At 42.1% G+C, this 58,797-nt stretch overlaps 1 protein-coding gene across 4 annotated transcripts; it reads left to right on the top strand.

The window, feature by feature from the left end:
• Positions 1–5,349: 5,349 nt before the first annotated feature.
• LOC147628389 (uncharacterized) lies at positions 5,350–31,773 on the top strand. 4 transcript variants are annotated; one of them, XM_086813480.1, is made up of 8 exons: positions 5,350–7,239; positions 8,224–8,549; positions 8,647–8,773; positions 8,929–9,048; positions 9,151–9,217; positions 9,886–10,030; positions 10,132–10,218; positions 25,990–26,244. In XM_086813480.1, exons 1-8 carry the CDS (start codon positions 5,496–5,498, stop codon positions 26,080–26,082), a joined length of 2,709 nt encoding a protein of 902 aa, XP_086669606.1. In that variant the 5' UTR covers positions 5,350–5,495; the 3' UTR covers positions 26,083–26,244. The 4 variants fall into 4 exon arrangements, with proteins under 4 accessions (XP_086669606.1, XP_086669605.1, XP_086669603.1 ...); XM_086813479.1 differs by lacking the exon at positions 25,990–26,244 and adding an exon at positions 31,594–31,773 and having other exon boundaries at positions 5,351–7,239; positions 8,929–9,217; XM_086813477.1 differs by having other exon boundaries at positions 5,351–7,239; positions 8,929–9,217.
• Positions 31,774–58,797: the final 27,024 nt, after the last annotated feature.

Raw genomic sequence — 58,797 nt, forward strand, 5'->3', positions numbered from 1 at the left:
CTCCATGCGTAATAATCTCACACAAAAAATGATATTATATCTCAATGTGCTGTGTGAGCATGAAACAAAAAGGTTCTTGGTGATCGTCATACAACTCTGATTGTCACACATAGCAACATTGTTGCCCCCTTTTGTTTAGCAAAACCCATGCCTCCTAAGATCCTCCTCAACAAGACTACTTCACAAGCATGTTGCCTTCTTGTATCAAGCCTCTGTAGAAGAAAGTGCTGCTGTAGGCTTCTTCTTGCTAATCCAGGATGAGATTCCAGACCTAGTAAGAAAACAGTAACCAAAAATAGGTTTCCTGCTATCATAATCTCCTATCCAATCTGAGTCACAAATCCGATCAAGGAATTGCCCGATTTGTAAGTGATGCCATACCCAATGGCACCTTTGATGTATTTTAACACCTGCATCCTAGCCTTCTAATGGTTCTCTTAGGGCTGATTTAAGAACCTGATAAGAACATTAACTGCAAAGTTGTTGTCATGCCATGTATTGCATAGAAAGATCAAACTCCTCGACCAACTTTTTGTACTCCTTTATATCAAAACAAGTGGAGAAGCATCTTCCACAAACAGTTTCGCATTAACCTCCATGGGTGTAAGCACTGATTTGCACTCAGCCATGCCACATGCCTTCATACTTTTGCTGAGAATTTCTCCTACATACTTTTGTTGAGGAATGAAGATTCCATTTGACTCTTGCCAAACCTCAATCCCCAAACAAAAATACATAAGCCCAAGGTTTGTCATGTAAACTCACCATCTCTTGTGTCTGCAAGATCTTCTCTTCATGGTTCCTTGTTATAATAATGTCATCCACATATAGGAAAATGATCATGTACCTGCCTTGCTCTTAGAGAAAATATACAAATTTGCATCTGATGGTCATTTAGAAAGACTAATACTTACAAAGAGAGCATCTATCTACACACTAGTTCCATGCCCAAGGGGCCTATTTTAGCCTGTAAAATGCCTTTTAGGGTCTACACACTTTGTTTTCTCCAGCAACTAACATCACCTTATTTTACAATAGGCAAGAATATCAAGTTAACTTCATGAGATTGCATTTTGATCTAGGAGCCTATTAGAATGCATTTTTTCTTAGAAATCATCATCTGCATATACTTCTCCTTACACAATTGTGCATCTCTCCACCACTCTCTACTTCTGTACACATGTGCCTGTAGCTTGTACACTCCCTAGTGTAGCAACCTTCTTAATAAACTTAGTATTTTGGGCTCAATACTAGTTTGACTAGCCATACCTGATGTAGCTTCTAGTGTGTACCACTTGTACCTTGTTGTACCTATTGTGTAACATATATACTTACAGATGTATCTATATTGCCCAATTGTACACATTATACCATACCAATACTAAATGCTGATGGCATAAGCATGTTAGTTGTATTTGTGGGATATCTTGAATATATATATATATGATTACCTAGCTACGATGAAAGATAATAAAGGATTTATAGTGTCTAATTTATAGTGTCTAATGAAAGTTGCATACATTGAACCAACATACTGTTGTGGCAGGATGTTGGTACAATTTTGCATACATTGTTATCTGATGTGTGGTTGTTGATTTTTAAAGGTATGTCACATAAACATGCAAAAAGTGTTGGAATTCCCCATATAGAAGTACTTATGCCACACAAAAGAGGAGTTCCATGATCAATATGGTCTCAGCTCGATGCGGGTAAGAACCCAACGCTAGCCTTCTTAACACTAATATCTTAAAGAGAGAGTGGCTTACCATTTTTACCTAGCTACGTAATTCGAAAAACTATAAGGTTGTGTTAAAACCAGTTAGGCCTGTGTTCTATATGAGGACTTGCTAAGAGCTCCCCCCTAGCAATGGAGTTGGTGTGGCATTTGCTTGAGGCTTTGGATTTGACAATTACAAAGCACCCCAAGATTTAGCCAACAAGGAAATGCATAGAATCACTTGAGCTAAGATTGTCAAGGGTGTTGACACTAATATAACCAAAGAGAACATGTTAGAGAAAAAGTTAGAAAGATGGATGTCTATGAATGAGAGTAATATTCCTACTCCCATTGACGGTAAGGCAGTAATAACAATGTCATTATCTCATGGGCTGAGGTAGGATGACAACATTGACACCTCTTAGGGAGGTCAGTTTGCCAGTAGCCATTATAAGATGGCAATGCTGTAGACATGCAAAACATGCTGAAATGGCAATAGCCATGGTTGTGGTAGCCAAGGAAAGACCTGTCGAGAGAAGACATCATCTTGAGAAGGTTACATCAGCCTTGGAGGAGGACAAAGTTAGATTGCATCGGAGTGAAGGAGTGTTAACTATTGCAACTGCTCTTGTTTCACCATGCATAAACAAAAATTATGAAATGCACGAACAAAAATTCACAACTTTCTCACTATATTTACACATAAGGAGCTCAAGGCTTATATTTTTGGAGTGGGTTCCACCCTATTCACAATTGCTACGCTATTCCTTGGCTTAATTCAATAAGATCAAAGCCTCATAAGCTTCAAAATCATGTAAAAGGCGCATATTATCAGGATTTTCCCCTTCCAAGCTATGAAAATAGAATGCCATAATGCAAACAAGCTTCAAAACAAATTAAAAAACAATAAACTAAACACATCCAAGGCTCCAAAACCAATGCAAAAGCCTAATGAAATCACAATTCCAAGATAGGAAAATAGAATGCCCTAATGCAAATAAGAAGTTAAAAAAAAACAAACTAAACACATCCAAGGCTCCAAAACCATATGTTTTTAGAGTGTAACCTCCTAATCAACACCAAAAAATATTGAGTGTTTCTAATAGCTTGGAGTAAATAGAAGTATGAAGCTAAGCCTTAGGACAGTCCCCATCCGTGGTGCCAAATATGTTCAAGTAAGTGCATACCTTAGCCTTGCCAAATTATGTGTTCTTGGGTCTTCAAGCTGTAATGCAGCTCCTGATGTGCATGCAATAGCTTCTCCATCACATCCTCACTCTATTGTTGCACTAGAATGCTCCATGGCTATGAGGGTGAAGGAAAAGCTCTCTATGCCTAGATGGAGGCAAGAAGAGAATGGCCTTCGTGGTAGTTATCTCCCAAAAAAGGTGGAGGAAGAAGAAGCTACTGAGAGGGAGCAGTCTATAAGCAAACTAGTTCAAGTAGGCAAACCATCTATTATACAAGAATCCAATAGAACATAGGTAAGCAAGAGTAGACAAGTGAAGAGCTCACAAGTATTCTATTACAAGGGAATGAATGTATATTTCTAATTGTTAAATTTCACTTATATACAAGTGACTAGTGTTCACACTAGGCCGAAAAAACTTAAAAATGGTATGACCACTATTACTAGTCTTAAGCAAGTATGTACATGAAGTCCTTAGGCTTTCCCTATTTAACATTGAGCTCATGGTAAGGTCGTTTTATATTTTCCAGTCAAGAGATAGGTGCTTGTTCAAGTGGGTAAGATGATAAAGCACCTTGCGGGTAGGTTGAGTGGGTGAAACCATGTTGACGTGTGAAGTGTTACGCGCCACACCTATACTCAAATGAGAGACAAAAGCTATATCCAAGATACAATTCACATACAAGTATCATGCATGTAATGGTCACATTTAAGGATAAATAAGATAAGATTGCAATCCTTTGGTAATGTAGAGCCTTAAGAGGCACAAAGTTATGGGTAGTGAAAAAACTCAAATGAGCACAACTAAAGCAAAAGGGAGAAGATGCGGGCACAGAAGCACAAAAATGGATGATACTTTTTGAAGTAAGGGTTATTATTCAGAGTAGTTTCACAACCCAAAATTGACATGCTCATCTCATCTTGTCAAAATGGATGGAAGGAAGGGTTATTATTGATACTTTTTTGAAGGAAGGGTAGTTATTTAGAGAAGTTTCACCCCCCAAAATTGACATGCTCATCTCATTCTGTCAATTAGTAGGCATTATTTTGTGGAATCTCATATCTTATCAAACGTTATGGGCTTATAATAAATGTATGTGCTTGTATTCCATCATCTAGCCTCTCGTAAATAATAAAATTATTCAATCAATTTGTTTCTATATTGTGGTTTTATCATGTTAGAGAGCCTTCTCTTTGAATTTGTGTTTGGTCGTATGTGATTGTGATAAGCCCTTGTGTTCACATTAAGGCTCTTCATTTTGTGTTTTCTTTCTTCAAGCCTCTTTTATTTTTTAGTTGTTGTGTCTTTTCTTGGTTGACTATGACGATGGGGGGCGTCAAGGAGGAGGGAGTATGGGAGAGGTGGCAGGGCATATAAGGGTTGAGGATCACACACCAACTTGAGGAAATGGAGGACATAAGGCTAGTTCAATGAGGGAGGGGGGATCATAGTAGCAAGGTGCTTGAGGGATTGGGCCACACCACAATTGTGGATAAGGAGTGGTGGGGGTAGCCATGTGTGTTTAGCTAGGGGGGAGCTAAGGTTATAACACTGGCCCATAAAGGGACAACAAGATATTAAATAATAAGGATTACTTATGGGAAATTTTGTATTTGTATGTAGGTTGGTTTCTCATAGAGGGGCACGAGGGGAGCATAGGGCATATCATCTAATTGCCTGGACTTGCAAATCTTTCTTGTCCAACCGGTCACTCATCTACCATGAATATGGATTTTCTATAAGTCCTTTTAAATCCATCACCATATTTGCTTTGTAGTATCTTCTTGCCTAATGAAATGTAGTCATACTCCCAAACCTTAACATGAGGCAAATGATGTGAATGAAGATAAGGGGAGATAAACCAACTCAATACTAAATACTTTGATGATGCTTAGGGGCATTGCTAGGCAACATTATCCATTCAATTTGCTAGGAGTCAGCGAGTGAGAAGTCACATTAACCTGTCCTTTGCTCAAGGTGGGGGGAAGAGAGAGAGAGAGAGTAACAAAGTAATATTAATGTATGAAAGACCCCAAAGGTCAACGAGACAAAAAGTGATACATTGGTACCATGGGAGAGAGAGAGAGAGAGAGAGAGAGAGGAAATATGAAACACAAGCCTCGGAAAGAATCAATCAGGGAAAGCATGCAATGTCCTTTAGTGTATTAAAAACCGTCCATTAGTTTATTTTTCACGGCTCAATTTGGAAAAAAACTGATTAAACCTTGAAATTAACGGTGAAGATTTTGAGATTTTAGTTAGTTTTTAATCTAACATTATTGAGGTAGTTCGATTTTTTTATCTAACATTGGGGAGAGGCAACTATAATAAGCAGTTATATTCCACAATTTCAAACTTGAAACCAGGTCGTGTAGATGAAGGTCCACTACATCCGTGCTGGAGTGCCGTGTGTTGAAACTCAGTTTTGTATTTGACCCCAGAATGTGCGGCAACCTGAGGTAGCTGCCCGATATCGACTCAGAGAGCTTCTCTGCGAAACTCAATTTTTGTAAAGAAAGAGTTTTGACCCCAGAATGTGCGGCAACCTGAGGTAGCTGCCCGATATCGACTCAGAGAGCTTCTCTGCGATGTCGTCTATCTGGCCAGACCATATCAGAAACATTCCCGAGACTTGTGGCCAGCTATGCCAACGGATTCAAGGCAGACTCGATTGCAATTCGTTGCTAATTTTGCATCGCAGCAAGTGGCGATGCCTTGCAAGGTCTTACTCAGTGGTGCTAGATGCAGTCATACGGCAAGTAGAAAACGCTTGCTCCATGTTGGGGTCATCTGAGCAGGAGACCTTATCTCACAAGCTAAGTGGGCCTTTGGAGGCTCTCTATCACGTGATGCAAGAAGGGGAAAGATGTCTGGACGACTGCATCAGAGGAAGCTCAGACAACCATATGTGGCTGGTAGACAAGGCACTCAAGCTAGGGATAAGCACGGATGTTGTGGACCTTCATCTGCACGACCTGGTTTGGTGCTATTATGTGGTTGAGCAGGCCTTGAGGGGTGCACATCTTGACAGCATGGATTTGATGCAGGAGATGAGAAGGATCGGCGAGATTTGGGCAGCTGAAGGTGCGGGCGAAGACTTAAGCTCTGCTCTGGAGTATTTGGCTAGTGTGAAGGTAGAGGAAGGAGGAGACATGTCATGCCTTGCTGATATCATTTCGCAGAAACTGTCCCACGCCTCAGATCTGGAAGGTGTGGCAAGTGATGGTTTGCCAGCATACCTTTGGGTAGATCCAGAGGAGTTGAAAACAAAGTACAACGCTATTGGCACGGGTGGCTTTGGTACAGTCCATGAGACCAATTGGCTGGGGGGTCGCTTTGCAGTCAAAGAATTCTTCTATGTGGAAGATGACATAGAGTTTGGGAGGGAAGCGGTCATTCAGGCCAGGTTGCGGCACCCCAATGTAATACACCTTGTGTGCTGCACAAAGAACCCGGCTCTCAAGAAGTGTAGTTTAGTGATGGAACTGATGCATCAAGACCTTCGGGTTCTGATGATGGACAGAATGGGGAAAGGGTTGAATCCTCCCTTCCCTCTCCTGGTTGCAGTGGACTTCATGCTCCAGATCGCCAAGGGCATGGAGTACGTGCACAGCCTTGGCATCATTCATCGAGATCTCAAATCTTTGAACATTCTGGTAAGCTTTCCATCACATTCTGGCCAATCGAATCCATACCTTACCATGATGGGTGGTCTACACGCACATCTTAAAATTGCAGACTTTGGAATGTCCAAAGCCAAGCAAGCCAGCTCAAAGTACACCACAAGACAGACAGGCACAACTGCATGGAGAGCTCCTGAGGTTTTCGAGACCAGCCCTGAGGACGAGGTGGAAGGTGATCCCAAGGCAAAATATACGAAGAAGGCCGATGTCTACAGCTTTGGATTGGTTTGTTATGAAATATTGACAGGAAAGTTTCCCTTTGAAGGGAGCAATATCCGCAGGAGAGTGAGGGGAGGTGAGAGACCCAAGCTACCCCACCACTGTCCGCTTGCACTGGCGAGCTACATTGAGAAATGCTGGGATGGGGAGCCCTCGGTAAGACCGACCTTCCAACAAATCTGCAGAATGCTCCGATATTTCAAGGCCTCTATTCTTCTTCTAGGTGATCATCATGACCGTCATGGTGAAGCACAATGGTTATCACGCACTCTCTCCAGTGGCATGCTGACCCGCATGGAAGAAATGATCGAGCTGTCCTCTAAAGAGCCAGGTGTTTTTCTCGATCCCCACCCATTGAAGATACCTTTGGAGATGTACTGCTGCAGAATAGTGTTACAAGAAGGAGATGAAGCTGGAAGCAAACAACTAGGTAGCTTTACTGATCATATGTGTGTTGGTGTGCATGTTCGTCCAATTGCAAAGTCAGCATCTCTCGTTTTGAACTGTCAAATAATTCTGAAGCTTTTATTGAGATGAAGTGCTCACTTGTTTTTGCTCTGCGTATTGTCCGCATGGCAAGCAGAGTTGAGTTGGGGTCGGCAACAAGGAAATTCTATAAAGGCATCGGTGGGGGCTAGTCTACCTGGAAAATGAAAAGGAAAGGAGGGCGGAAGGTGAATAGAAGCAAGCAGAGGGGAGGAAGGGAGGGAATGCAAGGTGGGCAGGGAGGGAAGGGGGGGGGGGAGGTGGGCTGCATGGGTGAAGGAGAGCAGAAAGGCAGGTGCACAGCAGAGGGGGCAGGAGATGCTTGGCCATGGTAAGGGGTCAGGAAGGGGAAGCAAAAGAAAGGGACGGGGCAGTGGGGCAGAGGAGTCGCAAGGCTGGTGCGTGGGATGGGAGGGCAGGGCTAGCGGCATACGCAGGGAGAGGGGCCGGCTGCCTGGTCAGGCTCCGATCATTTCGAAGGTCTTTGCAACTTAACAATTAGGGGGTCACCCCGCTATCCATCTCATAGTAGAGATAACCTTAGAAAGCATATCCTGCTTTAGCACTGATAACCTTAGAAAGCCCACACTTCTACGATGGAGCGGGCATCTATAATGCATTTCACCATGCCTGTGAGGGTGATTGAAAAAGATTTTATACTAAAAAAGATAAATGCCAAAAAACCTTAGAAACTTCATTTTTCACGAAAGAATATAAATTACTGCAGAGAGGGCCTTATTTTTGGTTGTTTAAAAACAAGATGGTGGATGCTTGTATAGAAGAAAATTGAATAAGGTTGCATTTCTCTTAAAAGGTACCATTCTTAAAAACTCTTGTGATTTTACTTGCACTTCAGTGAATTCTCTTTTAAAAGTAACCATGTTTAAAAACTCTTGTGATCTTACTCGACTCTCCATGAGTTTTGCAGCAGTGTTCTTCCTGAAATTATTTTCTAGGAAAGTTTGGTTGCGAAAAAGAGAGGCTTTGCGAAGTGTGCAGGGTTATCCTGCAACCCAAAAGGCTAATCTGGCAGTTCGGAACCCGGTTAAACAAACCGTCCAGACTATACAAGAACTGGCTATATCATTGGATGAATTGAGAGAGGCGACTGAAAATTTTGGAGCAAATACTTTGATAGGTGAGGGTTTGTATGGACGGGTTTACTTGGCGAGGCTGAGTAATGGCAGATTTGCGGCTGTTAAGAAACTCCACGGCACAAATCATAAGTCATCCGACGAGGAGTTTTTAGTTGAGGTAGGTTTTTCCTGTAGTCACGAATCATGGTAAGACCGTCACACACTGAGACCTGCCCTGTCGCATTTTGTACACTGAACAACAAGCTCTACGACAGGCCTCAAGGGTTTCAAGGCTGAAGAACGAAAACATTGCGGAGCTTATTGGATCCTACATTGATGGCAATCTACGAGTATTGGCATATGAATTTGCAACGATGGGATCTCTACATGATATCTTACATGGTAAAAAAAAACTTGTAGGCATTGTCCACAATGTGAGTTTCATTGATGGCTAATTGTTCTCCTTTTGCTAAGTATGCAGAATACTACTCTAAAGCTTATACCAACAATTTTATAATGATATCAACTGACTCGGTGATATTTGCTGTTTCATAAAGGCCGAAAAGGTGTCCAAGGCGCCCAGCCCGGGCCTGTCCTTGATTGGATGCAACGCGTGAAGATTGCAGTGGGAGTGGCAAGGGGCTTAGAATACTTGCATGATGCGACAATGGTCCACGGTGAGATCAAATCTTGCAATGTTCTACTCTTTGGTGACTACACTGCCAAAATTGCCGATTTCATGCTCTCAACGGTCTACTCTTCGGCGAGTACACTGCCAGAACGACGACATTACACAGACGATGTCCATCCCAGCTATAGTTTGGCCTTTGATTATGTTCCTCCAGAGTAAGGTTTCTTACTTAAATGCCTTGCTTGAAGTGCTTTTGATGTTTGATAGATTGTGTACATAGTTGTCTATATTGTTTTTTATGCCTTGAGGTGGGAGCTGACCCTAGGCTTCTCTCGTAGAGGATCTCAGTTGGTTAGATGCATTGTCGTCAGGGGCAATGGCAAATGGCCAAGTTCTCTTAAACGAGCCATTTAAATGTCTTTGGGCCATTCTTAGGGCTAATCCTTCTTATGTGCCCAAATTACATGGCAAGGTTCATGGGATCAAGGCCAATTAATGCATGGACGATTAAAATTCTTGGGTTGAAAGCCAAACGAAAATGCTATGCCTGAGGTTATTTGCAATGATTGAAAGCTCAAGACGGATGATAAAATAAGGTCCACAGGCAAGCCCCCAAAGGAACAAAGATTCACGATATGCTAGATAGGTTATCACATGTGAGTGGGGAGAAGGGAAATGGTGCTACCAGCTAGGGTCGTGTGAAAGAGTAATTATGTTCTGTTATCTATTGTTATTATGGCTCAAATTGTGGGGTGTTGTGAATTTCTTATATGAAAAAAGCAAGGTTTTGGTTACAGATAAATGCCAGATCCATGAACACAAGTGATCAATCTGTGTTTGCATAAATTCTCTTTTTTACAGGCTGACAAATCTTTACCTTCAGGTATGAGAGGCTGACAGGACAGTATAAACAGCCTACACAGAAGGGTGATGTTTTCAATTTTGGAGTGGTTTTATTGGAGTTGCTCACAGGGAGAAAACCAGTGGACCATATAATACCACGTGGGAAGCAAAATCTGGTTGCATGGGTGAGACATGCATTCCTAGCTAGTTCATAAATTAGCAATATTGGACAATCATTATAATTATCGGTCAAAGCTTTTTGAGAAGTGATGATGTATTAATGCAGGCAACTCCAAGACTAAGTGAAGAAAAAGTTAAGCAGTGTGTGGATCCCAAGCTTAAGACGGATTACCCAATCAAAGCAGTTGCCAAGGTGATTTACCTTCTTCAGTTTTCGTTGATATTTTGGACTGTAAATCTTGTTATCCATTGGTCATGTAGTATGCTCTCCAAAACATGCACAGAGAGATTAGGGTTATTAACTTATAATTGACCGATACTTAGAAGAGTCTAATGAACCCATCATTAGAGTCCAACAACTAGCATCAAAGTAACCTCGCCATTAAAGCCAAATTATGTGTTTTGGGGTCATAACATTTTGCCACATGGATTCTGCAGTAGTAGATTAAACCAAACTAGTTGTCTTTTTGTATCATAACATTCTTGTACATGGATTTTGCAGTAGTAGTTGACCTTTGATTATGCTATAAATTCCCCTTCTAGTGTTTCTTTATTGAGTAGAAGGGACTTTCGTTTGTCTGCTTGAAGGAAGTGCCATAAAGTTATAAACATAATGTAGCATTCATTATTTTCTGTATGCTTACAAGTTACCATCTTATCCACATAAGAGTAGATTGGGGCCAATGTCTCTCCTAGCTTGGATGCCTATCCTCCTAGTGTACCATAAAAATCACCTAGCTCATATCTAGGCAGAAAAAAGAAAGATATTTTTACGTCTACGCCGCAAGTATTTATTTATAACTCAAGGTCGGCGTAGCCCTTGTACAATTCCTGAGAAGATGCCCCCTTGATCCACAGGGAGGAGATCTCCTTCTAGCTTTCACCCAAGATGTGTTGTGGGATACAAGAGCCTTGGCCCCTTATTTATACAAGTTTGGGGGAAAAAGCTATGCTTTTCCCCCTTAGAAAAATCTATTACAAAGGCTTTTTCCCAAAAACTGTCGAATAGCTTTTCTCTTCTCTTTAAAAAAATAAAAATAAAAATAAAAAATACATGGTGCTTAAGCGTTTTCGAAAAAAGAAATCCCACGCTGAGTTTATTTTTCGCTTTTGGGCTGCCCGGCGCTTTTTCGCTTGCGTTTGCTTTCCTTTGCGTTTTGCTGCCCGGCGCCCACGCTCTCTCTCTCTCCCTCTACTCTCTCTTCATGTCTGCGTTTTGCATCAGCATGTTGCCAGAGGTGTTTAGGGTTGAAAGAAGACCCCCAGAGCTTCTGTGTGTTACACCACAACTGAACCTGTTGAAGCACTTTCTAAGGTAGGCTCCAAACCAAAAGCCTCGAGGTAAAGTTGTAGTATCCTCGGTGAATCTGCCAAGTCACCCTCCTCCATCCACTTCGAATCCATAGGTGAATAGCTCACAAACTTCACCAGATATCGACGTGAAACTTTCCCTCTGACTTTTCTTTCTTTATGTGCCAAAATCTGCTCCAGTTGAAGAATCTCATCAAGTTCTTCTACATCTGGTTGTGTCTCATCAACCTGATCTGTAGGCACCTCACCTCTGAAAGGTCTAAGAAGACTCACATGGAATTCATTATGAATCTTCCAATGATCCAGTAACTGAAGACGATAGGAAACATCACTCATCTTCTCATTCACCTGAAAAGGCCCATAGTACTGCATATTCAATTTAGGATATAAGCTCTGTTTACCCTTCATTTTTCGTGAGTCTAGCCTTCTCAAATCTCAAAAGGACCCAATCACCCAAATCAAAAACCAATGATCGACAGTGAAGGTTTGCTGCTTTCCTCTGTTTCTCTTGAGTCCTTTGAAGAGCCACCTTGACCTTTTTATAAGCCTCAGCCATATTCTCCACAAAACGATCTGCCTCGAAGATCTTATCTTTTGTATGTAGAATCGGAGGTACTTTTTGTTAGAAGTCATCTCCTGTCTTTACCATACACCAGGGCCTCTGTTGTGGGTGTGCCCGCCGTTTGTAGGTGTTTTCTCATTTTTCCTCACTCCTCGTATTTTTCCCCATTTGTTCCATTTTTTTGTGGCTTGGGGGGGTAGTCTTTAGCTGGCAGGCGCATACATCCTCTGGCGACTGTACCCGACTGCAGTACAGAGCTGGCCGACTGGTCTATGTGGCAGGTCGTGGAGATGTTGTACTTGTCGGCTGCCTCTGGAGCAGGTCGACTGTTGCCTGGGGTCCATATATAATGGACCCCCACAGCCCCTTGTCATATCATCTTGTATCACTTGGGGATCTTGTGTATATAGAGCAGAGTTACACGCATATCTCTCTCCTCTTGTGCTGTCTATTTTCTGCACTCTACTTGCTCTTGTGGTCTCAGATTTGGTTATCATCTCGGCTGCGTATTTGGACATGGTATTAAAGCCCTAGGCTCTTGATAGATCTTGGGAGTTTTGTGAGCAAGAGGGGGACTGTTGCGTTGCTGATTGGTGGATTGTTCGGGACTGTACGGAAAGAGAAGAAGCAAGAGGACGGCAGGCTGAATTGCTGGACAGCCACTTGCAGGTGTAAGTTTTTTCCCACCCACCCACCCACCCTTTCGGTGGACCGTCAGTTGGACGGGAACAATTATAGCATATGGAAGGTTATGATGGAGTCTGTGCTGGAGTCATATGACCTTGTTGATTTCATTGTTGTCGGGGTTCCATGGCCGGAAGCAGAGGAAGGGGAGTTACAGTCAACCAGAAAGGACCACGAGGCACAGGCACAGGTGTGGGATCGTGTCAACGCCAGGGTCCGTTCATTTATCTTCCTCAACTGCACACTGCAAGTAATCAATCATGTAAAGCATATGACGTTGGCCAGAGGCATATGGCAGCACTTGGCTTCTCTTCATAATAGGGTATCGCCCATGAAGAGGATTTCCTTGGAAGTACAGATGCGGGTTATGAACCCTGCAAAGTCGTCGACGATGCGGGAGCATATTAACAAGCTGCAAGTCCTTCAGCAGGAAGTCCTCCAGGCTGGGAAGGAGATATCATCAGAAGATATGGCCATTACTCTGCTGTCTCACTTGCCTTCTCAGTATTCCGCTTTCTACTCCTCTTTGATTACTAGTGGCAGGCTTAGCACCATTACATGGGAGGAGCTTGTGCCCATGGTCTTGGACCAGGAGGAACGATTCACGAACCCTCCTCACAGCGGAGGTTCGGAGGCCTTAACTGGCCAACGGTCGAAAGGCCGGAATAACAACAAGGGCAAAGGGAAGGCTTCACCGGAGAAGTCTTCTGAGAAGAAGCCTGACGCATATCGAGAGAAATTGAAGGCCGAGAGGTCCTGCAATGATTGTGGCGAGAAAGGCCACTATTGGCGGAAGTGTCCTAAGCGGAATGGGAAGAGTGCCGATTCTTCAGCCTCAGCTGCAAAGACTCCAGCAATTATGCACTTAGAGATGATGGACTCCGATGCTTCATCGTCTTCCAAGCACATGACTCCTTCCTGAGACTTCTTTTTGGATCTAAAACGGCAGTCAGATCGCATCTTCATTGGCGACATGGGAAGAGTGCTGATTCTTCAGCCTCAGCTGCAAAGACTCCAGCATTTGTGCACTTAGAGATGATAGACTCAGATGCTTCATCGTCTTCCAAGCACATGACTCCTTCCCGAGACTTCTTTTTGGATCTAAGAAGTGTCCTAAGCGGAATGGGAGGAGTGCTGATTCTTCAGCCTCAGCTGCAAAGACTCCAGCATTTGTGCACTTAGAGATGATGGACTCAGATGCTTCATCGTCTTCCAAGCACATGACTCCTTCCCGAGACTTCTTTTTGGATCTAAAACAGCAGTCAGATCGTATCTTCATTGGCGGCAACTCCACCATTCCGATACACAATGAGGGCCGGATGGAGATTATTCCTGACGGCAAGGGGGGTAAGCCATTGTTCCCGTGTTCTTTACGTGACTCCTTGCTCTTGGTTTTCATCTTCTGTCAGTGCATGAAGTATGCAAGACTGGCTTTCAGGTGGAATTTGAGGAGCATTCAGTTGCTCTACGGGACCGTGAGACTGGCTAGGTTGTTTGGGAAGGCGGTGTGGAGAATGGTATCTACAAGCTCTCTGCACTCTCCTCATTGACAGGTTCTTAGGTCGGAGATCTGTGGCACTTTCGGTTTGGCCACTTAAATGTGGATGCACTGCGACGGCGAGGTTTCCGGGACTAGATGGTGGTTGGCTTGCCAGATGTTGCCAGCAGCAAGGACGTTGCAATTCTTGCATAAATGGTAAGCAGCACAGGGAATCCTTTCCGAAGAAGGCTTCCAGGCAGGCTTCAAAATCATTGGAGTTGATTCACACTGACTTGTGTGGACCTCAGCAGACACCATCATTGGGAGGATCTCTCTATTTCATGCTGCTTGTTGATGACTGTACCAGATTCACGTGGGTCTACTTTCTTTCACAGAAGGACCAAGCTTTTGCACGGTTCAAGGATTGGCACGTGATGGTGGAGAAAGAGTTTGGATTGCAAGACTCTCAGGGCTGACAAAGGGGGTGAATTCTCTTCGAATGCTTTCGTCAGATTTTGTGTAGATCATGGCATCAAGAGGGAACTGGCCAATACAGGATCGCCTTCAGAGAATGGAGTTGTAGAGCGCAAAAACATGACTGTGGTGGAGATGGCGAGGACCATGCTGGAGCATCGTGATCTTCCTCGTCCACTTTGGGGAGAGGTGGTGGCAACGGCTGTCCATACCCTCAATCGGTCTCCAATGACTTCAGTACCTAATATGACTCCGTTTGAGGCATACTTTGGTAGGAAACCTGATGTCTCCTCCCACTTCCGTGTTTTTGGGAGCGATGCGTATGTACATATTCCGAAGAAGCGGAGGGGGAAGCTTGACTCCAAATCCCGTAAGCTTATATTTGTGGGGTATAATTCTCTTTCCAAGGGATACAGATTGTATGATCCAAAGAGGAATGAGATTGTTGTCAGCCGGGATGTGGTCTTTGATGAGCATGTTCCAGCGCCTTAGGAGTAGTTTCTTGGAGCAGTAAGAGGCAGGCAAATTTTCGACAGAGGCAGAGTACCGTGCTGCTTGCGGTGCTACTTGCGAGGTTGTGTGGCTGCGGAGGCTGCTAGGCGAGATTAGATTTCCACAGAAGGAGCCCACAGTCATCCAGTGTGATAACGAGAGTTGTATAGCTATTGCTCGGAACCCGGTCTTTCATGCCCGGACCAAGCACATAGAGATACAGTATCACTTTGTACGTGAGAAGATCTTGGCTGGTGACATCTTGCTACTTTATTGTTCGATGGAGGACAATGCGGCGGACCTCTTCACGAAGTCTCTACCTCAGACTACGCTCAAGCGGCACTCCAGCTCCCTAGGGTTGGTTTCACAGCCAGGAGCTGAGAGGGGGTGTTAGAAGTCATCTCCTGTCTTTACCAGACACCAGGGCCTCTGTTGTGGGTGTGCCCGTCCTTTGTAGGTGTTTTCTCATTTTTCCTCACTCGTATTTTTTCCCATTTTTTCCATTTTTCTGTGGCTTGGGGGGACAGTCTTGAGCTGGCAGGTGCATACATCCTTTGGCTGATTGTACCGGACTGCAGTACAGAGCTCACCTACTCATGTTTGCTGGTGGCCGACTGGCAGGTCGTGGAGATGTTGTACCTGTCGGGCTGCCTTTGGAGCAGGCCGACTGCTACTTGGGGTCCATATATAATGGACCCCCACAGCCCCTTGTCATATCATCTTGTATCACTTCGGGATCTTATGTATATAGAGCAGAGTTACACGCATATCTCTCTCCTTCTCTTGTGCTGTCTATTTTCTGCACTCTACTTGCTCTTGTGGTCTCAGATTTGGTTATCATCTCCGCTGGGTATTTGGACACTTTCTTCCCGCCTTCCACAATCTCGAAAGGTGCCTTACCTGTTGAAGTGTGAATGGTGTTGTTGTAAGCAAACTCCACCAAAGGAAGATACTTTTCCCACTGTTCCTTATGATCCGAAACATAACACTTTAGAAGATCCAATACAACTGAGTTGGCAATTTTCGATTGCCCATCTGTTTGTGGATGAAAAGACGACGAGAACTTCAACGAAGTCTTCATGTTCTCGAACAATGCTCTCCAAAATAAACTCGTCATTCGAGGATCTCGGTCACTGACAATAGATGTGGGCATCCCATGGTATTTGAAGATATTCGTCAAAAATATCCTCACCATTTGCTATGCATTAATCTTCTTCCTGACTGGAACGAAATGAGCCTGGTTGCTGAAACGATCCACGATAGTCGAGATGCCATCATTCCCACTTTTTGTCCTAGGAAGATCAAAGATAAAATCCATAGCAATACTCTCCCACGGTCTATCTGGAATAGGCAAAGGATGAAGTAACCCAGGTGTCTTTTGATGGTCATACTTCACCTTTTGACAAATGATACAATCACGAACAAAAGCATCAGCATCCCTGCGCATAGTAGGCCAATAAAAGAAGGCCTCCAAAGCCTTCACTGTAGCCTCAATACCACGATGGCCTGCATAAGGCCATCGGCCTCAACTAAGATGTGACACACAATTTGTCATGCATCATAAAAAATCCTTCCTTGAGAGAATAATGGTCAACTCGCTCTCCTTTGGTCAAATGATAAAAAATCCGCTCAAAATCTGAGTCATGAGCATACTGTTCTCGCATATCATCAAGTTCATGATGAAAGGTAATGGAGACGCGGCCACATGTGGTTTCCTAGACAAGGCATCCGCTACCACATTCTTTTTGCCATCCACATGAACAATGTGAAAGTGAAACATGGACAAAAAGTTTGCCCATCTCATATGCTTCTTTGAAAGCCTCGTTTGGGTAAGGAAATAGTGAAGAGTCTGATGATCACTCTGAACAATGAAATCAGCCCCAAGAAGATAATGCTTCCAAGTAGAAAGAGCATGAATAATCGCAAGAAGCTCCTTCTCATATACTCGTTGGTTCCGTTCTGCTGGTGACAGAGTTCTACTCTCATAAGCAATAACATGTCCATCCTGCATAAGAATAGCTCCAATGCTATTCCCGCATGCATCACACTGTACCACAAAAGGTTTATGAAGATCCGGTAAAACCAAAACTGGACCAGTCGTTAGCTTTTCCTTAAGCTTGTTGAAAACTTCAACTTCCTTTGTCCATCGGAATTTTACATCCTTCTTGAGCACTTAACACTTGAGCATTACAACCACAAAGCTGAAAATGACAGTACACCACATAAAGGGGCCGATGATAGGCTGACCCGCCCCCCCCCCCCCCCCCCCCTTAGGTTATATTACCAAAAGAGTCTGCAAAGTACAAGATTACGGGTGCCTGGGGATTCACCACCAGCCTGCACCTGATTCTTCCAAATACATTATGAATGAATACATTTCAAACAAGAGAATCTGTAGGTACATCCGCCCTACACACAGGGACATCCGCCCTGCACAAGCCTCTTCACAGGTACATCCGCCTTGCACAAGAGTATCACAATCCTCACAGGTACTCCGCCCTGCACAAGATGTAAATGGATCTTTAGGCCCTGTTTCCACGCGAGAAACTGATCCAGAAACCTGTGTTCTCCGCGAGCAAGTGTCCCCAATGCTTGCCCTAAGCACCGGCTATACCAGGAATCCTTGAGACACATCCATGCTCACATATTCCATTGCTGTCCGGCCTGTTTTGTGCAATAACCAGTCCAAAACAGCAACTTTCTGTCGCGAGAAATCCACCTGTAAAGGGTCCTACAGCCCTGTGGAGGTCCCTAGAGCTGTCCTGTACTGTCCAAGTTGACTTTGGACACCTGTAACCAGCCCAAAACTCGCAATAACCAGAAATTGCAGGTCTGAAATTTACCAACCAGCCCTTTAGAAGAGTGTGGGGATCGTTGTCCAAGCTTGTGTGAGTCTGGGAAGCAAGCAACCAGCCCTGTAGCAACTCCCAAAGCTCCAACCAGCTCTCCAATATGTTGAATAATCAATAAAACAGCCCAAAAGGGCCTCTTAAGGGAGGCGCCTTTTTCCAGTGCCACCTAAGGGGCCTGGTGGGTACACATACTGGCTGACATGTGTCCCCATAAGGTGTCCAGGTAGGTGTCCAGCCCATAGTGCTCCATTTGTCCTGTTTGTATAAGTTTAGGTCCAACCAAATGGGAAATGGCCATAAGCTGTCCGGACTTCATTAATTTTGGTCCAACCAAATGCGAACGCATTATAAGTTGTCCGGCCACTTATTAATGAGTGTGGACCTGCAAACCAATAAACCTTAGTAGTAAATGAAGTAAGCTGTAAATTGAGTGTGGACGCACTTACCACCTGCAAAACCCATAAGTCCACAGTTTTAGGCCCAAACAGGAGTGCACACAGTGTCCACAAGGTGCCCGGGCGTCCCCGGTCCCTCGGACTTCACAAGCCAAAATAACAAGCATTGTCCATGCAGCAAGACAATGTCACACAAAGTAAAATAAAGTTATGGCATGCATCATTTATCCATTGTGCACATGTAAAATTGGAGAACCACCTATCATCATTCTTGTACTTGAAAATATTCCGCCTGCCATCATAACACACCATGTGTGCATGGCTGGAATCCACACGGGCACCGCCCGAAAGTCCACAAATGTCCTGCCATGTCCTTGGACTCATATGCATCCACTCATATGATCCATACACATGCCCAGGTTTAATACATACATGCATCTGTATGTTTCTAGGCCTGACACGCATCCGCATGTCCCTAGAATATAGGGGTTTGTGACATCCCCCCGGCTTCTAATCAGTTGACCCGGGACCGCAACTGAAAAGCCTCCGGATAGGCCTTTAAAAGATCTGGGTAATCCTCGAAGTAGGCCTCATCCATCCATTTCGCATCCAAAGCTGAATAATTCTTGAACTTCACAAGGTACCTATGAACAAGTTTGCCTCCTGCAAGCTTTAGTTCCTTGTGAAAAACAATCTGTTCAGGTTGAAGAATCTCTTCCAGCTCATCCACCTCGGGTGGGTCTTCCAAAACCGGCTCAAACGGTGTCGATCCCACATAAGGCCTCAATAGGCTCACATGAAAAGCATTATGCATGTTCCAATGATCTGGGAGTACAAGCCGAAATGCAACATCATTGATTTTTACCAAGATCTGAAAAGGTTCATAGTACCTGTTGGAAAGCTTAGGGTACTTTCTCTCTTTCCCTGGCCTCTTCCGAAGGCGTGCCTTATCAAATTTCAGCAAGACCCAATCACCTTGTTTGAATTGTACATCCCTTCTATGGTTATCAGCTGCGTTTTTAATCTTGGTTTGAGACCTCTCTATGGCTGTCCGTACCTGTGCAAATGCAGTATCCTAGTCTCTGACATACTCATCTGCTGCAAAAATCTCATCCTTTGTACGAAGGATGGGTGGTAGTACCACCTTGCCATAGATAATCTCAAAGGGCGCCTTGCCCGTAGAAGTATGTAGGCAAACTCCACAAGTGGTAAATACTTCTCCCAATCCGATTTGCGGTCGGATACATAAGATTTCAGCAAGTCGAGGACGGCTGAATTTGCTATTTCACTTTGCCCATCTATATGTGGATGGTAAGCTGATGAGAAGTTCAGCTTTGTACCCATATTGTCAAACAATGCGCGCCAAAAGTTTACCTTATAAACAGGTCACCTAACACGAGGCTTGGTGGGAAAGTGCCAGAGGAAGTATGGACAGGGAAGCCTCCGTCATACAAGCACTTGAGAGTGTTTGGTTGCGTTGCGTACGTGCACATACGCAGGGAAATGCGCACCAAACTTGATCCTAAGTCTCACAAATGCATATTCCTAGGATATGGTGACAGAGGTGAAATGGGGTATAGACTTTGGGATCCCGTGAATAGAAAGATTATACGCAGCAATGATGTCATTTTTGATGAAACATGCATGTATAAGGAGCCTGCAAGGCAACAGGAGCCTGGCAGAGTCATCTTTGATGATGATGGACATCATGGACAACAACCAAGGGCTGTAAATCAGCCATTACAGCAGGAAAACCAGCCCTTAAATGGTGCTGAAAATGGTCCAAATGGACAGCCAGAGATGGCAGAAGATATCCCTATGGATATACCACAGTTAGAAGAAATACCGGGCATGATTTTTCAGCCTTATGGCATGGAACAGGAGCCACCAATGGATGATATGCAGGCTGGACAACAACCTGCAAATGATGGTCATTGGGTACGGAGGTCCACTAGACCCTCCAGAGCCCCTGACAGGTTTGTTCCAGGGGTTGACTACTTGATGCTTACTGACTGTGGGGAGCCCTCATGTTATAAGGAGGCCTTACAGAGGGAAGACAAGGCTCTTTGGGAGCGTGCCATGAAGTCAGAGATGGATTCTCTGCACAAAAATGGAACTTGGAAGTTGGTGCATTTGCCTGCAGGCAAGAAGGTTTTGCCATGCAAGTGGGTTTATAGGCTCAAAGTTGCACCAGATGCAAAGCCAAGATACAAAGCCAGGTTAGTGGCTAAGGGCTTCAAGCAGGAATATGGTGTGGACTTTGATGAGATCTTCTCTCCAGTGGTCAAAATGACCACACTTAGAGCTGTGTTGGCTTTGGTTGCGCATGATGATCTGGACTTGATTCAGATGGATGTGAAGACTGCTTTTCTTCACGGTGATCTCCATGAGGAGATATATATGCAACAGCCAGAGGGTTATGCAGTAAGTGGAAAGGAGAAGCTTGTATGCAAGCTGAAAAAGAGTCTTTATGGGCTCAAACAGGCACCAAGGGAATGGTATCATAAATTTGATACATTCATGAAATCCCAGAAATTCAGAAGTGACATAGATCACTGCTTGTACACCAAGAAAGCTTTGGATGGCAGTCTATTGATCCTCATCTTGTATGTTGATGATATGTTGATTGCCGGGAAATCTCGTAAGGAGATGGATACCTTGAAGCAGAGGCTGCATCAAACCTTTGATATGAAGGATTTGGGTGATGCAAATCACATCTTGGGTATGCGGATACTTCGGGACAGAAATCAGCATGTGTTGTATTTGTCTCAGAAGGAATACATTGGCAAAGTCTTGCAGAGGTTCAATATGGACGGGGGGAAGAAGACTAGTACTCCTTTGCCTCCATATGTGAAACTCAGTGCTATGGACAGCCCACAGTCCGATAGAGACAGGGTTGATATGGCCAAGATTCCGTATGCTTCAGCTTGTGGCAGTCTCATGTATGCCATGGTTGCTACTAGGCCGGACATTGCATTTGCAGTGGGAGTGGTTTCTAGATACATGGCCAACCCTGGCAAGAAGCATTGGGAAGCAGTGAAAGGTGTCATGAGATACCTGAAGGGCACACAGGATATGTGCATTTGCTTTGGCAAACAGGATGCATTAGTGCATGGTTACACGGATTCGGATTATGCCGGTCATCCAGATAACCGGAAGTCTACTACCGGTTATGTGTTTACATTCACAGGAGGTGCTGTGTCATGGATATCCAGGATGCAGAAGTGCACTGCCTTATCTACTACAGAGGCCGAGTATATTGCAGCCACAGAGGCTTGCAAGGAGGCATTATGGCTATCTCGGTTAGTGGTTGATTTGGGTTATACAGGGGATATTCCATTGTTGCATTGTGACAGTCAGAGTGCCATCCAGTTGGCAAAGAACCCTGTCTTTCATGCAAAGACGAAGCATGTGGATGTGAAGTATCACTTCATCAGAGAGGTGATAGAGAACAAGCAAATTCAGCTTGTTAAGATTCACACGGATGACAACCTGGCTGATCTGTTGACAAAGAGTTTGCCTCCGGAGCGGTTTGCTCATTGCAGACACTTGATGGGCATTGGATGAGGCCAGTTTCAGCCTTGATATGGCCTTGTATATTATCATGTACATGCTGATTTTTCTTTTCCTTTACTTAAGGGCACTTTGCCTTTAAGTGGGAGGTTGTTGGGGTAAAGGCACTATGCCCACCCTTATAGTGTGTACAAGTCCATAAGTTATAGTACATAGTACACTTAGTACTTTTAATGTACTAAGTGCACTATGTGTACTAGTGCAATATACATGTGTGATAGGGGAGTCACACACTCACACTTGGTGAGTTGACTTATCCCCACAACTCTCTCTCTCTCTCTCTCCCCTTGTTCTCTCTGTGTATGTCTCCCACATGAATTAACCTAACCCTAATTCCATCTCTCCCACACACCGAATACTACGAGACATTAGAGCATAAGTTACGTGTAAAGTTTCCTCTGATTGACGAACACAAGAACTACCAACATCTGTACTGGAAAGTTCCTACCAAGTGTTGCCATCATCTTGCAAGCTATCCACCATCTGGTCTAGGAAAGCCTGCACCTGCAGCGTATCCACACTTAAGTGGCCATTACCAGACTGTCAGTCATCACAAAACTGAGGACCTGGGAGAGCGTGCTGAAAGTTTGTAAACTCCATTCTCCACTCCACCTTCCCAAACTACCTGGCCTGTTGCCTTGTCCCGGAGAGCAACAAAATGCTCATCAAACTCCACTCGTATTCCAATCTTGCAAACTTGATGCACTGACAACAGATGAAAACCAAGTGTGGGAACATATAACACTTGGGAGGAATGCTTCCCCCCTCTGCCACCGGGAACTATCTCCAACCTTCCCTCACTGTGAACTGGGATAGTGGATGTATCCCAAATAAGAATGTGACCAGAATACTTACAGAGATCCTGTAAAGCCGAACGGGAAGCATTCATGTGCCTGGAAGCACCACTGTCTAGAATCCACTCCCGAGTATCCGTTACGGAGAGTCCTCCAACCTCCTCCCTACCTGAAGGAAATGAAACATCGGTGTCCATTACCTCCAAGTACACAAAAGCTGGAGTCTTCATGGTTGCTGCTGAGGAATCTTCACCCTTCTCGGTGTTCCGCTTGGGACACTGCCTCCAATAGTGGCCGTTCTCGCCACAATCATTACAGGTCCTCCCTGCCTTTAGTTTCTCGTGGTCAGCGTTGGACTTCTTCTCAGAAGACTTCTCCAGTGAAGCCTTCCCTTTGCCCTTGTTACGGCCTTTCGACCGTTGGCCAGTTAAGGCCTCTGAACGTCCGCCCTGTGGAGGGTTCGAGAATCTTTCCTCCTGGTCCAAGACCATGGGCACAAGCTCCTCCCATGTAATGGTGCTGAGCTTGCCACTGGTAATCAGAGACGAGTAGAATGCTAAGTACTGAGAGGGCAAATGGGACATCAACGTTATGGCCATATCCTATGACGATATCTCCTTCCCAACTTGAAGAACTTACTGCGGAAGAGCCTGCGGCTTTTTAATGTGCTCCCGCATCGTCAACGACTTTGCAGGATTCATAACCCGCATCTGTACTTCCAAGGAAATTCCCTTCATGGGCAATACCCTGTTGTAAAGAGAAGCCAAATGCTGCCATATACCTCTGGCCAGCGTCATATGCTTGATATGATTGATTACCTGCGGTGTGCAGTTGAGGAAGATAAATGAACGGACCCTGGCGTTGACACGATCCCATAACTGTGCCTGTGCCTCGCGGTCCTTTCGAATCGACGGTAACTCCCCTTCCTCTGCTTCCGGCTGTGGAACCCCAACAACGATGAAATCAGCAAGGTCATATGACTCCAGAACAGATTTCATCATAACCTTCCATATGCCGTAGTTGTTCCCGTCCAACTGATGGTCCACTGGGAACGTGGGGAGTGTTGGGATCTTCACATGCTTCTCAGCCATCTCTAGCAAATTTGCCATTGCGCGGGGATGTAACTGAAAAAGTTTGGGTGGGTGGGAACAAAGAAGTGCAAGTGCCCGCCTTCCTCTTGCTTCTCCTCTTCCCGAACAGTCATGAACAGTCCACCAATCAGCAACACAACAGTCCCCCTCTTGCTCACACAAATCCCAAGAGCTATCAAGAGCCTAGAGCTCTGATACCATGTCAGAATATGCAGCGGAGATGATGACCAAATCTGAGAATACAAGAGCAAGCACAGTGCAGAAAATAGACAGCACAAGAGAAGAAGAGAGAGAGGCATGTGTCATGTGCACACCCATCAGGTGTACAAGTGGCATGGCATCATCAAGCATTAATCAGGACATCTAAGTATTATTCAGGCATATATCAGCATAAGCATGTATATGGGGGTGTTTCAGCACCAACATCAGCACCTTAGTCTTCATGACCATGTAAGGCATTCATTTGCATCAGGTCAGGGTTGTTAGCACCAGCCGACAGCATGGTATGGGCAGCCGACAGCCTTCTAGGCATTTATGACAAGTCGTGAGTATCTGGGGGGCTGGCCGACCAGCAGCCATGTTCCCATATAAATAGAAGCGCATCCATTCAGTCCATGATATCTCAGTTCAGCAGTGGTATCTCCTCATCGTTTCCTTCCCAGGCAACAAGGAGAGCATCAGCGTTTTCAGCATTCATCAGTTCCAAGCATTCCCTTGAGCGTTTCCTTTCTAGGAGACAAGGGAAAGTCAGTGGGATAGCAGTTCATCCAGCATATAGTCATCAAATCAGCATATTCAGCATCATAGGCAGCATATTCAGCATATAAGTCATCCGGCATCGAAGGGTGGACCTCAGCATTGGAGCAAGGAACAGTCCTCATCTTCAGCATTCAGCCCATCCATCTCATCCCGGGAAGGATCTTCATCTAGGACAGCATCATAGATCTATTTAAATCTCATTGTAACCCATTCATTTAATATAGCTGCATTGCATTGCATTGACACTATTGGCCTATCTCTTAAGCATCATTAAGTGCAGTTTAGTTAGCCTAAGGTTGTGTTTACGACGGTCAATCCCTCACATGTCACAGTGTGTAACTCTGCTCTATATACACAAGAAGATCCATACACGGCCAGCTGTATCAGGTCGGCCAGCAATTGTGAGAGGTCGTGGACCTGAAGAATCAGTTGGCTAGCTCATGGGCCCTCCTACCAACACAGGGCAACCACCCAAGCCAAGAAAAATAGGGAAAAATGGGGAAAAAAATACGGAGAGTGGGGAAAAATGAGAAAACACCTAATAAGGGTGGGCACACCCACAACAAAGGCCCTGGTGTATAGGTATAGACAGGAGATGACTTCTAACAGATGCTTCTTGTTCCGCCATGGAGTAGATGATGGAGAAGATTAGCAAATGTGTAGGAAATTAAGGAGTGCAGGGAATTAGAGATGGTTGCTAATAGTGGGTGGATACTATAAGCTCCAGCTTTTGAAAAGCACAACTAACTTTTTGCCCATGCATCAAGCATGCAGGCTTTTATGAGTAAGTACTCTAAAAAAGTAAGATTAACAAGGCACGTAGCTTTTGGTCCTCTTTTCCCCCCCTCTTAAGCATAAAGGATACTTATATCGAAATATGCCCAAAATAACACGTAGCTTTTTTGAGACGGCCATCCATACTGCTCATAAAGTTTCATATAGGCCTGCAAGTTCTGTCCCACAGGTCACATTTCCCTATTTAGAAGTGGGACATCGGTTCATGCTTTTCCTAGATAATCACTCACCCATCCTTGTAGACTGTCCGGTTGTCCTTCTTGCACCTTTTTGAGACCTCCTTGTTTGAATTACTCTCTCTCTCTAGGGTGGCCTTTTTCTGTTATAAATGAAGAGAGTAATTCAAACAAGGAGGTCTCAAAAATGAGAGTAATTCAAACAAGGAGGTTCATGCTTTTTCATTGTGCCACCTTTTCTTAAAGACGGAGGAGCTTTTCCATTGTGCCACCTTTTCCAACTCCCCAAGTTCTTTCAATGTTGGGTCCATGAATTTTATGATTTAGGACCTTTTACTTTCCTCCTCTCCTCATGAGTATCCTGCACCACATTGGCTCGCTTGTGCTTGGCTGCAATGTCTCGACATTGAGATGCCATTTTAACATGCTCTTCAAGATTTACTTTTTTACCCACTCTAGCATTATTAACGGCTAAGTGCATACTCTCTCTGTCTCTCTTTAACCTGTGTTGTGTACGTGGATCCAGATGGCAGCAGTGGCAGCACTTTGTGTGCAGCATGAAACAGATTATCGCCCAACTATGAGCATTGTTGTGAAGGCCTTACAAGCATTGTTGTGAAGGCCTTACAAGCATTGCTTATTTATAGGCCGGCAGCTGCAGGTGCTCCTCCAGCCTGAAGTCTAGTCAAGTCTGTGTATTGTTAACTCTTAAATTCTATTCCTGTTATGTAATCACAAGAATTTCCTGAGCGGGTTTTTTTTTTGGGGGGGGTTGTTTTCTCACATATCCCCATGTTGAATATGGTTCTAAAAGTTTACCTCACCTATTTGTGAAAACACTAATGTCATCTATGCACACCAAGTACGCGTCCAAGAGGAATGTTTGGATACTCTTCAGTTCTTTTCTTGTTTTGGATGGTTATACTTCCAAGTTCGTGTGCTAGTTGGATTGCCAGGGTTTTGTCAAGAAGGATTATAGGACTGAGAGACCAAAGAAGGATAGTGTGTGTGATTGATGATGAAGAGTCATTGCAAGCACCACTTGCTTCGGAGATGTCTAATAAGCACATAGCATGGAGACACATTTATCATGTTGACCTTGAGGACATAAACCAGTGCAAGGTCGATAAAGAAAAAGACCCAACTCATCGCGGTGGTCATGGGGGATGCCTAATTCGTGGCTCTTGCCCGATGGTACGTGGCCCTTGCCTGACCATGATAATTGGCTAATTGTTGGAAGGGGAAATCGGCTCCACCCACTTGAGTGGGCCCCGGGTGTGTACGAAAAAAAGAAGAAAAAGACCCAACTCACTTATTTTTGTGAGCCTCTCAGTCCTATTGTCCTATGGTTTTGGGTCCAACGTTGTCATAACATTTGAAACTCTCATGGTGCATAAGTATTTCTCATCTAATTATCCTTATTAATAAGAAAAATTTGGGGGTTAATGTCGTTGCTACGCTATGGTGTTTGCATTGCTCACCATTTTTAGGAGTCTTACACAAGGAAAAGAGCATGGAGCAGTAAAATCCATGTTCTTATTTTACGGTACTGTCAGTGCATTGATTCGTTATGGCATTGTTGGTCTTACTTCTTTTTTTGGGGGCTTATTGTTGATTATGATTATACACCCTCAAAACTCAAGGAATGGATCATAAGCCACTTGGTTGGTCGCATCAGTGTGATTGATGACTAGGTCACTTGTGTTGTTGGTTTTTAATGCGTTGTTAGTAGGACGGTTTGACCAGAAGGCCACTCCTTACAAACATTGGTCAAAAGCCACCATCTTTGAAGGCAAGTGATTGGCTAGAGTCATACGATTGAATGGAAACCAACTTCCACCTAGAATGAAAAGGCTCTTCATTTTTTGTAAACTCCCTTATTTGGTCTTCTTGCTTATAAATCATCTCCTAGATCCCATGCACATATTAAAAAATGTAGCCAATGCCATTTGAGGTCACTTAATTGGCTATGGAAATAGTAAGGGTGCTTGAGAAGATTTGAAAGATGAGGGTTTAATGGAGCTTTACAAAAGCTTGGAACAAGGTCAGCAAGATTGAACACGATGAAAATAACCTTGTTCATGCCTAGTGCAACATCCCTTTTAGGAGCCAACATCAACTTTGAACTATGAGTAGCTAGTGATTCACCTAGCAAACCCCTCCACAGAATGATCAACCTCTACACTATCCACAGTAAAAAAGAAAACAAGATCACCTTTTAGACTAACAAGATTGTGGCTACTAGTAAAGGTGATGGGGAGTCCATGAACCTCGAGAAATCCAAGCTTTGTTGAGTTGCTAGCCACAAGCTCAATAAAGTCAAGGTTGAAGAGGCAAAGAAAGAAGATAAAAAGCTAAAAGATCTCGCCAAGCCTCAAGAGGACGATAGGGGACGAGTACTATAAGTTCTACAAAATCGAGGAAAAAGGGGTACACGACAAGAAGGCTTAAAGAAGCCTAGGTAGAGAGCTAATTGCTTCGTATAATGGCCCCACCAAGGTCAAAAAAGCAATTTCGTTGGCCGCAAAAGTAAAGAACCTAAACCAATGTTTATTGTTGCAAGGACCTCACCCTTGAGCAAGAAGGAGAACTGATAGCCTTGCTCAAGGAATTTCATGATTTTTTCTCAGAATAATTGACATAAATTCCTTTAGAAGTGTGAAACACACCATCCCTCTCCATGAAGGTACAAAATTATCCACATAGAGGGAATTTTTTTTTTTACGAGCTTTATCTTGTGAGATTTTCTATCACTCTCCCAAGAAATTGCAAGCTTTTTTGTGACAATAATTTCTTAAAAACATGACTTTAATTTATAGAAAAACATATTCATTGATCAAAATATATTTCAGGTTGTCAAGATCTTGACATTATTGGAAGGCATTAGATGTAATACATATTATGACAATTTTCAGAAATATATTTTAGGTTGTCAAGATCTTGACACTATAGCATGACAAATTTCAAAAATAAAACTTTCATTATGATATAACAAGACGTTCATCTCGACAAGATAGAAAGGCATTATATCTAATATGTATTATGGCAATTTTCAAAACCAAAGCTTTCATTAAATATTATGGCAATTTTCCATAGATGGTGGGATGTAAGTGTTCACAACCAAAAATGGATAAAAGAGTAGTGGTCTTTGAGACAAAATGTTGTTCCTAGTAGGATGGCTAAGTGCTGATGATATATCCATATCAACTGAAAGTGTGGGATAATGTATAAACATATGTACATTTTTATTAAGCCCCAAGACACACAAGAAAATATAATATAAATGCTTCAATGCTAGGTATGGTTTTTTGGCAGATTCTCTTTTTTGGAAATCTAGGCATGTGCACATTGGTTCATTTTTTATATGCACATCATATAGAACCAACTCCTTAGAGCCATCCATGGCCACATGAAAACAAACGTGGCATGTGCACATTGGTACATTTTTTATATGCACATCATATACAACCCCCTCCTCAGAGCCATCTATGGCCACATGAAAAAAAAACGTGTTGTGTAGGGTCCATTACAATTTCTTCCATGATGATAGTAGCTCGCATATCTTCAGCTTTCTTGATTCTTTTTTCAGCCTCCTTAGATACCATAGGCCTCCACCTTGAGAATGGTGTTGTGCTATGATGAGCTCCATAAGTCATGGGTGTGGATTCTGATCCATGATGCACATCACTATCATATAGCCACTGCGAGTTTCACTTTGACATGCACTCCTTATGCTTGCACTCCCATTACTCATCACTCTACAATATCAAGACCCAGGTACTCCTATAGATATTATGATGATGGGTCCATATTAAGGATGAGCTAGGTGGGAGGATACTGACGTGTGGTGTATAGTTTGGACACTTCATCCTCAGAAAGTGGCACGACCAACCTGATGATAAAAAGAACTACATTATTGAGTAGCTCCATAGAGAGTTCCCTATGCCAACCCAACATTAGGAAAAATTTGGACTCACAAACTAACCCTCTAAGGGCTTTCTCTCTCTTCCATGAATCAAGGAAAAGTGTAAAAATAATGTTTAATATGAGTGGGCTTATTCTTCACTCAAGAAAGCTGGTTAGCTTTGCATCCACAAGTATTGTGGACCCCTCTAGACCATCGTCGGCTTTTGGTAGAAATGACACATAATTTTATTGCTTTTCTGCTCTACAAGTAGACCAAGTGCAACTTTCTCTTGTACATGTCCTCTAAAGCAAGTTTTATTGAATTTCTTGTAATTGGCATAGAAACGATAAGATGTCTTGTGGCCTTCCAATGAACCAATAAAATAACTCACTCTCATGGTGCATTGGATGGATATATTAGTAGTTGTGGGCGTTGTCCAAATATGACCATCAAATTTTTGTTACATACCATTTACCTTACCAAACATTGGAGGAATCTCCATGATGAGATTATCATTGTAAACCCTTGGTGCTTCTGTCACTCTAATGGTGCATTGGATGGACATATTAGTAGTTGTGGGCCTTGTTCAAATATGACCGTCAAATTTTTGTTCCATACCATTTATCTTACCAAATGTTGGAGGAATCTCCATGATGAGATTATCATTGTAAACCCTGGGTACTTCTATCACTTGTATATTACATTCTTTAAACTCCCAATTTGAGATCTCAACACATTGGCCTTGTTATTCTCCACCATTAGCCAAGGGATGATAGTCTTCCCATGAACTTTCTCTTCATATGAATCCTCAAGGTTAATTTTAGTAGACCTCTCATTACCCTTTGGAGATGTTGAGGTCCTACTACCCTCCGAGTCTACAAGTGTAGACTTCCATTGCTCCTCAAAATCTACATTGGAAGACTTCCTATAGCAAAGCATGAAGTCTACGAAGAATGGAAACTTGAATTGATTGGCCTCTTTTGAGGCTCACAAAAATAAGTGAGTTGGGTCTTTTTCTTATCACCCTTGCACTGGTTTATGTCCTCAAGGTCAACATGACAAATGTTTCTCCACACTATGTTCTTATTAGACATCTCTGAAGCAATTGGTGCTTGCAACAATGACTCTTCATCATCAATCACACACACTATCCTTCTTTGGTCTCTCAGTACTTTTTGAAGGGCTTGGTTCATTGATATCAACCACACTATTATCAGCAGCAGCAGCTGATGCATGATTAACAAGCACATATCTTCTGGACATGGAGGCCTCTAGAATATAGTGCTCGTGCCCTTCACTATAAATCCTTAAATGAAACTTCACCTCTAGCATTGGATCGCCCTCTATGATAGTGTTGCGGTAAATCATCTTATCGGTACTAGGAAGAAGGCTTTGCAAAAAATGTGAACTTACAATGACTCGTCCATCTCTTATAATGGAATAGACCAACCCAACTTTGCCTGATCAATAACCCACTCAATCAAGGCCTCACTATCCATATTGAAAAGCTTAAAGAGTTGCCTTTGACCATACTAGTTCTCAGGCCAAAGCTTCCTTTTGTCAATACTGAGGGTGTTAAAAAATATTTTTTGCTATAGGTGAGTGGTATCTGCTAACCCTTCTAGATATTTTGGAAGCAATATAGATTGTAGTAATGAATGCCCAAAACCTCTCACATGGGGGTCAGCCATGTACTATCGTAGCCAAATTGGTTTATGCATATTTTCCCACAAGCTTGGCAGAGGAGCAGAAAACACCTCAACATGTCCAGAGTGGAACAAAACTAGTGTTCCAGTGCTGTTTGCTATAGTAGTAGCACAATTTACAAATGACTTCATAGTGAGATGAGAGATGGTATATGACTCTCTGCCTTCCTGATCACGATGGCTATATCTTTGCACATGTAAGGAAGGCTGAGTTTGTACTACATCACTCTTATACTATGCTTCTAGACTTTGGCTTTGTATATCCAAATGGAGAGGAGGTAAATGGCATCACCCTTTGTCTTTTGTCATTCACATAGTTCCTTGCATACGTGGTGCTTATGTGTCTATGAGTGATGTGTCCTATAGGTTTTTAGTTTGCAAGGGGAGAGGTTGGTGTACCTACATAGGTAAGGTTGTCTAGAAGATAGTACCCCATGGTTATACAATGTCATTAGAGGAAATAAAATGGTGTTGTTGAAGCCCATTTATTAAACTTTACATGTTCATGTCTTGGTAGGTGGATTGGCTAAACATTCATGGGCCCAAGTGATTGTATCATCGAACCTATTTGCAAGGTGTGGTGGGTTAGCAAGGGAGTCAGTGGATTTACTTTGTCATTGTCTGTCCATTGAGAAAGATGAGCATGTTGTTAGACTTGCCTTCACGATCTCTCTTCTGGGTCTAGATAGTGGTGATGACGATGAATAGTAAAAACATTTAATGTTATTGTAGTTTGGAAATTATGTACTTGATATTTTGACATACACTTTCGATATTATGGTCCTTAATTTAGATATAAGCATTTACTTTGTGATGTGTTGTTTTACACAGGTTTGGTGTTGATATAGGTTTCCTTGTTTTTTGTTTTGTTATCTTCTTCGAATTACGAGGGTATGTTGCTTTCAATCATGCTGGGACATGCTTTTTTGGTTTATTTATGGTTTGCTTTTAGATAGATAGTTTTGATGAGGCAAAAAGCTCAAATGAGAATAGAGCCCTAGATCTTATATGGACATACTATGAACAATGCATTTGTCAAGCCAGAAGTAGAGAAAATCTATTTGTTTCGAGCATTTTTTGGTAGATTTGGGCCCTTTTGCATATGAATGAGCTCGGATCCAATCCATAACAAAAAGATAGAGTGATCATATTCAACAAAAAGATAGAGTGATCATATTCAACATACAACTGCCAAACAATGAGACATGTTTGGTGTGTGTGTTGCATGTTATTAGAAATGTACTAGTCTAGTCTACCAAAGTGCTAGAAAAGTGATTGGCTAAATCCTAGATGCTCAAAGGACTGTGGATAATCCTCAAGGATATTGGCAAAACAGACTGCATGGTTTCGGTCCTAAGAGAAAACTTGACATTTTTGAATAAAGTTTGTAGAATCGGATTAGGATCTAATGAAATGATAAGTCACCACACACGGTGCACATGATGAGACTATCTGCGATGGACAAATCATGGGAAAGCTCTTTGAAAGAGCAAGAGTATGAACCTGATTTCAGGAAAGAAGCTTTGGATTGAGTTGCAAGGCCAAAGTTTTAAAGATGGAGAAGAAGAAGCATTATCATGTGAACTCGGTGATATTCTCAGAAAAAGACCCATGAATGCTCAATGGATAAGACAAGTCAAGGCCACGAAAATTCATGAAGAATTCTCTAAGAATTGGGGAGAAGAATTAAGCCAGATAATGCTACAAGCACCTCAAGAAACCAAAAATGAGCCAAGAAACTCCCCAAGCTAACAAGATTGGAGAGAAGGAAAAAAAACAAAGCAGTGGTTGAACCCGAACGTGAAGCAAAAAAGTCGTTAGCAAAAAAGGAGGAGAATGAGGAGCCAGACTTACGAAAGGTTCCTAATAATTTTAAAACCTTTGATGTCAATCAAAGAAAAGTAGTTCACCTAAGGGCACAACGCTCAAAGGGTGAACAAATAGGAGTCTCATAAGATGGACCTATGGAGGTGAAGGATGTAGATATCATAGAGCTTGGTAAAGAAGATATAATAGAGCCTCGTAAAGATCCCAAAGTAGACTTTATTTCCTAACCTCACAAGAGGAAGAGGAATTGATTACTTTTTTAAAAGAGTTTAAGGATTACTTCACTTGAAACTATACAAGGACATGAAGGGAATGCTGTCAAAAGTGGTTTAGCACACGGATGCCCCCCCTGAATTTTTTGATGTAAAATCGACTCGGGATTCAACCAAGGATATATGAAACTATTTTTGATCCAAATTTTGAGTTATTTTGTTGTTTTCATGATCTTTTTTATTATGAATTTTTGTTAAGACCATCCGTTTGTGAGTGTAATTCAATCTCAAGTAATGAAATTTCTAAAGAACAAAAAAAATTAGATGATATTTGAAAAGAGTTTTTGATGTATTTTTGAGCGAGTTAGTAGATGATCCACCACCCGAGAGGGACATTGATCAAGAAATTGAGCTATTTCCTGGTAGTATTTTGCATGTCAACCTTATTTGTTTAGCCAAGAGGAGGAAGACGAGATTTCTTAGCAAACTACACGATTATCTCAACAAAGGTTTTGTTCAATCTAGTATTTCTCCATAGGGCGCTCTCATTTTTCTATCACAAAAGAAAGATGGTAGCATGCACCTCTATGTGGATTACAAAGGCTTGAATAAACTCACTGTCTAGAACATGTATCCTTTGCCGAGGATGGATTACTTGGTAGATAGTCTTCAAGGTGAAAAGTATTTCATTAAGATTGATGTACAATGAGGCTATCATCAAATAAGGATCAAACTTGAGGACATGCCTAAGACTGTGTTTCGGACGCGCTATGGCCACTATGGGTTTTTGGTGTGGATTGACCAATGTTCCTGCTACTTTTCAACAAGACAAATTATTTATTTTGTCCATATGTGGGAAAGTGTATTGTTGTATTCTTGGATAACATACTAAATTTTACTCTAGGTCATTGGAAGAGAGCATACAACATCTCATAGTCGTCTAGGAGATTCTCATATGAGAGCAATTGCATGTGAAGGAGTCAAGGTGTGACTTCTTCAAACATGAACTCGTGTATCTTGGTCATGTCATCTCTGTTGGTGGTGTGAGCATTGATCGAGATAAGGTTTGTAAGGTCCTAAAATGGCCTATTCCATGACTAATTAGGCAAGTGAAATCATTTATTGGTTTTAATGGCTTTTTTAGGAAGTTCATAAGGTCCTGAAAAATGGCATATTCCACGAATGATTAGGCAAGTTTCTTGGTTTTAAGGGCTTTTTTAGGAAGTTCATCGAGGCTTATGCAATATTGCTACTTCCCTAAGTCAGTTTTAAAAGAAGTTGAGAAGCAAGAAGGGCAAGTTAAGTCCTCCGGTGGTTTGGAGTGACAAACTGGAGAGCAATGTTTTAGAGTAGTGAAGGAGCTAGTCACCTCAGCACCTATGTTGTAGATCGTGGATCCTAGTAAGCCTTTTGTGGTTGAAATAGATGCCAGTGATTATGCAATAGGTGCTGCCATGTTGTTCTAGGATGGGAGACCCATAGCCTTTGAAAGTAAGAAGCCTTTAGAGACACACATGAGGTATCATACCCAAGAAAAGGAGGTTTTGGTTGTTATCCATGCAATGAAAATGTGGAGATACTATACTATTTTTATGGGTCTTGATTTTTATTTTGGAAAAATCACCACTCATTGAAATATATTTTTGATCAACCTGACCTCATGTAGATGTCCGACTTTGAGTTTCGTTATCGCAAGGAAGTGACGAATCGGATTGCTAATGCCCTTAGTAGGATCCTTGAGGTCAATGCTATCTCTTTTGCTCAGATTACAATTGAGTTCTATCTATCTCTTTTGCTCAGATTACAATTGAGTTCTATCTCTCAAAGGGCATTGCCAACATGATTCCCACGTTTTAGTCAAATGTGGCAGTTGATCTAGGCCAATTAAATCCCACATGATCTAAGTGTTCTGGACACTTCGATGAGTGTTGCTGAGAGAAAGATATTGTGGAAAAGTATTCCATTAGAGGTCGACATCTATGCAAGGATGGCAAGGTTTGTATTCCCAATTATCTACACATCCAAGATTTGCTATTTCATGAGTGCCATGACACACCTATTGTGGGGGAGTTGCTATTAGCAACATACGGAATCATTTGTTAAGGATTATGTGTGGAAGTGCACCGCGTTCCACCTTAATAAACTAGATGCTATTGTCTACTGCCTGGACTTCATGCTGGCATCTACTGTCTCTGCTGGCTGCGACAGGATTCCATGCCCTCCTTAATGATGATATGATGATGATGATGCTTAATGAGGGTGATAATGATGTTGATGCTAAGGATAATACTGATGATGACAATACTGATATAATGCAGATGTTGATGACCTTAATTCTATCCTAACTCATGGATTAATTAGGGATAGATGATATTCTTGTGTTAGAGATTAGCCATGGCATGGACTTGTATGTGACATCCATCCTGCTAAACTTGATGATGGGGTGGATGCTCTATCATCCTTCCTCTCTGGACTACTAACTTTGACCTTCAACTTTAACTTTGATTCTTTTTATCTGAACACCTTCCACTTCTGATCTCCACTTCCAAGTCTTTCTGAAGAAGTGAGTATCTATTCGATTGCTATCCTCATGCTTACTATCCCTTTATCATGTGCATCCCACACTTGGATGCGATGTGGAGATATCTGTACAGTAGGTGTAAGACCTAGAGTGCAAAATGGTCCCACCAGTCGGAGATGAGTGAGCCAGAATTCCACTCTAAGCGTCCAAGGCTAGGTGCATAAGTCTCTTACATGATCTTGGTCAAGTGTGCATTGTCCTACACATGAAGAAGTGCCAATCGATACTGTGAGTCTCCCTTTTGAATGGTGTTAGGTGTTCTGAGTGTTTGGTTTACAGCCAGATACTAGACATCTATGTCGGACATAGTTGTTTATGAGGCGCACCTCGAACCGTTAGAGGCGTTCAAGGCGTACAAGGCATTCAAGTCCTTGATTGAGGCGTCTATAGTCAGTGATATTGTTTTTTCCCTGTTTCTTCCCATTGGAGTCTCTAGACGACTTTATGGGGCCCAGGGCATCCCCCTTCCCCCTCCCCCTCCCCCTCTCCCCCTCACATCATACATGACACACATTCTCACTCTCACACACATGCCCTCTTACTCTCACATTCTCTATATTGATCCATAGCATTAAGCCTGATTGATAACAAGATGATGAATAAACATTATTAAGATAGGGGAGAGAGAAGAAGAGAGATTTGTGTGAGGGTTTTTCTTGTATTTTATATGGTACAAAAAGGTTGCACATAAGTGCTTGTACATGACGTAGGCCCTTGGTCAGATCCGGAGGGGTGACCGTTGGCCTCTACATAACTCCTATTAACTTTGATGACTGAATTATGAACTTGATGCTTTTGCTAAATCATGCTGATTGCTTATATATATGTGAAGGATGCCACTTGGCTAGACTCACAACTGTCGGCCTATTGTGTGGACATGAATACTACCATAAATCTTTTATTAAATGATGTGCTTATTGTCTGCACTACCCACACCTGCCATGCCAAATATCACCTAGCCACCTACTGTCGGGTCCCTTTTTGGCTATGATAGTCTCTTTGTTGGCACCGATAGGGTTCCCAACCCTTCATGCTTATGCTATTGATGGTTATGCTATTGATGTGATGATGATGAAAATGATGCTGATGGTGTACTGATAATTTTGCTAATGATCAGGGATTAAGACTGTTCATGTAGAGGATTAGCCATGGCACAAGCATGCACATGACATTCCCTTTTGCTAAAATTGATGTGACGAGGTGGACACTTTGTCATCCTTTCTCCCTGGAGGACTGCTACTAACTTTTCCTTCTACTTTACTGACTTTGACATTGATTGATCTTTTTATTTGAACAAGTTCACTCTTGATCACCACTTCCACGTCTTACTGAAGAATTGTGCATCTATTCCATTGCTAACCCCATGCCTTCTTTTCCCTTACCCTAACACATTGGTGGGTCACATGCCAGAACTCATCATGCCTATTGTGCTAGGCCTTTGGAACTAATCTAAGAGCTTAATGATGTACTAGTTATGTGTACATACCCTAGGGAATTCTTCCTCTAGCTTTGTCTATTTGCATACCACTCCATTTGCTACCCTACTGCATTCCTACTAGAATTGGGCACCATCCTTGGGACTATGCTTAATGGGCTGAGCCTGAATGATTCCATACCAATGTTGCATGCATGGAAGCCTTGTTGTAATGATCCACAACCCTAAGCTGGATTAAGAATAAGATGTTGAATAAACATTATTAAAATAGCAGAGAGAGAAGAAGAGAGAGATTGGTGTTAGGGTTTTTCTTGTATTTTATATATTACAAAAAGGTTGCATAAATTCTTGTACATGATGCCGGCCATTGGTTAACTCAAGAGGGGTGACTGTTGGCCTCTACATAACTCCTACTAACTTATGAGACTTATGAATGAATTATGAACTTAATGCCTTTGCTAAATTATGCTGATTGATTATATATATGTGAAGGTTGTCAACCGGCGAGCTATAACAACCGGCAACCATTGGTCAACTCAAGAGGGGTGACTGCTGGCCTCTACATAACTCCTACTAACTTATGAGACTTATGAATGAATTATGAACTTAATGCCTTTGCTAAATTATGCTGATTGATTATGCTGATTGATTATATATATGTGAAGGTTGTCAACCGGCGAGCTATAACAAGTGTGGGCCTATTGTGTGGACATGAATAGTGCCATAAATTTTTTATTAAATGTTGCTCTTGCTATCTACACTGCACACACCTGCTACCATGCTTGATATCACTTGGCCGCCTGCTTGGGACCCTTGCTGGTTCTACCGACAATGTCTTTGTTGGTTGTCGATATAGGGTTCCCAGCCCTTCATGCTTATGTTGTTGATGGTGATGCTACTGATGTGATGATGAAGATCATGTCGATGATGCTAATAAAGTTCTCGGTGGATAATTTAGCTAATGCTGGTAATGCTTGCCTGATGCTGACTTAATTAATTAAGACTATTCATGCAGAGGATTATCCATGGCACAAGCATGCACGTGACATTTCTCTCTCTCACACTCTCTCCCACGGGCCACACTTGTGCTCTCTCTTGAGAGTCTCTCTCTCACACACATTGTCTCTCCCTCTCTTATACACACCCTCCCTCCCTCCCTTAAACCTTTCTTAAGATGCAAACATACACACATTTGTCACTCTCTCACACACACTCCCTCTCTCCCTCCCTCAAGGCTCATGCATACACACTCTAGTCTCTCTCTCTCTCTCTCTCTCTCTCTCTCTCAACTTTCAAGACTCACACACACTCTCTCTCTCTCTCTCTCTCTCTCTCTCACACACACACACACACACACACACACACACACACACACATCGGCGGAGACTACAACAGAGGATCAAGACCATACTAGCACGGCATGGGAGACGTCCAGTCAGAGTACTCACCATGGAGGACATTGAGGATATCCGCCATCGACCGATGAGAGACATCTTTGGATAGTGATGTGTATGATGCTTACCTTTGTTGCTGGAGTTTTCTTCCCAGATGTTCTCCATTAGGAGCTCCTAGTACCGTACTTTTCCTCATAGTTGTTTCAGTTTCAGTTAGTTGTTTAGTTGTTTTTAGCTTTCCTTACACAGACATTGTATCAGATCCACCAATTGTTGTAACCTTTTTGGTCTCATAGGTCATTTTGGCCTTTTGAAGACGTTAATATATGATTTCATTTCATTTCTCTCTCTCTCTCTCTCTCTCTCTCTCTCTCACACACACACACACACACACACACACACTCTCTCTCTCTCCCTACCATAATCAATCGTGCCTAAGCTTGTCAATGCCACATGACATGAACTCACCACAAAGAACCTTACGATCATTCAATCGAGGAGGCAAGAGATAGAGGAAGATGCCATATATGTTGAGCTCCATAGAGAGCTAGAGGAGATAGATATGTGCATCACCCATACTCAAGGTTGTGAGCGCCTTGGAGCTGCTACTAGTGGTTCTTATTTCACCACCACGAGCAGAGGAGGCATTACTGTGGCAAATCGAGGCTACTAGATTAGACATGGAGGAGCTCGACCACCCATTTAGACATATCATCGATGGGGGTCTGCCGGCTCTTCTACTTATGTTTTGGATGAGGATGCACCGCCTTGTCAAGATGTAGCCCTTGAGGATGTAGATGTGAGTACGATGATGATGTCAATCTCATCTCCCATGGGGATTTTCATTTTGAATCTAGTGAGGAGCCTTCTCCTAGTAGTGATGAGAGTGAGGCTGCTAGTGGTAAATCCAATAGTTTGGACTCTAAGTGATGTATGGAGCCTCGTCTCCCTAGGCCATGAATCTTTTTTATGCACCCTCTTACATGATGAATCACAAATCTATTATCTACTCACTTTTTTGAGTGTTCAATCATGCTTAATTTTAAAAAAACTAATGGTCTAGAATATACCGTCACTACCATGTCTCAACCTTCCTAACCATGGACTTACATTATCACTTCCACTTGATGTTTCACTTGGCCCAGATAATGAAGTAGTGCTCTCTTTTGGCAAGTTCACATGCTCATCTGCATCTATGTCATCCACCATAACATCATCTTTGTTTTTGTACCAACTTGCCAACTCATTAAACACCACATCTCTAGAAATGAGGACCTATTTATTTTTTGGATTGTAACATTTGTAAACCTTTCCATCTTGTGCATAACCAATGAATATGCACTTCTCAGCCTTTGGGTCCAATTTCCTTCTCTTCTCATCTGGCACATGTACATAGGCAATACATACAAAAACTTTGAGATGCCCAATTTTTGGCCTAAAACATGTCATCCTCATCTTAGGAGTACTCTCATGTATGGCAGTCGTAGGTGTCTTATTCAAAATGTACACCGCTGTGGCACATGCTTCTGCCCAAAAATAGAAAGGCAAACTCTTCTCATTCATCAATGCTCTTGCCTTTTTACCTATCACATGATTCTTTCTCTCAGCAACTCCATTTTGTGGAGGAGTATACCTGCATGTAAGCTATCTTCTAATACCATGGTCTCTCGAGAATGCATGTGAGATGTACTCACCTTCACCATCTGTCCTCAAACTTTTAATCTAATGACCATATTGCTTTTCCATAAGTGCTTTGAATTCTTTGAACTTGCCCAATGCTTCATTCTTCTCTTTCCAAAATAAAAATCCATGTCATCATGCTAAAATCATCAACAAATGTGATGTAATACCTACTCCCATTTATTGATTAGGTTTGTGTGGGACCCCATATATCACTATGCACAACCTCAAGTGGTCTTCTACTCATTTGACTATCCCTGGGAAATGAAAACTTGGCTTGTTTCCAAAATTGACATGCATCACAAACATGTGTACTCCCATCATATTTGAATCTAGGTAGATCACCAACAATGCCTTTTGTTTACATAGATTTTAGCTTTTGAACATTTACATGACTAATCCTTTTGTGCCAAATATCAATGTCTGGCACTATCCCACGACTATGAGAAAGCATGATGACTATTCTAGAATGCTTGCATCTAGCTTGAAAAATCTCCTTTCAATCAATTTGTAGCCATGCTTAAATTCCTCAACAAAACAACCATGTTCATTAAATCTCACTTGCAATCCTTGTTCAACCATTTGTCTAATTGATGCCTCTTTGAAATAATAGATGGCACATACAAAACCTCAGACATAGTTTTCACCCTGCCATCATGAATCCTCAATGGCACACTACCATCATGTGTAATAGCATGCTAAGTATCATCACCTGTAGCAACATAACCCTGAGTTTGTGTTGGTATCATGTTATCAAACCACTCTCCATGACATGTCATATGGTTTGATGCACCTGAATCCATATACCATGTGTCATAACTCTCTTTGCGAGATTTCATAGTACCCATGCTTGATGGTGGCAAACAAAATGATCCGCATGTCCTTCATTGCTAGATGATACATAATTTCCATGCTGTACTCTACCACCATGAACATCATTTTTCTTTTTGAATCATCTCTAGCCATATGTCCAAGCTTGCCACAATAATGACACTCAATGCCATACATATTTTGTTGTTGGGGTTGCCAACAACGTCTACCATGAGATCCAATCCTCCCTCTAGCATGAGGGTAAAAACCTCTACCACCACCACATGCACCAAATGATGGCTGCAAATCATGTTGTTGTTGTGGTGGCTTATCATGCCAACCATGTCCACCTGTACGTCCTCTCAAACTAGATCTCCCCCTGCCTCTAGCACCTCTATGTGTAAAATACTTGGTTCCTTGTATGTTCACTGATACTAGATGATGAAGCACCAAAACCGAGTTTCATCTCCTCCACAATAAGCAAAGAGATCAACTCATAAAAATTTGGGGAGTCTCCACCTCTATAATGTCCACACACTTGGCCAGTTGGACATAACTATTATTGTCCACACACACGTCCACACACACACTGCTAGACTAGTGCCCACACGCTACCGCTATCTACCAGATCTTAACGAGCTTGCATTCTCAACACCAAGGGGAGTGATACATCCAAGGTGAAGGTGAAACATCAAGAATAGATCATTAGATCTATATATTTACGTTATTGTATATCATTCTAATAAACCAAATACATCGTTCGTGGTGGGGGGACCTGGCCTATAGAGGGTGTTCTTCTAGATGAAATATTATGTCAAACTCTCTCTCTCTCTCTCTCTCTCTCTCTCTCTCTCTCTCTATCTTGTGTGGTGTTATCTTCGTCGCACAAAAGATTATTGAATTCTGTCCATTGAAGCTACCAATTCTACCCATCAAGCTTCTGCATGTTACATTAGTATGAGGGCCTTCTTCAAGTGAATATTAAACTAGAAAATCTTAAAAAAAAAGAGAAAAAAATTCACTTGTGTGGTTGGTTTCTAGACTCTAAAGGACCACCCCTTTTGGAGTGACTCCTATCCTTAGAAGGATGGTTGGTTTTTAGCCTTCGAAAGTCTCCCACACACATAGAGAACGGTTTTGTTACATTTCGAAAAGGAAGTGCATATTCCATCTATGGCGAGCTTTAATGGAGAGAGAGAACAAAGAACTTCAAAACAAGGAGCACCAGGTATTCCTTCAAGGGAGGCAAACATGAGTGTGCACAACATGTTCCAGATGATGATGGGAGGAATTGCAAACTAGAGCACCAAGTTGGAAGAGCAAAAGTCACAAATCTTGGCACTGAAAGAAAGAACCCCTATTCCAGCCCCTTTTTCTTTGTCTCCTCCTCTCTCTCCTTCTCTTTCCCAAATCCTAATAGAGCATATCCTCTTCCTAATAACCCTTTTGGAGGGTTAAGTTTGACACTCGAGTTTATAGATATGAGTATTGGAGATTCGGTTGATGGAAGACCATTGCAACATCCCATGTTGCCACACAAGAAAATGCCGGGCGACGCATGGAATACAAAATATTTCTTGCGACATTATGCAAGAGGTAGATGAGATTCTTCCTCGAGTCATCCTCTTGAGAGGATGAACTTTAGAAAGTGTAATGGTAAACTCAACCTCATAGCCCTTTATTCCTATTGCATCAATTTGAAGCTTATTTTGCTGGCACAGTAAGAAAAAATGATACTGATAGAGTGATATTAGCTAGTTGGTATTTAGGGGGCAAGGCCATCCCATTGTGGAATCGTTGGGCACATGCCTGCACTATATTAGGTATGGCGGCTTATGTCTTGGACAAGTTCGTCTTAGATCTTAAGAAACGGTTTCTACCGTACCATCACCTTAGGCAACTCAAAGACAAGTTCAAGGCTCAAGTTAAAATGTGCGACAAGTCTTGTAGTTTGCCAACAAAATTTCAAACTTATGTTTGCAATTAGCCATTTCTCATAAGGACAAGAAAGGGCAGTTCCTTTATGGCCTTGACATGCAAATCTAGTGGGAGGTGCATATATTTTGGCCAGCTACCTTCGAAGATGCTCTCTCACTTACGCAGAGTGATGAGATGAAGTATAATGGCAGAAAGCCCAAGAATTCCTTGCCTTCCACTCCCAAGGCACCTGCCTCGAGAGGCGAAGGCTAGAACCAAACGAGGCCTTCCCATGATAGATCATGAGAGCCTATGGCTCCAAGAACTTGACTAATGCACCCAAGCTTACTCCAGACCAAAAAGCTCATGCAGGCAAGATTGGTGGGAAATTGAATCAAGAAGAGATAGCTTAATACAAGGAGGGTAGGTGTTTCTTTTGTCACACAAAAATACACACTTCTAAGGATTTCCCAAAGAAGACTACCACTCTAGCCTCTAGGGCTTTCGTTCATGAGCCTCGCTCCCACACAGACCCTAGCAGTTGTCCGTAGTTCTTTGGACCCCAGTTCTTCGGTTGGTGCAATCGTTAGTCAAGAGCTCAAAGCTAAGCAAAATGGATCCCAAGACCAGGAGTATGAGTGCAACAAACTACTCAAGATGTTTAGCTACATAGGTGGCTAGAGAGGAGTCATCTTGTTTGACAACAGCAGCATAGAGGATGTGGTTACCTTGGTTCCTATTGACTTTGGTAGACAAGAAGCTTGAGGAATTTGTACAGGCATGATGTGAGCATAAAGTTTTAAGATCAAGGTTCTAAGCTAGTGATTCAGGTCATAGAGTTTGTGCGAGGCTTTATGGTTGCCCCTCTTATAGGAGCAAACATAATTTTGGGAATTCAATTGTTTCACAAGTTCCAGCCAGATATTGATTGGTATAGACACACTTTTTAGATTACCTGGAATGTGTCCAAAGCCCCAGTAATCATTAAGTATGAGCCAGGGAACCCAAAGTTTCCTCTCATAAGCCACTTACTGACTCAATGAGAAATACACAAAGGTGCACAATGTGTAATGATTTATATCCAGACTACCTAGACGGTGGAAAGTGCTTCCGAGAAGTACCAGGATCTTCACCATGACAAGTTCCTGAAGATTTTTCTTTGGACAATCTCCCTCCTCCCAAGCTCCCCCCATCTAGACTAGTGGACTACAAGATAGACCTCCTCCCAGGCTCGGCTCCCCTGAGCAAGTTTCCATACCGCTTGTCCAAGGCAATGGAATGGAGTTAGACAATAACCCTTAAGAGGAAATGTAATCTGGCTTCATACGCACTAGTGTGTTGACATTTGCAGCCCCAATCCTCTTCGTTCAGGAAAAAGGACGGTTCTTCCCAATTGCATGTAGATTATTGTGCATTCAATAAGTTGACTATCAAAAGAAAGTTCATGATGCCTCGAATAGATTACATTCTCGAGAGGCTGAATGGGGCCAATGTGTTCTTGAAATTAGATTTGAAGAGTGGGTACCACCAAGTTAGGATTGTTGAGGGGAACATCCCCACAGCCTTCCGTATGGAACGAGCCCACTATAAATTTATGGTCCCTTTTGGCTTGACGAATGCCCAAGCCACATTCAACCACATGATGATGTGGATATTACAGGACTTGATTGGAAAGTGTGTCTTCATATTTTTGGATAGCATACTTATATTTTTAGCTAGTTGAGCAACATGATATTGATGTAGAGAAAGTTTTGAAGTTTTTGGAAAGCAACGAGCTCTATGTCAATGAGAAGAAGTTTGACTTTTATCTATTCGAGGTTCACTATGTTGGATACATAATTAATGCCAAGGGCATCCGACTTGATCTGGCCAAAGTGGCTAAGATAGTCAATTAGGAGATACTACAAACAACTTATGATATCTCATCCTTTGTTGGCATAGGCCAAGCATATTCCACCCACATTGACAAGTTCTCTATCCTCTCAGTGGATCTTACATATCTGCTTAAGGGTGTCAAGACTAGAAGGCAATGGATCTGAATGACTCCATGGGCTTTGGAGGCATTTAAGAACCTCAAGGTGGCTCTGTAATGAGAAGCTCCTTGTCTAGCACTTGCCTCATGAGACGAGCTATTCCAAGTTATCACCAATGTGAGTAACATTGCAACCGAAACTGTTTTACAAAAAAATGGCCATCCAGTAGCTTACATGTCTCGTAAGTTACTTCCCCTAGAAAAGAATTACTCGATCTATGATCGGGAAATCCTAATAGTATGAGGCCTTAAAAAATTGGAAGCATTTGCTTTATGGGTGAGAATTTGAGGTTCGTACTGATCATTAGGCATTGCGGTGGATTCAGACAATGCCAAGTGCACAATGAAGCGACCTTAACATCACTGGAGTCAAATTTAAGAGCAATTTGGTGGCATGACCGAGTACCTTCAAGGAAAGGCCAACCCAATGGTGGATGTTTTGAGCATGAAGGGGACCGTGAATCTGATCTAGAACACTAGACTAGACCTTGTAAGTACGGTATATAGTTGTTTTATATGTTTATACGATACAATTCGGTTTGTACGATATGATACCGAATGAGAAAATATGATTCGATATAATTTTTTTTTCTTATCATACAATTTATTACAGAATTCTGGTCTCATAGTTTTCAAATAAAAGAATGTAATGGCTTTCCATGACCAAAAATAAAATCTATTTAGACTTATCTTTTGCTAAATAATAGAGAAAATTATTCATCATTCTAAACTTAGTAGGCATATAGTGCCAGAGAGGTCAAGGGGCCAAGCCGTTTGGCTATTAGGAATTGATGAGTCTGCTTGGTATAATTTGTTTGATGGAAGGAGCATGCTAAACAGAATTGGTGAGCCTAAGGCTTCTACCTATTTGTTGCCAAACATTTCACACATAAAAACAAAGCATGCTCCTAACTGAAGCAAAAAGGTTTCTTAACATTGGATATTCTATTGATACATTATCATCCCCTCTCCAAAAACCAAAAAGATCAGATGGCCAAGCTTGGGTTTTGCATTTGAAAACCTTTGAGATTTAGAGAAAAACTCATCAAAAAAACTTCATTGCCTCATTCTTACTGCTTTAGACTTTGCTTAAGCTTGGCAATAAGCTCCTCTTGTCACCACCAAAACAAGATTTTTTTTAGTACGTGAGAGGAAAAGATAGCAAAATGATAAGCTATGGATTCCCAAATACATCTTATACATCTTATGTAGATTAGCAAAGTTCGTTGTGCGGGCAACCATGCACCATGGCCTTCAATTGATACGTGATGATTAGAAATGTCCTTTTCCCATAGGAATTTAACCAAAGTCTACATATGTATGAAGTATGCAATTTGTTGAGATAGAAAGGGGGAAACATGTGAGGGGTTAAAATGTGATGTATGATGTCACACATCACATTTTAACTCTCTACATGTCGCCACCATCGGGCCTTACAATGAGGCCTACCTGCATGCTTGTTTGTGTGGCCGTCTTCCTTAAACTTTTGCCCTTGCCGCTTATGTGGTCATCTTCCTTAACCTTCTACCCTTGATAGTTGTGGTCGTACGAAGCCCTTGTGATTGTCTCGGGTCTATTGCCTAGACCCAGAGATGGAAACCTCAACACTTTCAATCTAGTAAGATGATCATAAATGTGTTGGAAACCATTGAATTCAAAAGTGAAATGTATGTTTAAAGATCAAATGTTCCTGCAGTTATTTACAATAGTGCTATGTTTGCTTTCATGATTCCTACAGGACTTGGCATGTGAGACAGCCAATTCAACGAGTAGGCAAACTTGAATGAGCTTAGTTTTATGAGAAAGAGAGAGGCTATGATTTTGAATCCTCAGATACCCTTACATAAATTGTGTTGATGATTAAAGGTCAGGGAGATGAATTTAGAAACGTAATTCATAAAGCAAGGTCTTCTTTCACAACATAGCATCTTCTTGGAATTCAAACTAGGGGCTCAAAACACCTCTTCAAAGACACCCTATAGGGATACTCATATAGGTTGTGTGGCCTACTTATAGTTCACATTCCATGGAAAGTGTCAAAAATGAATACCTGAGTCTTTATGTGGAAGACAAAGGCAAAAACAAAAGCCAATGGTAAGCCGACAACATAGTACAATACTAAATTGATGTATGCACAAGACTGCTGCCATCCACAGCCTCCAGTAATACCTCAAAAACATAGTGTAACGATGCACAAAACATTGACAATCTCTCAATACGACCATCTATCAAAATCACACTCCTAGAAGGCACTAAGAGAAGTCGCAAACAAGAGATGATAATGCATACCTAAAAGAAGACCTTGTATGCTATCCAAAATGGTGGAGGTAGGCAAGGATTGGCATCATCTTGGATAAGTACTTGATGACTTCCTCTTTGTTATTGTATGCTCATTCCAACACATTGCATAGAGAAATAAAAGAAGTGGACATGACAACAGCCTCACAAGAAGTAATTACCATGGTGACATAAACTACTTGCCGATGAGCTGTGTTTGGCCGTCCGGCTCCAAGCTCATTTTCCACTCGTGCTAAAAAAACATCAATCAATCACAACAATTCACTAAAACACATCAAAGAAATAATGGCCATAAAACAAAGAGTTTAGCTCTTCACCTCTCACCGGTAGCTTCTTAGCTAGACGGAGAAGGATGGATAGGAGGAAGCCCGCCACCTAGATTGCAACTAGGATGCTACCAAGTGTACTCCGTGCCAATGCATAATTGAGGTGATGGTGAGGTGGAAGCATCCTTGACTCTGCCAGAGCTTGATGGCCAAGATTTGTGCCTAGCCGCTGAAAGACTTACCCCTCCTTGGCTGAGATCAGGAATCTATCCTTATCAATACCACCGATGTTGCCATTGCACGAAGTGAGGTAGTTGAAACTATAGGGACATTTTTTAAAGATTTTGGCCATGACCACTATAGGGACAAAAAAAGGGTGCCCAAGAGAGGTCTATATTTGCATAGTATGCCATGCAGTGTAACTGCTAACACCGATGCTGACTCCTTCAATGCTCTACCTTCTTCACAGAGAAAACAGATCCACCATGATACAATAGATTCAAAGTGGGCGTTGATACTCACAAAAAGCTTCAAAGGTGTGTGAGTTCATTTGTCATCCCCACCATTATCCCCCCACATAGAAATGAAGAACCTCCAGCTACACTGCTATGCACATTAGAGCTACTACCCTCACATAGGATTATGTCCTTGAGATTGTGTGTCTTGCCACACCAGGGTTATTGTAGCTCATATCAAAGAGAGCTACACATCTTGCTCATGTGCTAATTATTATCGTAAAGATGCAATGGCCAACTACCATTTCTATAAGTCCATGCTACACATGTAAAAGCTGCTCCTTGGATTTTCACCTCACATACAACCCCGATGACATAAAAATATCTCTTTAAACTATCTACTACATGCATTTATCTTCTCACATAGAGGTGTGCATCATCAAGCAGTCCCTCTTCCGTGGGCTTTTCAAGTTAATCAGCTTTTAAAAAAAGGTGCCTAAGGGAGGTTGCACCGGTGCGGCCTCCCTTGGTCACCTTGCTCACATGCTACTAATTACTATAAAGATGCAATGGCCACCTACCACTGCTATAATTTCATGTTACAAATGAAAAACCTTTTGAACGTAGCGCATGGGTTCAACAGAAGGGGTCTTTCAAGTCCCTTTTTTACACATTTTTTACATATATAAGGGTACCATTTAAAGGGGGTATTTACAGATTGAATAGAAAAAGGGTGTGTTTTATTCATAAAAAATTTACAAATAAGGGGTTTTTAAATTAGGCCTTAAACGCACGTGACATAAAGAGTTTACATAAAGTGAACCCCCGAGGATTGTTGCCTCACATACAGCCCCGATGAGATAAAAATATCACCTTAAACTATCTATTGCATGCACTTATCTTCTCACAGAGAGGTGTGCATCATCAATCGAGCCCTCCGCCACAAGATTTTTAGGTTAACCAACTTTTTAAAAAAGGTTCCCAAGGGAGGCCACGCTAGCGCAACCTCCCTTGGGCACCTTTTTTATTGTCCCTATAGTGGTCATGGCAAAAAGCTTTAAAAAATGTCCCTATAGTGGTCATGACCACTCTAGGGACAAAATAAAGTGGCCAAGGGAGGTTGTGCTGTGGTGCGGACTCCCTTGGGAACATTTTTTTAAAAGCTAGTTAACCTAAAAAGCTCATGGTGGAGGGCTCGGTTGATGATGCTACCATAAACAACCCGACTGTTTATGGTCTGTGACTATAATTGTTCAGTTGAACTTCTAGCTAGCATGGTGACGGAGAATTCCCGACGTTGCCTATCTAGAGTTTCAATAAATAGCACATCCCCTTTTAGGTTTAAGGCTCACCAACCGAACGTCACCTTCTTCAACCATCTCTTTCCCCCTTCCCTCCCTTTTTGTCTAGCTTTTAGATCTCTTGCCCCCCAGCTAGACATCATGATAGCACCAGAGACACCCGAGCTTCTTTACCATTGAAGCTTCTTTGTGCTTTTTCCTTTTTCAAATGAGCACATGTCAACTGTAGACAACCTTTGAGGGTTTCTCCCTTTCTTAGGCTTGAATCAAGATTTCATGGTGTGTCCTTCCTTATAATATAGAAAGCCTACCTCTTGTCCACATATGTAGGCATTTCTTCTTATTACAATAGGACATAATTTTGGCTGGGGCACTTTTGCAGCGTACCTCATTGTAGTTCATCAATGCAGACATTAATCAAGGTTGAAATAATAAATAGGAAAAAAAAATGTGCCCAAGGGAGGACCCCTTGGGCATATTTTTTTAATTGGAAGAAGAAACGTTTGTTGTGTCTACCTAGTTGATCTCGCTTGTGTGTCGATTATCCCATATACACAAAGTTGAAAGTTGAAAATATTATATATATATATGTATATATAAAATCATCTAAGACCTCCCCTATCCCTTTATGACCCTTTTCGGGTGAAGTGGACGCCGGAACGGCACGGCCTCCCTTGGGCACATTTTTTTAATTGGAAGAAACGTCATCGTGTCTACTTGGTTGACTCGATTGTGTATGATTATCTCATATATGCATAGTTAACAGTTGAAAATATTATATATATATATATATATAAATATATAATTTCATCTAATACCTCCCTATCCCTTTACCACCCTTTTTGGGTGAAGTGGATGCTGGGATCAGAGGTGACAAGGGGGGCCTTCTCTATCACGTTTGAGATGGTCGTGCTATGGTCTTTGGCACTTGTTCTTTCAGTGGTATTAGAACGGATATGCTCCCTCTTTAGCTAGATGATGTGCGCTCCTCGTTTAGGGGACCAAGCTGTTAATGCTAGACAAGCTGGTGGCAACGGCATTAAGGGGGGACATAGCGTGCCTTGGACATAGAGTTCCGTCGTCGAACCCATATCTCTCTGAGCTGGTTGCTATGCCTCTGATTCATACAAGCAGAAGGTAATGTCACCCTCTCCTCATTGCAAGGGGCGTTGGAAGAAACATCATGTCTACCTGGCTGATCTTGATTGTGTGTTGATTACCCCAAATACGTGGAGTTGATAGTTGAAAATAATATATATATAGTCATCTAAGGCCTCCCCTATCCCTCTACCACCCTTTTCAAGTGAAGTGGGCATCAGGATTGGAGGTGACAGGGGGGGTCTTTTGTTGAGATTCAAGCTCGATGTCAGTTTGTGCCAGCTACGCTATGTGCTGCCATGTTAGGTAGGAACATGTGTGAGACATAAATGACCGCGTCCAGCTGGTCATAGTGTGTGGACATTAGCTAGGGTTAGTGGTGTGTGGACACAACACATAGTGTGTGTTGTATAGTGTGTGTTGTGTATTATGGATTATGGCTTTATGGATTATGGATTATGGATTATGGCTTTATGCATTGTGTGAGTAGGGAGATGGCTTCCCTCTATGGTTAGGGTTTGCAATATACATTAGGTTTTGCTCCTGTGTGTGTGTCTTCTCTCCCTCTACCTGTTTTTCATCATGGTATCAGAGCCTGGTGCTCTCTATTAGGGTTTATGATGAGAGTGAGTGAGAGAAGAGGGAAAAGAAGCTGTGAAGAAAAGCTGTGAAGCTTGCCATTGATGCTGTGAAGCTTGGAGCACACCGATTTCCATGAGATCTGAGAGCTTGGCCTATCGGGTAAGGACTACTAAACACCCTTGAGCGGATTGTAGGTGATTCAAGCACAAACAAGGCAAATTAGGGTTGTCCAAAGCAAAAGAAAATTTTGGTTTTTTGCAAGCTTTCCATTGGAGCTTGAAAGCGGTGATGTATTGTGAAAATAGATGCAATCTGGCAAAGGAACATGTGTGTGACAAGGATTAATGTATTGGCAACTCATGTGCAAGCCCTAAATTGAATTTGGAGCCAAGTTGGTGCATTTATGTGAGAGGAAAATCACTCATTTGAACCCTTCATAAAACAGAGAAATGATGCTCATTGTGGATGCAATTAAAGCTAGGTTTTTGCAAAAATCACTCAATTGATGGATTGATTACATGCCTAGGAGTGTTGGGCACCCATATCTATCTTCAAACAACCTTATGAACTCACCAATTCTCCTCAGGAGCAGGCGGCGCAGCATGTCATGAGGAAATAGAGCAGTTTTTCACCTTTTTGCTAAGTGGAGGCCAAAAATCAAGTCTTGTGGTTCATAAATTCCAAAATTGACTTAGCAATTGTGTGGTACATACACTTGAGAAGGAATCTATATGATTGGTTGAAGCAATTATGCATTATGGAGCTGGAAATGAGCTGATTAAACAGGCTATCTATTGTGATTAGTGAAACAGAGTGTGATTAATCAGCTAATTACTCTCTCATCTTAAACAATTGGTCTAATTCCTTTTACATGGAGTTAGTAGACATTAATGCTAAGCTAATGAATTCCTGGTCTCTCAATTTGGACAAGAATCAAAGGAATTAGAGCACTTTTACTACTGGTCTTTTTTGGTTTTACTAGTTTTTCTCAAAACAGAGAAGGAGATCTAACAAATTTAGTATGTATGCACCTTGGTTGGTGTTGATATGCAACATTGAGCTTGTTTAGGTGTCAATGCAAGTTATCCACACTTGATTGAACTACTACATTGCAATTTGAAGCCTTGGAAAGTGCGCCAAAACAGGGTACCTTGGACTGCGTATGCCAGTTCATTTTGGATGCAATCAGTTTGATTCTCTACATCAAAAGTGAAGTTTATTGAGTACTTTGGAGTATCTGGAACACTTATTAGAGTGTGGTTGAGCTGAGGAAGGCTTGTTTACAGATTTGGACGTGTGCAGAAGGTGCATTTGCATTGAGCAAATATGTCAGATAATCCAATACAAATTGTGGGTGAAAAGTTGGATAGGAAGAACTTCCAGGCATGGAAGTACAGGATTAAAAGTTTTTTGAAGGGAAAAGGTTTTTGGAACCTTGTTACAGGTGCGGAGCCAGAGTTAGAACTACCTCGACAACCTACACAGCAAGAGGTTGTAGCTCATAAGCAATGGTCAGGAAGAGCATACAAAGTTTTGCATTACCTGTCTATATGTATCTCGGATGCTATACTCATACATATATATAATGCTGAGAATCCCAAGGATGCATGGGATACATTGGTAAAGCTGTTTGATACAGACACTAGTGCTCGTCGCAAGTCTCAGTTGAGACAACAGATTCATAATGTGAAATGGAAAGGAAGGAGCATCCATGATTATGTACAAGAGATAAAGAAGCATGCAGATGCATTGGCAACAATCAATACCCCCATGCCTGATGATGATTTGGTAGACATTACCTTGTGTGGTCTTGGCAAGGAGTATAAGTCTTTTGATACATCCATCTCGGTTCGGAGTACAGGTTTACCAGATTTTGATGAGTTGGTTTCACTCTTGCTTGTTGAGGAAATCAAACTCAGTGACTCTTTTCATGATGCATCTACTAGCCATGATGATATTGGCAGAAATCAGGCTTTCTATTCACAAAGGGGATTTAGAGGCAGGGAGATATTTGCATCACGTGGCCGTGGTAATGGTCGTGGATGGTAGGATAGGTCACCACAACAGAATTTTCAGCCTACATATGGTGCTAGAGGTGGTCGTGGTGGATATACACCTCAGAGAGGCAGAGGTAATCCTCGTGGTAGAGGACATTGGCAAGGCCAACAAACATCTATGAAAAATGTGGAATGCCATTACTGTGGGAAATTTGGTCATATGGCACGTGATTGTTTCCGCAAATAAAATGATTTGAGAGCGGGTAGAGCACAACATGGTGCACATTATGCAGAACATGGTGGAAATTATGCAAGTGGTGGAAATTATGCATCAAGCGCAAATCACTTGTTTGCCATGAAACATGTTGTGGGATCTATGATGACAAATGGTGAAAGTGATGACACTTGGTATATAGACTCTGGAGCATCAAACCATATGACTTGTCATGGCAAATGGTTTGAGCATATGAAGCCTATGGATGTGAAAGGCTATGTGGAGACAGGAGATAATACCCAACATGCTATCACACATGTTGGAAGTGTACCATTGGTTATGCATAATGGTGAAACAAAGTCTATGGCAGATGTATTGTATGTGCCTTCTATTACAAAAAGTTTGGTCAAATGGTGGAACAGGGTTTATAGGTTCGTTTCAACGAGCATGGTTGCTTCATTGAGGATTTCAAAAATGGATGTAGAGTCATTGCCAAAGGCAAGAAAGAAGGCAGGTTATTTAAGTTGGATGCTGGGATTCCTGAGTTGAAATCAACCATGTTCTCTAAAAGCCAAAATGTGGTACAGGACATTGACATGTGGCATAAAAGGATTGGACATGTGAACATACAAAGGTTAAAGAACATGCAAGCAAGAGGCATTGTTAGTGGGCTGCCTAGATTCAAGTATGATGGGAATATGCATGTTTGTGATGCCTGTCAGTTTGGAAAGTAGGCGAGGTTGCCATTTTCTAAAGAAGGCAACATGAGTATCAGGCCACTTGAGATAGTTCATAGCGATGTATGGGATCCTACACAAAACCCATCCATTAAAGGCAGCTTATATTATGTGACATTCATTGATGATTTCAACAGAATGACTTGGATCTCAGAGAGAAAAGTGAAGTGTTGGGAAAGTTTATGGAATTCAAAGCTTTTGCAGCAGAGAAGCAATATGGCTCTTGGATAAAATGTTTGAGGATAGATGGAGGTGGTGAATACACCTCACATGCTTTTGAGCATTTCTTGAGAAAGCATGGCATAAGAAGGAAGTTAACTTGCAGGTACACACCTCAGCAAAATGGTGTTGCTGCTGAGGAAGAATAGAGTCATTTGTGATGTGGCCAGGGCGATGCTCAATGAAAAGAGCATGCCAGACTATTATTGGGCAGAAGCGTGTGCCACCGCAGTGTATGTACTTAAAAAGACACCCACAGCAGCCATACATAGAAGTATGCCAGAGATGCGGCTTACAGGTTTTAGGCCAGACATTGGACACCTCAAAGTGTTTGGTTGCATAGCTTATGTACATGTGCCTGACGAGAGAAGGAGGAAGTTGGATCCTAAGGCAGAAAAGTGTGTGTTTGTTGGATATGCACAGGATCGCAAGGCATATAAATGTTACAATCCACAAACTAGGCAAGTGGTTATCTCACGAGATGTGGTGTTTGATGAACTTGCTAGTTGGTACAAAGCAAAGGATGAGGGTGTCATTGATTCCCTTGATACTGATGTGCATGTGAACTTGCCACAAGCAAGTTCTATTTCTATGTCTGGGCCAGCAGAGTCTGAGAGTAGCACTATACGCCCATGGTCAGGATGCTTGAGGCATGAGAGTGTGAGCACTAGGAATAGTGCTGTGGATAAAGGGAAAAAGAAGGTTGAAGGAATTGGCATTATAGGTTATGAGTTGTCAAGTTCAGAAAGTTTGGATGTGGAACTTGGCATAGCACACCTGGCTGGTGCAAGGCAGGATAGATATGTGCCTTCACATGCTAGAGTGACCGGTGTTCAGAGTGATCCGCATGCATTGCGGAGATCCCAAAGGGTCAGGTATCCAGTTGACAGGTTGACATATCGTGATTTTGCTATGCATATTACGCATATATGACCTCTTTGGTGAAGCATGTTTTACGCACACCTGGTGCAAGGCAGGATAGATATGTGCCTCCACATGCTAGAGTGACCGGTGTTCAGAGTGATCCGCATGCATTGCGGATATCCCAAAGAGTCAGGTATCTAGTTGACAGGTTGACATATCGTGATTTTGCTATGCATTACGCATATATGACCTCTTTGGTGAAGCATGTGGAACCTACATGCTATACAGAAGCTATTGGGAAGCATGTATGGGAGAAGGCAATGGATGTTGAGATGGACACATTGGTTCATAATGAAACATGGGATTTGGTTGCCTTACCATAAGGCAAAAATGTCATTGATTGCAAATGGGTTTACAAGGTGAAATGCAAATCAGATGGTTCCATTGAGCGACATAAAGCGAGATTGGTAGCTAAGGGTTATGTACAAACCCAAGGCTTGGACTATGATGAAACATTTAGTCCAGTTGCAAAGATGGGAACAGTGAAAGAAGTCATTGCTATGGCTGCTGCAACAAATGATTGGGAAATGCATCAAGTGGATGTGAAAATTAATATGGTACAAAAGTGTTGTTGAATGCTTGTACATGATGTAGGCCCTTGATTAGTCCCAAAGGGGTGACCTCTGGCCCCTACATGACTTCTACTAACTTTTGAAAATGATGAATGAATGAATGACTTGATTGCCTTTGACAAATGATGACTTCATGCTTATATACCATGCTAATGTGCTAGTAGGTGAGTCCCGAATGCCGTCGGTAAGAAAATGTTGACTAAATGCTGCGCTTACTTAATTGCTTGCCCCATGCCTGATGGCCTTTCACCTAGATGCTATCGCCTACTATTGCCTGGACTCCATGTTGGCTACCACCTACTGTGTGCTAGCTGTCTCACAGGATTCCATTCCATCCTTAATGATGATATGATGATGATGAGGATGAGGATGATAATGATGCTGATGTTGAGGATGATATTGATAATGATGATAATGATCTAATGTTGATGTTGATGACCCTCAGGGGGTGCACTACTAAGAAACCCCATGTATCACGTGCATTCAAGGGGTATTTAAAAAACCCCTTACCTGTGAATTTTTCATGAATAAAATGACCCCTTTTTCTTTATGGACTTATGGGTTTTTTTAAAAATCGATTAAAAAACCCCTTCTGTATATGTATTTCTATAAACTTACCTTAAAATTTTGAATTAAAAAACCCCTTCATTTGAACTTACGTGGTATACTTACATATTTTTAGGTGAAACCCATGAATGATGACCTTAATGCTATCCTAATTGATGGATTAGTCAAGGATTAATGCTATTCACGTGATAGAGAGTTTTACAAGAGGGCATGTGGGTGTTTCTTAAATTCCCAAAGGCCTCTGAGATGATGAGGATTGGCAAGCATTACAAGTTATCTTCTTGATATTGTGGTCCTTACACCAAATCACAAAAAAGATAAGTGATGTGGCTTACCGGTTAGCATTATCTCTTGGAATCAAGATTCACCCTATATTTCACTTGAAAGAACATCTAGGTGAAGGTGATGAGCTTGTGCTAGTTGAGGAGATCCCTAGTCTCAAGGACATGACTAGGTATATTCCTATGGAACCCAAGATGGTTTTGGATTACTGTACTAGAGGTCTCAATATACATTTGAGTACTTGATCAAATGGAAGTCTAGATTTTTTGAGGTCGAGGCTGCATGTGAGTTAGTGCGAAATTTGAAGAGTCGCTTCCCCAGACTCACTGTTAAGGACATCAATGGGTTCTTGGGGGTAGAAGTATGTTATGTCCCAAGGCTACTCAGGGTTAAGACCTTGAGGTTAGCTTAACCATACCCTAGGGGGTTAGGCATCTTAAGTGGAGGTTAGGAGGGCCGTAATGCCCTGCCTAGTTGTTAATGGAAATATGTGTAGTTCTATCATTCCCATTGTAGTGCCCCTTAACCAAGTATTTCTCCTATTGTAACCTTGCACATCCATCAACGTGATCGTGCTCACCTATGTATGGAATACATCTAACGCTGTGACATGGCATTGGGATCCATTTTTGTTGTCACTTTGGCCATTTTCAAAACACTTTAGGGGTCTCTGTTTTCATTCCATAGGGACATTTTGACAACTACGATTCAAGTAACATAGATTTTGGGCCATCAAATTTTGTGGGTCCATTGGGTCTCCTCCTTAATGCGTAGGGATAATCCTGTTGGTGGTCCACTACATGATAAATCCATGGCAAACAACCTCATTAAAGAGCTTTTTTAAGACAAGTAGTCTTGCAACCATAGTTGTTCACGGTACAAAAATACGATATTATACGATACGGTACTGTACGAGAACTTTTGGTACGTTATGAAATTTCTACTATGATAGCTTGAGAAGGGAGATAGAGAGAGAGGCTTGAGAGTTGAGAGAGAGAGAGAGTTCAAAGAGAGGTCAGAGAGAGAGAGAGAGAGAGAGAGAGAGAGAGAGAGAGAGAGAGAGAGAGAGAAGCTAGAGCTTCAAAGTTCAAGCTATGGAACTCAAATGTGAGGGAAGGTTGGGGGGAGGGAACTTTAAAGGAGTTGAGAAATGAGGCTCAAGAGCTCAAGCCTATAGGCCAAGACAAGCCAAAAAATAGTTTTAAAAAAGAGTCAAAATCGGGTAGAAAACGGTCATGAACGGCCACTTTTGCAAACGATCATAAACGGCCACTTTTGCAGACGGTCAAAAACTGCCAATAGTCAATTCATGCCGTGCAAAATTGTACTATACAAATAGGTTCATACCGGTATTAGAAACAACTATGCTTGCAACCATGAGAAAAGAGATGTGGTTGAAGCTCTTTGTGGTCCTTAGCTCTTCCATTTTCAAAGTTATGGATGACTTCTGTAAGATTCCTCCTCAGTCTATAGTAGATGTATAAGCTCTCCTCTCAGTCCCCTGTGATCATCCCCTATTTCAGAATGCAAGAAAACATTGTTTTCCCTTGTTTTTGGTCTAGAGAGAGAAAATGTTCTAGAGAGAGGTAATACAGTTTTGAGATATTTTTGGATACAAAGTTTTTCCTTATATTTAAGATGAATTCTCCTGAAATAGAAGTTCAAAAAGAATTTTCCAATGTGCATTAGAAATTAATTGAATATGTGTATTGGAGACCTTAGCCTAAGGGTCCACGTTTTTAGAAATTTTTGATTAAGGTCCAAAGAGTGTTAAAATGGGCCAATGGGGTTAATACAAGTGTTGGGATGAGAAAAATACAAGAATAAAAGAAAATCCCCCAGAAAGGATTAAATTCTCACATAAGATGAAGAGTTGACTAAGTACTGGGTTTATTAGTTAAAAAATGAGATTTATTAGTAAAAAAATGAAATTTTGATACCTCAATAAGGAGGGAGGGAGCTCATGAAGGAGGCACCCAATTGACATCATTGCTCTACATTTTTAATTCAAAAAAATGAGATATTTTTATCTCTCCTCTTTCAAACTGGATCAAAAAGTGAACCAAACTGGTCCAAAACTTATCCAAAATGGATCAAACTGAAGCTGGAAGCCTCTAGATCCCAGTTAGACTTGGTTGGTGGCCTCCCTCACCTATAAATAGACCCTCATTCCTTTGTATTTTCATCTTTGTGTATTTACATGCCAATATAATCTTCAAATCAGTGTAATTTTATTATCCCTCTATTTTGCCCCTCCTTGGGAAGCTTTGGAGCTTCACTAATCTTCATCCTCTCTTGGAGATTACCCTCTTCAACTTGGT

Source organism: Cibotium barometz, chromosome 19 (genome assembly GCF_041138505.1).
Source record: "Cibotium barometz isolate CiBa-2024 chromosome 19, ASM4113850v1, whole genome shotgun sequence".
NCBI lineage: Eukaryota > Viridiplantae > Streptophyta > Polypodiopsida > Cyatheales > Cibotiaceae > Cibotium > Cibotium barometz.

Coding starts and splice junctions, on each gene's coding strand:
- LOC147628389 (XM_086813477.1), top strand. CDS start 5,496: ATGTCGTCTATCTGGCCAGACCATATCAGAAACATTCCCGAGACTTGT. Junction 8,550..8,646: donor ACGAGGAGTTTTTAGTTGAG/GTAGGTTTTTCC, acceptor GCTCTACGACAG/GCCTCAAGGGTTTCAAGGCT. Junction 9,218..9,885: donor TTTGATTATGTTCCTCCAGA/GTAAGGTTTCTT, acceptor CTTTACCTTCAG/GTATGAGAGGCTGACAGGAC.